The 72,089-nt window shown below is 43.4% G+C and overlaps 2 protein-coding genes and 1 long non-coding RNA gene across 12 annotated transcripts; 1 reads left to right on the top strand and 2 right to left on the bottom strand.

Moving 5' to 3' along the window:
* Window positions 1-40,648: 40,648 nt before the first annotated feature.
* On the bottom strand, window positions 40,649-44,890 carry LOC125521443. 10 transcript variants are annotated; one of them, XR_007289296.1, is made up of 7 exons: window positions 44,644-44,890; window positions 44,338-44,492; window positions 44,036-44,090; window positions 43,410-43,484; window positions 42,059-42,586; window positions 41,180-41,463; window positions 40,649-40,981 (listed from the first exon to the last, which is right to left on the bottom strand). It is a non-coding gene; the product is annotated as an uncharacterized LOC125521443 (long non-coding RNA). The 10 variants fall into 10 exon arrangements; XR_007289301.1 differs by having other exon boundaries at window positions 42,059-42,569; XR_007289294.1 differs by lacking the exon at window positions 44,036-44,090 and having other exon boundaries at window positions 42,059-42,257; window positions 42,351-42,586; window positions 44,644-44,889.
* Window positions 44,891-48,834: 3,944 nt separating this feature from the next.
* Window positions 48,835-51,931, top strand: LOC125532953. The gene is made up of 7 exons (XM_048696793.1): window positions 48,835-49,069; window positions 49,159-49,331; window positions 49,658-49,775; window positions 49,871-50,061; window positions 51,140-51,658; window positions 51,744-51,796; window positions 51,898-51,931. The coding sequence occupies exons 1-7, from the start codon at window positions 48,835-48,837 to the stop codon at window positions 51,929-51,931; spliced, it is 1,323 nt and encodes a 440-aa protein (XP_048552750.1).
* A 13,298-nt stretch (window positions 51,932-65,229) lies between these two features.
* On the bottom strand, window positions 65,230-66,114 carry LOC125536282. Its single transcript, XM_048699477.1, has one exon. It carries the CDS (start codon window positions 65,997-65,999, stop codon window positions 65,466-65,468), a length of 534 nt encoding a protein of 177 aa, XP_048555434.1. The 5' UTR covers window positions 66,000-66,114; the 3' UTR covers window positions 65,230-65,465.
* Between the last annotated feature and the right edge of the window lie 5,975 nt (window positions 66,115-72,089).

Raw genomic sequence — 72,089 nt, 5'->3', positions numbered from 1 at the left:
AAAGATCAAGCGATCAATTGTTGTGTCTATGGGGTGCCCCTGGCCACGTATATAAAGGAGTGGAGGAGGGGAGGGGCCGGCCCTCTCTATGGCGCGCCCTAGGGGAGTCCTACTCCCACCGGGAGTAGGATTCCCCCTTTCCTAGTAGAACTAGGAGCCCTTCCAAGTAGTAGGAGTAGGAGAGAAGGAAAGGGAAAAGAGAAGAGAAGGAAGGAGGGGGTGCAGCCCTCCCCCTAGTCCAATTCGTACTAGGCCTTGGGGGTGCGCGCGGCCTGCCTCTCTCTCTTTCCCCTAAAGCCCAATAAGGCCCATACACTCCCCGGCGAATTCCCATAATTCCCCGGTACTCCGATAAATACCCAAATCACTCGGAACCTTTCCGATGTCCGAATATAGTCGTGCAATATATCGATCTTTACGTCTCGACCATTTCGAGACTCCTCGTCATGTCCCCGATCTCATCTGGGACTCCGAACTACCTTTGGTACATCAAAACACATAAACTCATAATATAACCGTCATCGAACTCTAAGCATGCGGAACCTATGGGTTCGAGAACTATGTAGACATGACCGAGACACGTCTCCGGTTAATAACCAATAGCGGAACCTGGATGCTCATATTGGCTCCTACATATTCTACGAAGATCTTTATCGGTCAAACCGCATAACAACATATGTTGTTCCCTTTGTCATCGGTATGTTACTTGCCCGAGATTCGATCGTCGGTATCTCAATACCTAGTTCAATCTCGTTACCGGCAAGTCTCTTTACTCATTCCGTAATACATCATCCCACAACTAACTCATTAGTTGCAATGCTTGCAAGGCTTATAGTGATGTGCATTACCGAGTGGGCCCAGAGATACCTCTCCGACAATCGGAGTGACAAATCCCAATCTTGAAATACGCCAACCCAACAAGTACCTTCGGAGACACCTGTAGAGCACCTTTATAATCACCCAGTTACGTTGTGATGTTTGGTGGCACACAAAGTGTTCCTCCGGTAAACGGGAGTTGCATAATCTCATAGTCATAGGAACATGTATAAGTCATGAAGAAAGCAATAGCAACAAACTAAATGATCAAGTGCTAAGCTAACGGAATGGGTCAAGTCAATCACATCATTCTCCTAATTATGTGACCCCGTTAATCAAATGACAACTCATGTCTATGGTTAGGAAACATATCCATCTTTGATCAACGAGCTAGTCAAGTAGAGGCATACTAGTGACACTCTATTTGTCTATGTATTCACACATGTATTATGTTTCCGGTTAATACAATTCTAGCATGAATAATAAACATTTATCATGATATAAGGAAATAAATAATAACTTTATTATTGCCTCTAGGGCATATTTCCTTCAGTCTCCCGCTTGCACTAGAGTCAATAATCTAGTTCACATCGCCATGTGATTTAATACCAATAGTTCACATCACCATGTGATTAACACCCATAGTTCACATCGACATGTGACCAACACCCAAAGTGTTTACTAGAGTCAATAATCTAGTTCACATCGCTATGTGATTAACACCCAAAGAGTACTAAAGTGTGATCATGTTTTGCTTGTGAGAGAAGTTTAGTCAACGGGTCTGACACATTCAGATCCATAATTATTTTGCAAATTTCTATGTCAACAATGCTCTGCACGGAGCTACTCTAGCTAATTGCTCCCACTTTCAATATGTATCCAGATTGAGATTTAGAGTCATCTGGATCAGTGTCAAAATTTTCATCGACGTAACCCTTTACGACGAACCCTTTTTGTCACCTCCACAATCGAGAAACTTATCCTTATTCCACTAAGGATAATTTTGGCGGCTGTCCAGTGATCTACTCCTAGATCACTATTGTACTCCCTGGGCACTCTTTGAGGTTCTATGTGTTGGTTGAATAGATGAATCTGAGATTGTGTGATGCATATCGTATAAACATACCCACGGATACTTGAGGTGACATTGGAGTATCTAGGTGACATTAGGGTTTTGGTTGATTTGTGTCTTAAGGTGTTATTCTAGTACGAACTCTAGGGCTGTTTGTGACACTTATAGGAATAGCCCAGCGGATTGATTGGAAAGAATAACTTTGAGGTGGTTTCGTACCCTACCATAATCTCTTCGTTTGCTCTCCGCTATTAGTGACTTTGGAGTGACTCTTTGTTGCATGTTGAGGGATAGTTATGTGATCCAATTATGTTATTATTGTTGAGAGAACTTGCAGTAGTGAAAGTATGAACCCTAGGCCTTGTTTCCTAGCATTGCAATACCGTTTACGCTCACTTTTATCATTAGTTACCTTGCTATTTTTATATTTTTAGATTACAAAAACCTTTATCTACTATCCATATACCACTTGTATCACCATCTCTTCGCCGAACTAGTGCACCTATACAATTTACCATTGTATTTGGTGTGTTGGGGACACAAGAGACTCTTTGTTATTTGGTTGCAGGGTTGTTTGAGAGAGACCATCTTCATCCTACGCCTCCTATGGATTGATAAACCTTAGGTCATCCACTTGAGGGAAATTTGCTACTGTCCTACAAACCTCTGCACTTGGAGGCCCAACAACGTCTACAAGAAGAAGGTTGTGTAGTAGACATCACAGGCAAATGCCAAATCTTGTGTTTATATCACCGATATCTCTAGATGAAGAGATTCTTCCGTGAAAAGCAATTTGATGGACAGTTATAATCCTAAGATCTAGTAACATGTAAGATGACAAGGTACCACCTACCAAAGCATTTCATTGGAACCTATTACCGAAAAAACTTTTCACAAATATCTATCAAATCAGGGTACTCCCTCCTTCCATCTATATAGGGCCTAATGTGTTTTTCAAGACGGTCTTTGACTATTGACAAGATTAATAGTACATGACATGCATAATGTGTAAATTATATCATTGAAATCTCCTTTCACATATGAATTTTACGGTATGCTTTGTGTAAGTTGCACGTCATATATTGTTGCTCTAACATTTGGTCAAAGTTAGCCTCGAAAAACGCATGAGGACCTATATTGATGGAAGGAGGGAGTACCACCTACCAAGACATTTCATCTAATTTGGCCCCTATTACCTAAGATAACTGATTAAAAAACAAGTGGCAAATTTAACTAAATTGGCACCTACATTTTGCCAAAAAATAACTTATTACAAAAAAATAAAAGCATCTAGCTATCCATGTACAGAAAAATAACAATAAAATGGTGCATTTTTTCCAAGCATCTAGATAGGTCGTGCCAAATCTTCAGAGCTATCAACTAGCGTACTAAATCAACTAAATAAACTAGCCTACTAAATCAAATAATCAAAATGTTCTAAATCTACTAAATCAAAATGTTCTAAATCAACTAGCCTACTAAATCAACTAAATCATATAAACTAAATCCAAATGTTGCATATGAACTAGCCTACTAAATCAAAATGTAGCAGGGAGGAGGGGTTGTGGATGGAGGAGGGAGGGGGAGAAGGAGGGGCGACTGGAGGAGGGAGGAGAGAGTAGGACAGAGGAGGAAGGCGGAGCAAGGAGGGGCCGGCCAGCGGTGAACGGAAGAGTGGAGGGAGGATAGAGGAGGAGGGCAGTATCGAGTCCAGCGAGGAGGAGGAGGAGGAGGTGACTGATACGTCTCCGTTGTATCTATAATTTTTCATTGTTCCATGCCAATGTTCTACAACTTTTACACACTTTTGGTAACTTTTTATACTATTTTGGGACTACCATATTGTTCCAGTGCCCAGTGCCAGTTCCTGTTTGTTACATGTTTTTTGTTTCGCAGAAAATCCATATCAAACGGAGTCCAAACGGGATAAAAACTTCCGGAGATTTTTTTTGGAATATATGTGAATTTTGGGAAGTGGAATCAATGCGAGACGATGCTTGAGGGGCCCATGAGGGTGAGGGGCACGCCCTGGGCCCTCGTGTCCACTCTGTAAGGCAGTTGGTGCCCTCCTTTCGCCGCAGAAAAGCCAATATTCGGATAAAAATTGTGTCAAAATTTCAGCCCAATCAGAGTTACGAATCTCCGGGAATTTAAGAAACGGTGAAAGGGCAGAATCAGGGAGCGCGGAAATAGAAGGAAACAGAGAGAGAGAGAGAGAGAGAGATCCAATCTCGGAGGGGCTCTCACCCCTCCGCCGCCATGGAGGCCATGGACCAGAGGGGAAACCCTTCTCCCATCTAGGGGGAAGGTCAAGCAAGAAGAAGAAGAAGAAGAAGAAGGGGGGCTCTCTCCCCCTCTCTCCCGGTGGCGCCGGAACACCATCGGGGCCATCATCGCGACAACGATGTACACCAACAACTTCACCACCGTCATCACCAACTCTTCCCCCTCTATGTACTGCTACCTCTTGAGCACTACGTTGGTTTTCCATTGAAGAGGAAAGGGTGATGCGGCAAAGTAGCATAAGTATTTCCCTCAATTTTTGAGAACCAAGATATCATTCCAGTAGGAGACTACACGCAAGTCCCTCGTACCTACACAGACAAATAAGAAACTCGCAACCAACACGATAAAGGGGTTGTCAATCCCTTCACGATCACTTACTAGAGTGATATCTGATAGAGATAATAATAATAAGATAAATATTTTTGGTATTTTTATGATATAGATTGAAAGTAAAGATTGCAAAATAAACGGTGCCAAAAATAACTTGTTGACGGGAGATTAATATAATGGAGAATAGACCCGGGGGTCATAGGTTTCACTAGTGGCTTCTCTCAAGATAGCATAAGTATTACAGTGGGTGAACAAATTACTGTCGAGCAATTGATAGAAAAGTGCATAATTATGAGAATATATAGGCATGATCATGTATATAGGCATCACGTCTGCGACAAGTAGACCGAAACGATTCTGCATCTACTACTATTACTCCACACATCAACCACTATCCAGCATGCATCTAGAGTATTAAGTTCATAAGAACAAAGTAACGCATTAGGCAAGATGACATGATGTAGAGGGATAAACTCAAGCAATATGATATAAACCCCATCTTTTTATCCTCGGTGGCAACAATACAAAACGTGCCTTGCCGCCCCTGCTGTCACTGGGAAAGGACAACGCAAGATTGAACCCAAAGCTAAGCACTTCTCCCATTGCAAGAAAGATCAATCTAGTAGGACAAACCAAACTGATAATTCGAAGGGACTTGCAAATATAACTTAATCATACATAAAAGATTTCATATAAGAATCAAATATTGTTCATAGATAAACTTGATCATAAACCCACAATTCATCGGATCTCGACAAACACACCGCAAAAAGAGTTACATCGAATAGATCTCTAAGAAGATCGAGGAGAACTTTGTATTGAGATCCAAAGAGAGAGAAGAATCCATCTAGCTAATAACTATGGACCCGAAGGTCTGAAGTAAACTACTCACACATCATCGGAGAGGCTATGGTGTTGATGTAGAAGCCCTCCGTGATCGATTCCCCCTCCGGCGAAGCTCCGGAAAAGGCCCCAAGATGGGATCTCTTGGGTACAGAAGGTTGCGGTGGTGGAAATAGGGTTTCGTGGTGCTCCTGGATGTTTTCAAGGTATATGGATATATATAGGAGGAAGAAGTTGGTTGGTGGAGCCACGAGGGTGGAGGGCGCGCCCAGGGGGTAGGCGCGCCTCCCTTCCTCGTGGCCTCCTCATTGATTTTTTGACGTCCAATACAAGTCCTCTGGGTCACGTTTGTTCTAAAAATAACTCTCCTGAAGCTTTCATTCCGTTTGGATTCCGTTTGATATTCCTTTACTGCCAAACACTGAAATAGGTAAAAAAAACAACAATTTGCACTGGGCCTCGGGTTAGTAGGTTAGTCCCAAAAATAATATAAAAGTGTAAAATAAAGCCCATTAACATCCAAAATAGATAATATAATAGCATGGAACAATCAAAAATTATAGATACGTTGGAGACGTATCAAGCATCCCCAAGCTTAATTCTTGCTCGTCCTTTTTGATGTGGAATGCTACCTAGCATATTTCTCAATGTAATTTTCTTCACCACACAAGCATACTACCAAAGTAATCATGTCTTCTCAAAATAACATGGCCAAAGAAAGTTATCCCTACAAAATCATATAGTCTGGCTATGCTCTATCTTCACCACACAAAATATTTAAATCATGCACAACCCCGATGACAAGCCAAGCAATTGTTTCATACTTTTGATGTTCTCAAACCTTTTCAATATTCACGCAATACATGAGCGTGAGACATGGACATAGCACTATAGGTGGAATAGAATGGTGGTTGTGGAAAAGACAAAAAGGAGAAGATAGTCTCACATCATCTAGGCGTATCAACGGGCTATGGAGATTCCCATCAATAGATATCAGTGTGAGTGAGTAGGGATTGTCGTGCAACGGATGCACTAGAGCTATAAGTGTATGGAAGCTCAACAAAAGAAACTAAGTTGGTGTGCATCCAACTTGCTTGCTCACGAAGACCTAGGGCATTTTGAGGAAGCCCATCATTGGAATATACAAGCCAAGTTCTATAATGTAAAATTCCCACCAGTATATGAAAGTGACAACATAGGAGACTCTCTATCATGAAGATCATGGTGCTACTTTGAAGCACAAGTGTGGAAAAAGGATAGTAACATTGTCCCTTCTCTCTTTTTCTCTCATTTTTCATTTTTTCCCTTTTTTTATTTGGGCATTTTTTTACGGCCTCTTTTCCTTTTCTTTTTTTCTTTTCGTCCGGAGTCTCATCCCGACTTGTGCGGGAATCATAGTCTCCATCATCCATTCCTCACTTGGGATAATGCTCTAATAATGATGATCATCACACTTTTATTTACTTACAACTCAATACTTGGAACAAAATATGACTATGTGAATGCCTCCAGCGGTGTACCGGGGTATGCAATGACTCATGAGGGACATGTATGAAAGAATTATGAGCGGTGGCTTTGCCACAAGTATGATGTTAACTACATAATCATGCGAAGCAATATGACAATGATGAAGCGTGTCATAATAACGAAACGGTGGAAAGTTACATGGCAATATATCTCGGAATGGATATGGAAATGCCATAATAGGTAGGTATGGTGGCTGTTTTGAGGAAGGTATATGGTGGGTTTAAGGTACCGGCGAAAGTTGCGTGGTACTAGAGAGGCTAGCAATGGTGGATGGGTGAGAGTGCGTATAATCCATGGACTCAACATTAGTCATAAAGAACTCACATACTTATTGCAAAACTTTATTAGTTATCGAAACAAAGTACTATGCGCATGCTCCTAGGGGGATAGATTGGTAGGAAAAGACCATCGCTCGTCCCCGACCGCCACTCATAAGGAAGACAATCAATAAATAAATCATGCTCCGACTTCATCACATAACGGTTCACCATACGTGCATGCTACGGCAATCACAAACTTCAGAACAAGTATTTCTCAAATTCACAACTACTCAACTATCATGACTCTAATATCACCATCTTCATATCTCAAAACAATCATCAGACATCAAACTTCTCATAGTATTCAATGCACTTTATATGATAGTTTTTATTATACCCATCTTGGATGCCTATCATATTAGGACTAATTTTATAACCAAAGAAAATTACCATGCTGTTCTAAAAGACTCTCAAAATAATATAAGTGAAGCATGAGATATCAATAATTTCTATAAAATAAAACCACCACCGTGCTCTAAAAGATATAAGTAAAGCACTAGAGCAAAATTATCTTAGCTCAAAAGATATAAGTGAAGCACATAGAGTATTCTAATAAATTCCAATTCATGTGTGTATATCCCAAAAGGTGTGTACAGCAAGGATGATTATGGTAAACTAGAAAGCAAAGAATTAAATCATACAATACGCTCCAAGCAAAACACATATCATGTGCTGAATAAAAATATAGCCTCAAGTAAAGTTACCGATAGAAGAAGACGAAAGAGGGGATGCCTTCTGGGGCATCCCCAAGCTTAGGCTTTTGGTTTTCCTTAAATTTTACCTTTGGGTGACTTGGGCATCCCCAATATTAGGCTCTTGCCACTCCTTATTCCATAGTCCATCAAATCTTTACCCAAAACTTGAAAACTTCACAACACAAAACTTAAACAGAAAATCTCATGAGCTCCGTTAGTATAAGAAAACAAACCACCACTTAAGTTACTGTAATGAGCTCATTATTTATTTATATTGGTGTTAAACCTACTGTATTCCAACTTCTATATGGTTCATAACCTCTGATACTAGCCATAGATTCATGAAAATAAGCAAACAACACACGAAAAACAGAATCTGTCAAAAACAGAACAGTCTGTAGTAATCTGTAGGTTTCGAATGCTTATCTAACCCCAAAAATTCTAAAATAAATTGATGGACGTGAGTAATTTATCTATTAATTATCTGCAAAAAGAATAAACCTAATCGCACTCTCCAGTAAAAAATGGCAGCAAATCTCGTGAGCGCTAAAGTTTCTGTTTTTTACAGCAAGATTGCAAAGACTTTCCCCCAAGTCTTCCCAAAGGTTCTACTTGGCACAAAAACTAATTAAAAGCATAAAACCACATCTAAACAGAGTCTATATTAATTATTTATTGAATAACAGCAAGGAAAAATATTCGGTTGTCTCCCAATAAACGCTTTTCTTTAAAACCTTTTAGCTAGGCATAAGATTTCAACGATGCTCACATGAAAGACAAGAATTGAAGCACAAAGAGAGCATCATAAAACACGTGACAAACACATATAAGTCTAACATACTTCCTATGCATAGGCATCTTATAGGCAAACAAATTATCAAGGCAAGCAAAAACTAGCATATGCAAGGAAGCGGAAAGAAACAATAGTAATCTCAACATAGCGAGAGGTAATTTAGTAACATGAAAATTGCTACAACCATATTTTCCTCTCTAATAATAATTACATGTGGGATAATAAGCAAATTCAAAAAAATAGCTATCACATAAAATATTTTCAACACGATCCACATGCATGCAAAGTTGACACTCTTCCAAAATAGTGGGATTAACATTAACTGAAGGCATGACCTCTCCAAACCCACTTTTATCAAAAAATTCATAAGATTGAACATTCTCCAAATATGTGGGATCTAAAGTTGACACTCTTCCAAACCCACTTTCAATAATATTACAAACACTATTATCAATCTCATATTCATCATGGGGCTTAAATAAATTTTCAAGATTGTAAGAAGAATCACACCAATCATGATCATTGCAACAAGTAGAGGACATAGCAAAACTAGCATCCCCAAGCTTAGGGTTTTGCATATTATTAGCACAATTTACATCAATAGAATATATACTATCATCATTGCAATCATGCTTATTATTCAAATATCCATCGTGAATCACTCCATAAAGTACTTCATCACAATTTTCAGATTCACGAACTTCAAGCAAAACTTCATAAAGAAAATCTAGTGCACAAAACTCACTAGCAATTGGTTCATCATAATTGGATCTCTTAAAAATATTAGCAAGCGGATGAGGATCCATATATCTTAGGTTCTCTGTTTAGCAATAAATAAACAACTATTCCAACCAAACGAGTAAACGAGCCAAGTAAGACGTCAAAGCAAATGAAAAGACGAACAGAAGAAGGGTGAATAAAACGACAAGGGTGAAGTGGGGGAGAGGAAAACGAGAGGCACATGGCAAATAATGTAATGCGAAGGATAAGAGTTTGTGATGGGTACTTGGTATGTCTTGACTTGTGAATAGATCTCCCCAGCAACGGCGCCAGAAATCCTTCTTGCTACCTCTTGAGCACTGTGTTGGTTTTTTCCCTTGAAGAGGAAAGGGTGATGTAGCAAAGTAGCGTAAGTATTTCCCTCAGTTTTTGAGAACCAAGGTATCAATCCAGTAGGAGACTACACGTAAGTCCCTCGTACCTACACAAAAAAATAAGAACCTCGCAACCAACGCGATAAAGGGGTTGTCAATCCCTTCACGATCACTTACGAGAATGAGATCTGATAGGGATAATAATAATAAGATAAATATTTTTGGTATTTTTATGATATAGATTGAAAGTAAAGATTGCAAAATAAATGGTGGCAGAAATAACTTGTTGACAGGAGATTAATATAATGGAGAATAGACCCGGGGGCCATAGGTTTCACTAGTGGCTTCTCTCAAGATAGCATAAGTATTACGGTGGGTGAACAAATTACTGTCGAGCAATTGATAATAAAGTGCATAATTATGAGAATATCTAGGCATGATCATGTATATAGGCATCACGTCCGCGACAAGTAGACCGAAATGATTCTGCATCTACTACTATTACTCCACACATCGACCGCTATCCAGCATGCATCTAGAGTATTAAGTTCATAAGAACAGATTAACGCATTAGGCAAGATGACATGATGTAGAGGGATAAACTCAAGCAATATGATATAAACCCCATCATTTTATCCTCAATGGCAACAATACAATACGTGCCTTGCTGCTCCTGCTGTCACTGGGAAAGGACACCGCAAGATTGAACCCAAAGCTAAGCACTTCTCCCATTGCAAGAAAGATCAATCTAGTAGGCCAAACCAAACTAATAATTCAAAGAGACTTGCAAAGATAACTTAATCATACATAAAAGGTTTCAGAGAAGAATCAAATATTGTTCATAGATAAACTTGATCATAAACCCACAATTCATCGGATCTCGACAAACACACCACAAAAAGAGTTACATCGAATAGATGTCCAAGAAGATCGAGGAGAACTTTGTATTGCGATCCAAAGAGAGAGAAGAAGCCATCTAGCTAATAACTATGGACCCAAAGGTCTGAAGTAAACTACTCACACATCATCGGAGAGGCTATGGTGTTGATGTAGAAGCCCTCTGTGATCGATTCCCCCTCCGGCGGAGCTCCGAAAAAGGCCCCAAGATGGGATCTCTTGGGTACAGAAGGTTGCAGCCGTGGAAATAGGGTTTCGTGGTGCTCCTGGATGTTTTCGGGGTATATGGATATATATATATATATATAGGAGGAAGAAGTAGGTCGGTGGAGCCACGAGGGGGCCACGAGGGTGGAGGACGCACCTAGGGGGGTAGGCGCGCCCTCTGCCTCGTGGCCTCCTCGTTGATTTCTTGAAGTCCACTCCAAGTACTCTGGATCACGTTTGTTCCAAAAATAACTCTCCCGAAGGTTTCATTCCATTTGGATTCCGTTTGATATTCCTTTTCTGTGAAACACTGAAATAGGCAAAAAAACAGCAATTTGCACTAGGCCTTGGATTAGTAGGTTAGTCCCAAAGATAATATAAAAGTGTAAAATAAAGCCCATTAACATCCAAAACAGATAATATAATAGCATGGAACAATAAAAAAATTATAGATACGTTGGAGACGTATCATGCAGCGGTGTAATCCCTCTTTTACCCGCTGTAATCTCTACTTAAACATGGTGCTCAATGTTATATATTATTTCCCAATGATGTATGGCTATCCTATGATGTTTGAGTAGATCTGTTTTGTCCTATGGGTTAATTGATGATCGTGATTGGTTTGAGTTGCATGTTTTATTATTGGTGCAGTCCTATGATGTTCTTCGTGTTGCGCAAGCGTGAGGGATCCCCGCTTATGGTGGGTGGCGTGAGTGACAGAAGTACAGACCCAAGTAAGTAGGTTGTTTGCATATGGGAGTAAAGAGGACTTGATGCCTTAAATGTTATGGTTGGGTTTTACCTTAATGATCTTTAGTAGTTGCGGATTCTTGCTATAGTTCCAATCATAAGTGCATATGATCCAAGAAGAGAAAGCATGTTAGCTTATGCCTCACCCTCAAATGAAATTGCCGGTCTAGTTATCGATTGTCTAGGGACAAATAACTTTCTTGTGACAAAAAGCTCTCTACTGAAACTAATTTAGTTGTGTCTTTATCTAAACAGCCCCTAACTTTTATTTACATGCTCTTTATTATCTTGCAAACCTAGCCTACAACACCTACAAAGTACTTGTAGTTTCATACTTGTTCTAGGTAAGGCGAACGTTAAGCATGCGTAGAGTTGTATCGGTGGTCGATAGAACTTGAGGGAGTATTTGTTCTACCTTTAGCTCCTCATTGGGTTCGACACTCTTAGTTATTGAAAGAGGCTACAATTGATCACCTATACTTGTGGGTTATCAGTGACGGCGGCGCAAAGGGAGGAGGGGTAGGCGACGGCGGCCGGCGGTGGCCGACGGGGGAGGACCGACACGGGGGGGGGGGGGGGGGGGGGGGGGGGGGGGGGGGGGGGGGGGGGGGGGGGGGGGGGGGGGGGGGGGGGGGGGGGGGGGGGGGGGGTGGGGGGGGGAGATCGAGTGAGTGTGAGTGTGAGTGGATCTTGAGAGAGGAGAGTGAGGGGTGAAAGATAGAATGGATTAGCAGTAGCGCCTTTCACACAGAATGCACTACTGCTATGTGTCAGCATGTAAAAATAAACATCAAAAATACATTGATCATTAATGATCTTTTTGTGTACAATCCGATTTGTCAACATGAGTCCTCACCGGTTTAGGAACCGGTGAAGACTCATATTGTGGCCACAAATTCTACACATAGAGTTCAATGAAGACCAAGTGCTTGTGATAGTATGAGAAGTAACATATTTAAGGTGGTAGAAACCCTCTTCGCGGAGCGAGGTGGCACTAAATTTTTGTAGTAAACTTACCAGTAGTGGGTATTACGGTAATGCGCTACTGCTATGATCTGTAGCAGTAGCGCCCTTCGTATAAACGCGTTGCTGCTAGAACTAGCTTCGCGGCGGGGTCGTGGCAATTATAGCAGTAACGCGGCTTATAGGAGGCGCGCTACTGCTACTTTTATTTCAACAATGAGTTCTGCTAGAGCGCGCTACTGCTATATAGCAGCAGCGCCTTATTTTAAAACGCGTTGCTGGTAAGATTCTGTGTATAGGCTTTTCCCTAGTAGTGTGATGTTAATATTTGAGATTGTGCAATATTATTTTGGATTTTTACAAGATTACAAGATTGAATGTTTTTGTATTTAAATTGGTGAGAAAGGGGAAGTATATAGACATCCAGGTGATCAGTAGCTAACTACAAATAAGCAAAAGACTTTAAAGTGAATTACAAGGCAACCATAAAACAAGTGGTGTAGCGAGGCGTGCTTATACCTCTAGTCATGTGATTATATCCCCAACCATGTTTTGTAAATTTGAGGCAATATTGAATAAGAACACAACAAAAGTTATAATTGAAATCATAAACATAAAAGTAGGATGTCAATTCCCTCAGTGCGCACATTGAGCACAATCCCCCCCCCTCTCTCTCCTCCCTAGAAATGCCATGCATGGGAACTAGCTGCTAGTTTCTTAGTTTCACCATGTGCTTAGTTTCCTGAAAATTTAAATGATAGCACTTTCCATGGTTGAACTGCTGACCCAGGCATAGCCCATACGAGCACTTGATACTTGTCGACCTTCTTATATTCATCCGCGGCTTTTATCTCAAGGAAGTAGTTGTTGCCAATTCCAGCAGTTTGCATGATCACATAGAGCACATTGACAAGGGAAATATCCTTCTTTTTTACCAACTTCAGTCTTAAAACCACAAATTGCCCAATTTTCCAATACAGGGCATCATGAAAATTATGAACTTTCACCCACCCTTCAGTACCAATAGGGGGGGCATATGGTGATGGTGTTACTGACGGGCTAGGTGGCAGCGGTGCCGAAGTTGGTGGTTGCCCATTACCTTGATAAGTCGGAGGTGTGGCAGGGGCACTAGTTTGTGGTGGTGGTGTCAATTGGTTGTTATCTTGAGAACTTGGAGGTGTTGTTGGTGGACTAGACATGGACGATGGTGGAGGTGCGGCATGTAGGCTAGATGGAGGTGATGAGGGAATGGATGGAGGATTCAATGGAGGTTGACCACTAGGGTCATAGGTTGGAGGTGTAATAGAGGAACTAGATGAAGGGGGGCTATATGACGGCGACAATCCTGGAGGAGGTTGCTCATTAGATGAGTCCATCGGAGGTGATGGAGGTAGGCTAGATGGAGGTGACGCGGGAATGGATGGAGGATTCAATGTTGGTGGTGGCAGTTGTTTGTTTGGTTCATAGGTTGGAGGTGTAATAGGGGGACTAGATGAAGGTGTTGGTGGGGGGCTAGATGATGATGGTGATGGTGGAGGAGGTTGGTCATTAGTCGGGTCCACTGAAGGTGCGGTTTGGGGGATGGATGGAGTATTCAATGGAGGGGGTGGCGGTTGACCGTTAGGTTCATAGGTTGAAGGTGTAATAGGGGGACTAGATGAAGGTGTTGGCGGGGTGACTGGAGCTATTGGTGGAGGGCTAGATGATGATGGCGGTGGAGCGGATTGATCGTTAGGTTTGTAAGGTGGAGGTGTAGTAGGAGGACTAGATGGAAATGTAGGTGGGGTGGTTGGCGCTAGTGGTGGGGGGCTAGACGATGATTGTGGTGGAGATGATTTATCGCTAGGTTGGTAGGGTGGACGTGCAGTAGAAGGACTAGATGAAGGTGTTGGTGGGGTGGCTGGAGCTAGTAGGGGAGGGCTAGGTGATGATGGTGGTGAAGGGGATTGATCACTAGGTTGGTATGGTGGGGATGCAATAGGAGGACCTGATGGAGGTATTTGTGGGGTGGCTGGAACTAGTGGTGGGGGGCTAGGTGATGACGGCGGTGGAGAGGACTGATCACTAGGTTGGTATGGTGGGGATGCAATCGGAGGACTAGATGAAGATGTTGATGGGGTGGATGGAGCTAGTGGTAGGGGGCTAGGTGATGACGCCGTTGGAGAGGATTGATCACTAGGTCGATATTGTGGGGATGCAATCGGAGGACTAGATGAAGGTGTTGATGGAGTGGATGGAGCTAGTGGTGGGGGGCTAGATGATGACGATGGTGGAGGGGATTGATCGCTAGATTGATTGGGTGTAAGTGTAATAGGAGGACTAGATAAAGGTGTTGGCGGGGTTGATGGAGCTATTGTTGGAGGGCTAGACTGTGACGGTGGTGGAGACGGTTAATCTCTAGGTTGGTAGGGTGGGGATGTAGTAGGAGGAGTAGATGGAGCAGTAGGTGGGATGGCTGGAGCTAGTGGTGGGGGGCTCGATGATGATGGCGTCGGAGGATATTGGTCGCTAGGTTGGTAAGACGGAGGTGTAGTTGGAGGACTGTTGGAAATATGAGCAATTTACCAAATGATTTTATTAACGGAAATACTAGATAAAGCATGAGTAATATAATAGAGATAAAACAAGTCATGCGTTCTGACAGAGAGAAGGTAAATAGCTTCTGCATATATGAACCGTAGCCTAGCATATCTATAGCAGACAGTAGAACTAGTTGCATATATGAAGTAGAACCTATCATGTGTAGGACAAGGACTAGAACAAGGAACTGCGGCAGAACCTTTAACAGGAAAGACAACAACACGTACGGGACAGCAGCAGCAGAAGCGCTGGACTTGGGGTCAGTGTCCTCGCCTGCCATGTCGTCGAGGAGGTCGTGGACGTCGGGGAAGAAGTCGTCGTCGGGGAAGTAGTCGTCGGCGACCGGATCGTCCGTGATGAAGCAGCCAGTAGTCGTGTTGAGCGCTCCCCAAAAACCTTATCACCCTTCTCCCGTACAGGACTCAAAAGGTGCGGTTTCGGAGGCCTACTGTCCCGACCTGCGGTGCACGCCGCAAGACGGGATGGGGAAGAACGTAGCAGTAGCGCAGTGCTCAGGAACTTGTGGCGAGAGGAGGAAGAGATTCTGGTCTGTCTCTCTGAGAGGAGCGACCTCCCTTTTATAGGCGCAAGAGAAGGAGGCAAGAGGCTGCGCCAGGAGCTGAAGGGAACGCGGGAGATGAAACGAACAGTCAGCAGCCAAAGGGTGCAGCGTTCGTATTCAATATCCACTACAGCAAAAACTTTCCAGCTCCCTAGTGACCTTTCGTATACCCGTAGTGTGTGGCAAAAATTTAGATATCGGCTCGGCTCATTCCTGCAACCCGCGGCGCGGCGCGTCGTGACGAGGCGTGGCGTGGCGAGGCGGGCGGCGGAGGAGGAGCGCGCGTGGATATCCCTCTTGTTCTCATGCTCGTACAAGTGGGGAAAGAACCTCCCTTATAAGGAGGCCCAACTCCCACTAAACTAGCAATGTGGGACTAAACTTTAGTAGTATCCCTTGCCTTGCACAAATGGGCTAAGTAGGCCTCTAGGATTTATTAGGAATTTCTGAAATAGTTATTGGGCTGCCCAAAATAGACTAAATTCCAGCAATCCCCCACCAGATCCCAGAGGCACACAGAAATTTTCCTTTGGTTCCAAAACACTATTTTATACACCGGCACTGCAGTGGAGACTGTTAAGTTGAACTTTCACCTAGAACTCTATGCTACACTAGTAAGCAACTTGAACAGTGGACTGGGCCTTGAACTGCAAGTTTTCTGCGAATCTAGCTTCACATAAAGCCTTGACTGATACGTGGCTACCGTGGGTCTTCCCCGCGGGTGGAGCTTATGCGTCATACTCCGTGACCTTTCATGAGTTTACTCGAGAGAACCCTACTCTCATAGATTGCGACGTTTGACAATCAGACTCATATAGGTGTGTTCTTCAAAAGATGTTCTGCAGGATAACATCTCTGCTTAAATAAGCCACTTAGAACACATTAAGATATATATCAACCTGTCATGCAGATTAGGAGAGTATTGCATCTTCATGGAGTGGTATTGTGAATAGTAAGGATACTCTCCTCTCAGTTGACCAACATCTTGTCTTCCACATCTAATTCACGGGATCTCCGATCACAAAGAATAGGTTACCACTGTGAATAACTCATATTGTGGGTCTCATACCCATCTCCCTCGATGCATTATCTATCACATTACGTGATAGACCCTTGGTAAAAGGATCTGCCAGATTTTTAGACGTTTGGATATAATCCAACACAATAACTCCGGAGTTTTTCATTTTCCTGACAGACTTTAACCTTCTCTGAACGTGTCTTGATGACTTCATGTTATCCTTTGAACTGCTCACTTTCATGATCATAGTTTGATTGTCGCAGTTCATAAGGACACCCGGTACAGGTTTCTCAACAACCGGCAAGTCATTCAAGAGCCGGCGAAGCCAATCTGCTTCAACCGTAGCTGTATCTAGTGCTGTGAGTTCTACTTCCATTGTTGACCTCGTTAAGATGGTCTGCTTGCAAGACTTCCAAGAAACAGCGCCACCTCCATGAGTGAATACATAAGCGCTCGTGGCCTTTATCTCATCAGCATCTGAGATCCAGTTTGAGTCACTATACCCTTCAAGCACCTTTGGATGCCCGGTGTAGTGAATTCCATAATTTGCAGTGCCTTTCAAATAACACAAAACTCTTTCTAGAGCTTTCCAATGCACATCTCCTGGTTTTGAAACAAACTGACTCAGTTTGCTAACAGCAAAAGATATGTCAGGTCTTATAGCACTGGCTAAGTACATAAGCGAGCCAATAATCTGAGAATACTTCAATTGGTCTCTAGCAATTCTTCGATTCTTTCGAAGCAACACACTAGCATCATATGGTGTTGGAGAGGGCTTGCAGTCACTATAGCCAAAGCGACTCAAGATCTTTTCCACATAGTGAGATTGAAGCAATGTAATCCCACCATCATCGTCTCTCAACAACTTGATGTTCAGAATGACATCAGCCACTCATAAATCCTTCATCTCAAAACAACGAGATAGGAAATCCTTGACCTCCTTAATAACATTCAGATTGGTTCCGAAAATCAGTATGTCATCAACATACAAGCACAGGATAACTCCCTCGCCCCCACCATGGCGATAGTACACACATTTGTCAGCTTCGTTCACAACAAAGCCTGCAACTGTTAAAGTTCTTTCAAACTTCTCATGCCACTATTTGGGTGCTTGCTTAAGTCCGTACAAAGACTTCAGCAACTTGCACACTTTCCCTTCCTGACCATCTAGTACAAACCCATCTGGTTGTTCCATATAAATTTCCTCGTCCAACTCTCCATTTAGGAAAGCAGTCTTAACATCCATTTGATGAACGAGAAGACCATGCGAGGCAGCTAGTGAAAGTAGAACTCGAATAGTGGTCAGTCGAGCCACAGGTGAGTAAGTATCGAAGAAGTCTTCACCTTCCTTTTGGGTATAACCCTTAGCCACGAGCCGAGCCTTGTACTTTTCAATAGTACCATCAGGCCTAAGCTTCTTCTTGAATACCCATTTGCATCCTATAGGTTTGCACCCATAAGGACGATCAGTTATCTCCCAAGTTTCATTTGCCAAGATGGAATCCATCTCGCTATGAACCGCTTCCTTCCAGTAGTCAGCATCTTCAGATGCATAGGCCTCTAAAATAGAACTGGGAGTGTCATCTATGAGGTACACAAGAAAATCATCACCAAAGGACTTTGCAGTCCTCTGTCTCTTGCTCCTAATAGGAACTTCATTGTTCTCCTCCACGGGACTTTCAAAGTGTTCCATCGAAATTGTAGGTTCGGTAATTGTAACTGGTTCCTGATTCAATGAACTAGGCATCTCCTGATTAGATGAGGTAGCCATATCCTTCATGGGAAATATATCTTCAAAGAAAGTCGCATCATTCGACTCCATGATCGTACCGACATGCATGTCAGGTACCTCAGATTTTACAACCAAGAATCTATAGCCAATGCTATGAAAAGCATATCCCAGGAAAACACAATCCACAGTCTTTGGTCCAAGTTTCCGCTTCTTTGGAATTGGAATGTTGACTTTTGCCAAACAACCCCATGTTCGCAGATAAGAGAGTTTTAACCTTTTCTTCTCCCATTCCTCGAATGGAGTTATCTCTTTATTCTTTGTGGGAACTCGGTTTAGGACATGGCATGCAGTCAATATTGCCTCCCACCACCATGCCTTGGAGAGACCCGAAGTGTCTAACATGGCGTTAACCAAATCTGTTAGAGTACGGTTCTTTCTTTCGGTCACCCCATTTGACTGAGGTGAATAGGGAGGCGTCCTCTCATGGATTATACCATGTTCCGCACAAAAAGCATCAAATTCATTGGAAAAATACTCTCCACCACGGTCGGACCTAAGCCTCTTGATTTTTCGATCAAGTTGGTTTTCCACTTCAGCTTTATAGATCTTGAAAAAGTTCAAAGCCTCATCCTTAGATTTCAGAAGATACACACGGCAGTATCTAGTGGAGTCATCAATTAACGTCATGAAATATTTCTTTCCACCTTTTGTCAAAACACCATTCATTTCACATAGATCTGAATGTATGAGCTCTAGCGGTGCAAGATTTCTCGTTTCCGCAGTCGTGTGAGACTTACGAGGTTGCTTAGCTTGCACACACACTTGACACTTAGATCCCTTGACAGTAGTGAAACTAGGGATTAAGTTCAACTTCGCTAGTCGCGACATGCAACCAAAGTTAACATGACAAAGTCGTGAATGCCACACATTGGATTCACTATTGTTGCAAATATGATTAACAACTTTATTGCAAATGTCTGATAAGGATAAACGAAACAGGCCTCCTGACTCATAGCCTTTACCAACAAAGGTTCCATACTTGGATATTACAAATTTATTCGACTCAAAGACAAGCTTGTAGCCATCTCTACACAGAAGAGATCCGCTAACAAGATTTTTATTGACGGAGGGGACATAATGCACGTTCTTCAGCCGCACAATCTTCCCCGAAGTAAACTTCAGATCGACCATGCCAACACCACGAACAGAAGCACTTGAACCGTTGCCCATTAGCACGGTTGAAGTTCCTGCGGTCTGATAAGACGAAAACATGGAAATATCATCGCATACATGCACATTAGCACCCGTGTCAATCAACCAGTCAGGAGAATGACATACTGAAAGAATAGTGGGAAATATACCATACCCGGCATCCTTCATGTCAGTGTCTCCAATGACAACATTAGCGGTCTTGCCACCTTTCCCAGGATGACGCTTGTCAAAGCAATTAGGGCAACTAGGAGCCCAATGATCAGGATCCCCACACACATGACAAGCACCTTTCTTCTTGCCATTCTTCTTCTTGAAGTTCGTGTGTTGCACAGCCTTGTTCTTCCCATCAAATTTTTCTTTACCATCAAACTTGCTCTTGTTCTTGAACTTGTGGGGCTGGAAGTTCTGCTTCTGTACCACATTGGCACTAGATCCTCCCTCAATACCTTGAGCACGTGTGTCCTTTGCTCTCTCCTTTTCTTCCACATCAAGAGTGCCAATGAGATCCGGGACGGAAAACTCCTGCCTCTTATGCTTCAGCAAGGTAGCAAAGTTCCTCCATGAAGGAGGAAGCTTAGTGATGATACCTCCGGCAACAAACTTGTCCGGTAGCATACAACTGAAGTGTTCAAGTTCTCTAGCAAATGACTATGTCTCATGAGCTTGCTCAACCACGGAGCGCTCTTCAGTCATCCTGTAATCATAGAATTGCTCCATGATGTACAGCTCAGTGCCAGCATCCGAGACCCCAAACTTGGCCTCGAGTGCATCCCACATATCTTTTCCATTATCAATTGACGCATAAGCATCAACTATGTTCTCACCAAGAACACTCAAGAGAGCAGCCTTAAACAGAGTATCCATTTTTTGAAAAGCTTGTGCCTGTTGAGCATCAAGCTCTCCTTTAGGTTTGCCGAGAGTGGCGTCATAGCAACTCATGGTTTGAAACCATAAGACTGCTCTCACGCGCCACCTCTTATAGTGGATACCCTCAAACATAGGAGGTCTCATGGAAGCAGCAAAACCACTTGGGGTAAATTGCCTATAATAAGGTTTTTGGATTGTTGGAAATATGAGCAATTTACCAAATGATTTTATTAACAGAAATACTAGATAAAGCATGAGTAATATAATAGAGATAAAACAAGTCATGCTTTCTGACAGAGAGAAGGTAAATAGCTTCTGCATATATGAACCGTAGCCTAGCATATCTATAGCAGACAGTAGAACTAGTTGCATATATGAAGTAGAACCTATCATGTGTAGGACAAGGACTAGAACAAGGAACTGCGGTAAAACCTTTAACAGGAAAGACAACAACACGTACGGGACAGCAGCAGCAGAAGCGCTGGACTTGGGGTCGGTGTCCTCGCCTGCCATGTCGTCGAGGAGGTCGTGGACGTCGGGGAAGAAGTCGTCGGCGACCGGATCGTCCGTGATGAAGCAGCCAGTAGTCGTGCTGAGCGCTCCCCAAAAACCTTATCACCCTTCTCCCGTACAGGACTCAAAAGGTGCGGTTTCGGAGGCAGCAGCAGCGCAGTGCTCAGGAACTTGTGGCGAGAGTTCTCATGCTCGTACAAGTGAGGAAAGAACCTCCCTTATAAGGAGGTCCAACTCCCACTAAACTAGCAATGGGGGACTAAACTTTAGTAGTATCCCTTGTCTTGCACAAATGGGCTAAGTAGGCCTCTAGAATTTATTAGGAATTTCTGAAATAGTTATTGGGCCGCCCAAAATAGACTAAATTCCAGCAAGGACTAGATGAAGATGTTGGCAGGGTCGCTGGACCTAGTGGGGGGGGGGGGGTGATGACGATGGCGTTGGAGAGGATGGTGGAGACGGCAGCGGAGGCGGCTGAGTATTAGTTTGGCTTGTTGGAGAATAAGACGGGGATGGTGGCGGTGAAGGTGAACCATTACCTTGATCTGGTGAAGGCCCAGATCCATCAGGCGATGGTGTCTCTTCATCATCACACTTTTCTGGTGGTCTGTGACCCTTGTTAGTAGGATCATCATCGTCCTTGGGATTCGGACCTCGACCAGGCTTGGAGCAATGTGGATTTTTCACTGGGCCTACACCTTTTGATTCATGATCACCACTGTCACCATTCCCGACCGGAGACCCCTTGTCATCGGCTTGGGATACATGGGCAACAAGGACAAGAATCAGGAGTGGAAGAACTAAAGAGAGCAGCGGTCTCATCGTAGGTAGGATGAAAACGCTAGACGTAAACACCAACGACTAAGAGAGATGTTTTTGTTGGCTTACGGGTCTGTGCAGAATGGGCAGCATCGCTGGCCATTTATAGTGGTGGTAACCTTGGTAATGCGCCTACATTTCACTAGATCCGAGTCGCAGAAGCTTCTCACACTGCCATGCACCGACCTGTGTTTGTTAATTCGATCTTACGTCAGCTCGTCGCCTGTTGTTTCCTGTCAAATATGAAAAAGGGAAAACGAATCTTCAGAAGTAAAAAAAACCACAGTACATACAATCCACTGCGTTTCTCTGCTAAATTTCGTTGACATTTTACACATAATACGTGCACGGCTCTCCGCGCACAGCATCTTCGCCTACTTAGATCAAAGGCCATGCATGCATGCGTGCATGGAATTGACAATTAATGACACATGGGTTGATCCGAAGAAGCAGACCTTGGCAGATTTCGACGTGGGCAGATTCCAAATTGAGCAGGCAAAAATGCCAGGTGCCCCAGCCGAGTTAAGTAGCATCAGATCACAGCACTGCTGGATGCGATCGAGTTGACCTTAGAATTAGTTAGCTTAGCCGTGTTAGATCTGCAGCAGCACACATCAAATGGACGACATATTTATCTAGTTATGAGCTTGCATGGGCACAGAAACAGAGGAAGGCTGGCCGGCCGATCGAGTCGCATCCCTACTGTGAAACTTCCAGGATCCAGTTGATCTGACGTTGTCAGCAACGATACCTAGATTCCCAGATCGTACGTGCGGGCAGTAGAATCAAAATAATGAACTCTGACATAAAAAATTATCTGAGACAGGTGCATATACATATATACGTATAATGTACCAGGAGGCAAGATGTATCTCAAGTTACATTTTTGGAAACTATGTTCTCATGTTCTAAAAAGGGAAGATTCCTGCCCCCGCGCGGCTCCTTCCCCGGGGCGACATGGGCGGCGACCCCCGCCCCTCCCGCAGCCTCCCCTCACCAGCCCCTCTCCCCCTCGCCGTCGCCGGTGACCTCCGGCAGGCAAAGGCTGCGCAGGGCCGGCGGCGGCGGGGTGCTCTCTGGCTGCTGCTTGCTCGGGAGGAGGGGATCTCGCGTGCGGGTGGCGGCTGTCCGGCGTTCAGCTCTGGGGCAACATCCTTGCTCGCGGCGGAGGCGGTCTTCGGCGTGCGGCGCGGCGTCTGGTCGCGGTGGTGGGCGCACCGTCGCGGTGCGCGAGGTCGCGGTCGTCGGGCCTGTTCGGTCCCGATCCGATCTGAGATCCGCGGGCGGCGGCTGGCGTGGACGGTGGAGGGAGGCTCGGCTCCTCTCTTGCACGTCTTGGAGGCCTCCTGCAGCGTGCCAGCGTCTTCTCCGGCTAGGTGCCGTGGTGGTTCAGGCTGGGGCTTCGGCCGGTCGGCTGCCGATCTGGTAGCTCGTCCAGCGAGTTGGGGTGGGGTGGCGGCCCTCCCTCCCTGCTCGGGGCTCTTCTGTAGCGCTGCAACAGCAGTGGGTTGCTGGATCTGGCCTGTTTCGGTCGTGTTTGGCTCGTCGGCGTCTGGCTGGCGGCGAGGATTGTGGTGGCTCCTGCTTGGTTATGGAGCGATGGCTTCATGGGAGGTGAGAGGGTCAGCGGAGGTGCTATGCGTGGGGGTGTGGGTGTGGGTGTTGCTTCGGGCGAAAGCTTGCCGCGCTCTTGCTGGCCGACGGCGTCGGCGTCTGTGGACGTCGTTTCACCTTCTTGGAGGCGCCGCCGTGGAATCCATCCTTCACGCACCCTTGGATCCAGTTCTTCGGGCGAAAGCCTAAGACCCAGTTGGGTCGGGCGACGGCGTCGGCATCGTCGCTTCCCTCTTTGGGGCGTTGCCTGGAAGAACTTTGGATCCCGTTTGCACGCTCCATGGGCTGGACGTTCGCGACATTGTGGTCGGCAGGTGTCCGTCCGGCGATGTGATTGCTCCGCGCGGCTTCTTGTGTGGCAACGATGGTGGCTTCGAGCGGAGCTGGCTTGCTGATGGGTCTTGGTAGTCGGTCTCTTCCGGCGTGTTCGAGGGGTCGCCGCTCTGGCGCTGGCTTGGCGCAAGCCCAACGCTCTTCTCTTGCAATGCTCGTTGACAGAGTCGGAGCCGCCTGGTCGCCGGCGTGTGTGGCTGACTGTTTGGCATCGACCGGCGCAGGCCTCGACGCTTGTTTGTGGTGAGGGCTTCTTCGATGGTCGTCGATAGTGGAGTCGAAGTCGCCCTCGCAGAGGTGCGATGACGATGATGCCAGGTTGCAACCTCGACGACGCTTTTCTCTCAGGCGGTGTGTGCGCGTTCTTGTGTGGGTTGTCAGGTCACCCTGTGTGCCTTGTTTTTGCGGGCGTGTTGTAACGGTTTTCGCTAGGTTTTCCGTTAATTAATCGTGCTATTCTCTTCTATCTTTTTTAATGAATCGGGCTTTAAGAGACCACGTTTTAAAAAAACATTTTTGGAAACTGTTACTGCACCAGATCGGCTCGGTTGCTTTGTCAGCATCCCTAGCGAAACAACTCGATCCCCTTGGTTCTCATTCCAGTACCGATCCGCGTTTCTTCTCATCGGTGCAAAAGCTAGACCTAGGTACCTCCACATTCGACAGAGTGGAACCTTAATCATTCGAGATGCCTTTCGGCAAAGAATAGGTGTGAAGAGGGTCAGTCATATTCATAGGAGAAGCGGGCAGCACAGAGCAGGAAGAGACATGCATGCAGTTTACTTTTCTAGAATCACGGTACACAGGAGCGCCATACAAAAAGAAGCCAGCCGCCTAGAAAGTAGAAACTGCAGGCATCCCGCCCGCCAGTAAACCTAAACTGCCCTGGAACGGATAGTAGATGAATATGACTTCATTTGTATCGACAGACATTGATGATCGGGCTACTTCTCTGATGCTCTGCCTCAGTCTTGTGTGTACATTAGTACATATGTTCCTCTGCGATCGACTTGCAGCGTGTGACGACTACCCAATTTCTCTAGGCACTAAATTTAGTAAAGAGTTTTTCTTAAAAAAAAGTAAAGAGTTAATCACATTATTTATTTATTTTTGTGAAAATGATCAAATCTATTATCAAAGTTCACCAGAAGCACAAAGCATGTCACACATAATAAAAATTATATTGAGATTCTGAGACCACCGAACGACCACTTCCGTCGTCAGATTGAGCCGCTATCGCCGCCACCCTACCAGAGCCGGCTTGACCTTATCAATGACAGCGGGGAAGTCTTCGTGCACATGTCACTAAGGACCAACGCCCTAGAGCCGTCGCCGTCGCTGTTAAACCCTTGAATTGATCAGAAGCTTTGATATCAAATCTTGCCACATGGCAAGAAACCCTAATCTATTATTGTGTACTCCGGTTCGATAATATTACTTTGAATTTAGCTTTTTCTACAAATCAAGCTTCGTAAACTTTGATTCAGTTAGTCGAAGTTTAACAAATTTTTTTTCTATTAGAGCTTATTTTGTATAGAACACCTACTATTTTGCTGCATAACACAACATACTGGTGTAACCCATTGCAGTAAGTTCTAATCCACCATTTGACTATATTAACATGATTCCTCATGAGTGGACTACGCTTGTAGGTGCACAAACGGCAAAGAAAAACCTATGGCATTAGCCGGCCAAGAAAAAATATTAATATTCACAATTTTAGTTGTCTGTTACAATTTTTTGTTTAAAACTTAACATTTAAAAGAAATCAGTAAATCGTAAATGTAGCAAGTACTGATTTGAGAACATTTTGGCTTATTTTGACATGTTTCGAAGATATTGGCAGTTTGCTGGCAGAATATTTTTTGTCAAAAATCAATACTTTAAGAAAATAAAAAAACCCAGAAAATAATATATGAACGAAGTATTCATCAGGAAAAAGTCTGACTCATTACTAGATTTCTTTTAGTTCAAGCCGACTAACTTGGCATGTTAGAGACTATGTGAACATAATCAATTATGGATTAGATGTAGCTGCAACAGATTACACCAATAGATGATGTTCTCTGCAGCAAACCCAAAAAGTAGGTGTTCTGTGCAAATTTGACCCTGGTTTGTGCAATTTCCTGAGGCCGCGAGGATAAAAAAACATTGGGCTCTCTCAATGCTGGCCTGCAGTTTATTGAGAAGATTGAGCAAATATTGATGATGTGGACTAAGGGAGAAAAAGGTCCCGATTGAAGTCCATCTTCTGCGCCAACTAAGCCAGACTTGTCGACGGCCTTGAAAAAGATGGCTCCTGGCGAAAGTGCTCTTGTGAGCTCGAGCCCACATGCACCCTTTGCTACGGTAAAATAAAAAAAGTTCAAAAGAATCTGAATCTTTTTGGCAACAAACATTGATGTCTTTTTCACATGGGTGCAACATTTTTCGTGACAAAATGACATTCATGCAGGTCTCGGCAAAAAAAAATTGATGCTCCAAAATGCTTCTTGAAACAGTTTTTTTGGATCATGATTTTGTCTTTTCTGTGGAGGCCTCCACAAATGTCATTTCATCATGAAAATTGGCACGCATATGAAACACACATCGATGTTTGTTGCCAAATAAATCATATCTTTTTTATTTTTTTAATATGTTTTGATTTTACTGTAGCAAAGAGTGCATGTGAGCTCAAGTTCACATACTCCATGTCCGGCACCTGGCCTGTTTAGTGCGAATATATGTTTGGAAACCTCGTCCCTATATGAATCCACTGATATGTTTTAGTTGAGATATAACACATATTAGTTTAGTCAAATAGACAACCTAGAAGCTTGATATCTACTACGCAACCTTTTTCTTGTAGATGTTGTTGGGCCTCCAAGCGCAGAGGTTTGTAGGACAGTAGTAAATTTTCCTCAAGCGGATGACCTAAGGTTTATCAATCCGTGGGAGGCGTAGGATGAAGATGGTCTCTCTCAAGCAACCCTGCAACCAAATAACAAAGAGTCTCTTGTGTCCTCAACACACCCAATACAATGGTAAATTGTATAGGTGCACTAGTTCGGCGAAGAGATTGTGATACAAGTGCAATATGGATGGTAGATAAAGGTAATTTTAATCTGAAAATATAAAAACAGCAAGGTAGTCAGTGGTAAAAGTGAGCGTAAACGGTATTGCAATGCTAGGAAACAAGGTCTAGGGTTCATACTTTCACTAGTGCAAGTGCTCTCAACAATAATAACATAACTGGATCATATAACTATCCCTCAACATGCAACAAAGAGTCACTCCAAGGTCGCTAATAGCGGAGAACAAACGAAGAGATTATGATAGGGTATGAAACCACCTCAAAGTTATCCTTTCTGATCGATATATTCAAGAGTCAGTAGTAAAATAACATGAAGCTATTCTTTCCGTTCAATCTATCCTAGAGTTCGTACTAGAATAACACCTTAAGACACAAATCAACCAAAACCCTAATGTCACCTAGATAGTTCAATGTCACCTCAAGTATCCGTGGGTATGATTATACGATATGCATCACACAATCTCAGATTCATCTATTCAACCAACACATAAAATCTCAAATAGTGCCCTAAAGTTTCTACCAGAGAGTCAAGACGAAAACGTGTGCCAACCCCTATGCATAGATTCCCAAGTTCACGGAACCCGCAAGTTGATCACCAAAACATACATCAAGTAGATCACGTGATATCCCATTGTCACCACAGATAAGCACATGCAAGACATACATCAAGTGTTCTCAAATCCTTAAAGACTCAATCCGATAAGATAACTTCAAAGGGAAAACTCAATCCATTACAAGAAAAGAGAGGGGGAGAAACATCATAAGATCCAACTATAATAACAAAGCTCGTGATACATCAAGTTCGTACCACCTCAAGAACACGAGAGAGAAAGATCAAACACATAGCTACTGGTACATGATATGTCTCCAACGTATCTATAATTTATGAAGTATTCATGCTATTATATTATCTGTTTTGGATGTTTATGGGCTTTATTAAAAACTTTTATATTATTTTTGGGACTAACCTATTAACCAAGAGCCTAGTGCCAGTTCATGTTTTTCCCTTGTTTCAGTGTTTCGCAGAAAAGGAATATCAAACGGAGTCCAAACGGAATGAAACCTTCGGGAGAGTTATTTTTGGAACGGAAGCAATCCATGAGACTTGGAGTACACGTCAGGGAATCAATGACGAGAGCACGATGCAGGGGGGCGTGCCTACCCCCCCCCCCCCAGGCGCACCCTCCACCCTCGTGGGCCCCTCGTGGCTCTCCTGACCGACTTCTTTCACCTATATATCTCCATATACCCTAAAATCATCGAGGAGCAGAATAGATCGGGAGTTCCGCCGCCAGAAGCCTCCGTAGCGATAGAAAATCAATCGGGGCCCTGTTCCGGCACCTTGCCGGAGGGGGGATCCATCACCGGTGGCCATCTTCATCATCCCGGCGCTCTCCATGACGAGGAGGGAGTAGTCCACCCTCGGGGCTGAGGGTATGTACTAGTAGCTATGTGTTTGATCTCTCTCTCTCATGTTCTTGAGGTGATACGATCTTGATGTATCGCGAGCTTTACTACTATAGTTGGATCTTATGATGTTTCTCCCCCTCTACTTTCTTGTAATGGATTGAGTTTTCTCTTTGAAGTTATCTTATCGGATTGAGTCTTTAAGGATTTGAGAACACTTGATGTATGTCTTGCATGGGATACCCGTGGTGACAATGGGGTATTCTATTGATTCACTTGATTTATGTTTTGGTGATCAACTTGCGGGTTCCACCCATGAACCTATGCATAGGGATTGGCACACGTTTTCGTCTTGACTCTCTGGTAGAAACTTTGGGGCACTCTTTGAGGTTCTATGTGTTGGTTGAATAGATGAATCTGAGATTGTGTGATGCATATCGTATAATCATACCCATGGATACTTGAGGTGACATTGGAGTATCTAGGTGACATTAGGGTTTTGGTTGATTTGTATCTTAAGGTGTTATTCTAGTACGAACTCTTGAATAGATCGATCCGAAAGAATAACTTTGAGGTGGTTTCATACCCTACCATAATCTCTTCATTTTTTCTCCGATATTAGTGACTTTGGAGTGACTCTTTGTTGCATGTTGAGGGATAGTTATATGATCTAATTGTGTTATTATTGTTGAGAGAACTTGCACTAGTGAAAGTATGAACCCTAGGCCTTGTTTCCTAGCATTGTAATACCGTTTTCGCTCACTTTTATCATTAGTTACCTTGCTGTTTTTATATTTCCAGATTACAAAAACCTATATCTACCATCCATATTGCACTTGTATCACCATCTCTTCGCCAAACTAGTGCACCTATACAATTTACCATTGTATTGGGTGTTTTGGGGACACAAGAGACTCTTTCTTATTTGGTTGCAGGGTTGCTTGACAGAGACCATCTTCATTCTATGCCTCCCACGGATTGATAAACCTTAGGTCATCCACTTGAGGGAAATTTGCTACTATCCTACAAACCTCTGCACTTGGAGGCCCAACAACGTCTACAAGAAGAAGGTTGTGTAGTAGACATCAAGCTCTTTTCTGGCGCTGTTGCCGGGGATGTGAGTGCTTGAAGGTATATCTTTAGATCTTGCAATCGAATCTTTTTGTTTCTTGTTTTATCACTAGTTTAGTCTATAAAAGAAAACTACAAAAAATGGAATTAAGGGTACCTCATATGCTTCATCTATTTAATATCTTTCATGAGAATAAGGATTCCAATAATTGTGCTCAATTTCTAGAGGAAGAATGCATTAGAATGTTTGGCACTAAATATTTGAATGATGAGCATGATTGCAATGTTGTTAGTACGAATTCCTTGAATATCCATGATGCTAATGATATGCAAAGCCACAAGCTTGGGGAAGCTATGTTTGATGAAAATGGTATTTTTTGTCCCCCAAGTTTTGATGAGCAAATTTATTATGATGATAGCATGCCTCCTATCTATGATGATTATAATTATGAAAGTGGATTTAGAGAGGTCATGACTTTATTTAGTGATGAATCCACTATTTCGGAAGAGGTTCCAATTGATTATGAGAATAAAGTTGCTATCTATAATGATTATTGTGATGACATGTATGCTATAAATAATAATTATAACCATGAAACGTGTCATCATGATTTTAGTTTTCAATTGGATTATGCCGCACATGATAATTATTTTGTTGAGTTTGCTCCCACTATCATTCATGAGAAGAATTTTGCTTATGTGGAGAGTAGTAAATTTTCTATGCTTGTAGATCATGAAAAGAATGCTTTAGGTGCTGGTTATATAGTTGAATTCATTCATGATGCTACTGAAAATTATTATGAGGGAGGAACATATGCTTGTAGGAATTGCAATAATATCAAGTTTCCTCTCTATGTGCTTAAAATCTTGAAGTTATGCTTGTGTTTGCCCTCCTATGCTAGTTGATTATTGTTCCCATAAGTTGTTTGCTCACAAAATCCCTATGCATAGGAAGTGGGTTAGACTTAAATGTGTTAGTCATATTCTTCATGATGCTCTCTTTATGTTTCAATTCTTATGTCTTATGTGAGCATCATTGAAATCATCATGCCTAGCTAGGGGCGTTAAACGTTAGCGCTTGTTGGGAGGCAACCCAATTTTATTTTGATTTCTTGCTTTTTGTTCCTGTTTAGTAATAAATAATTCATCTAGCCTCTGTTTATATGTGGTTTTATGCTTTTAATTAGTGTTTGTGCCAAGTAGAACCTTTGGGAAGACTTGGGGAAAGTCTTTGTGATCATGCTGTAAAAAACAGAAACTTTAGCGCTCACGAGATTAGCTACAACTTTTTACTGGAGAGTGATATTTAGTTGATTCTTTTTTAAGGTGATTAATAGATATATTCCTCAAGTCCAGCAATTTATTTTAGAATTTTTTGGGTTCCATAAGTATACATTTTATACAGATTACTACAGATTGTCCTGTTTTTGACAGATTCTGTTTTCTATGTGTTGTTTGCTTATTTTGATGAATCTATGAGTAGTATCGGAGGGTATGAACCATAGAGAAGTTGGAATACAGTAGATATTACACCAAGATAAATAAATAAATAAATAAATAATGAGTTCATTACAGTACCTTATGATGGTGATTTGCTTTCTTATACTAACGGAGCTTACGAGTTTTCTGTTAAGTTTTGTGTTGTGAAGTTTTCATTTTTGGCGTAAAGATTCGATGGACTATGGAATAAGGAGTGGAAAGAGCCTAATATTGGGTATGCCCAAGGCACCCCAAGTTAATATTCAAGGATAACCAAGAGCCTAAGTTTGGGGATGCCCTGGATGGCATCCCCTCTTTCGTCTTCGTTCATCGCTAACTTTACTTGGAGCTATATTTTTATTCACCACATGATATGTGTTTTGCTTGGAGCGTCAATTTATTTTGTTAGGATTTGCTTTCTGTTATTTAGAACAATTTTTTGCATCTCTTATTTCAATAAAAGTGGCATTGATAGCCTTTACTATGCCTATTTTACAAGTCTTCATGTTGCTGTTTGAAAACAGAAAGTTTACCGCTGTTGCAAAAATTCTCTAGAAAAGTCAGAATGTGATAAAATGTTGAAACCTTTTGCATAATAATCTCTGATAAATTTAATATAGTGGGAATTTTCTTTCATAATTTTTGGAGCTAGGGAAGTATGGATCTTGCTGCATTCTTCACGGACTGTCCTGTTTAGGCAGATTGTTGTTATGTTTGCTTGTTTAATGATTCTATTTGAGGATAGGACTATTAAATACGCAGAGGCATTTAGTATGCAATGTTGAATAATAATTTTAGTGATTTGCTACAGTAGAGTATGATAAGGTTTTTGCATTGGTTTATACTAACTTATCTCACGAGTCCTTGTTGAGTTTTGTGTGGATGAAGCTTTTGAGATTTAGGGAGACCGTGATATGAGAGGAATTAAGGAGACACAAAATATCAAGCTTGGGGATGCCCAAGGCAGCCCAAGATATTATTTCAAGAAGTCTCAAGCGTCTAAGCTTGGGGATGCCCCGGTTGGCATCCCACATTTCTTCTTCAACAACTATCGGTTAGTATCGGTTGATCCTAAGTTTTTGCTTCTTCACATGATGTTAGCTATTCTTAGATGCCATTTTATTTTGTTTTGCTTGTTGTTTGAATAAAGTATCAAGATCTGAAATTATTAAATGGGAGAGTCTTCACATAGCCAAATAATTATTTAACTACTTATTGATCTTCACTTATATCTTTTTGGAGTAGTTTGTCATTTACTTGTGTGCTTCACTTATATCCTATGGGTAAATAGTTGAATGAGCGAATATCATAAATCTAAAATTATATATGTTTCATATGCTTATCCCATGGGGAGTAATGACTTCACATATAAGAAGTAGAGGTGGTAAATTTATTGAAGGTTAGCAAACATTGTATTGTTCACTTGAACAATTCATGAAAGAATATTGAAGGAAGAGAGATTTCACATATAAATATACTATCTTGGACATCTTTTGTAATTGTGAGCACTCATTAAAATATGACATGCTAAAAGGTTGATGTTGGACAAGGAAGACAACATAATGGGTTATGTTTTCTTATATCCGAAATAAAGTATATTGTCATGGATCGCCCAACATGATGAGCTTGCCTTTCCCCCTCATGCTAGCCAAATTCTTTGCACCAAGTAGAGATACTACTTGTGCTTCCAAACATCCCTTAAACCAGTATTGCCATGAGAGTCCACCATACCTATCTATGGATTGAGTAAGATCTTTCAAGTAAGTTGTCATCGGTGCATGCAATAAAAATTGCTCTCTAAATATGTATGATCTTTTAGTGTGGAGAAAATAAGCTTTATACGATCTTGTGATGTGGAAGCAATAAAAGCGACGGACTACATAATAAAGGTCCCTATCACAAGTGGAAATATAAAGTGACGTTCCCTCGCATTAAGATTTTATGCATCCAATTATAAAAGCGCATGGCAACCTCTGCTTCCCTCTATGAAGGGCCTATCTTTTCTTTTACCTTATGCAGGAGTCATGGTGATCTTCACCTTTCCTTTTTACATTTTATCCTTTGGCAAGCACATTGTGTTGGAAAGATTCTGATATATATATCCAATTGGATTTAAGGCATCATGAGCTATTATTGTTGACATTACCCTTGTGGTAAAAGGTTGGGAGGCGAATCTATAAGCCCCTATCTTTCTCTGTGTCTGATTAAAACTTTGAAACCATAAATATCGCGTGAGTGTTAGCAATTGTGAAAGACTAAATGATAGTTGAGTATGTGGAGTTTGCTAAATCAAAGCTCTGGCATAGACTCTTCCTGAAAATAAGATGAATTGTAATTGTTTGATGACTGATAACACGGTTTGTTAGTTTTCAAGAAAGTTTATGATCTATACTTTAACATGTGAATAGCTTGTTACTTGATCATGAGAAGCTTTATGAGATGAGCTACTGTTATGATATATAATGATGCTAGAAAAGGTGATTGAAATTATCATTGATCAAACCTGTGCACCTACTAGCATTCACACTTCATAAATTCTTTCTTTTATCATTTACCTACTCGAGGACGAGTAGGAATTAAGCTTGGGGATGCTGATACGTCTCCAACGTATCTATAATTTATGAAGTATTCATGCTATTATATTATCTGTTTTGGACGTTTATGGGCTTTATTAAACACTTTTATATTATTTTTGGGACTAACCTATTAACCCAGAGCCTAGTGTCAGTTCCTGTTTTTCCCTTGTTTCAGTGTTTCGCAGAAAAGGAATATCAAACGGAGTCCAAACGGAATGAAACCTTCGGGAGAGTTATTTTTGGAACGGAAGCAATCCAGGAGACTTGGAGTAAACGTCAGGGAATCAATGAGGAGAGCGCGAGGCAGGGGGCGCGCCTACCCCCCCAGGCGCGCCCTCCACCCTCGTGGCTCTCCTAACCGACTTCTTTCGCGTATATATCTCCATATACCCTAAAACCATCGAGGCGAAGAATAGATCGGGAGTTCCACCACCGGAAGCCTCCGTAGCCACAGAAAACCAATCGGGACCCTGTTTCGGCACCCTGCCAGAGGGGGGTCCATCACCGGTGGCCATCTTCATCATCCCGGCGCTCTCCATGACGAGGAGGGAGTAGTCCACCCTCGGGGTTGAGGGTATGTACCAGTAGCTATGTGTTTGATCTCTCTCTCTCTCTCATGTTCTTGAGGTGATACGATCTTGATGTATCGCGAGCTTTGCTACTATAGTTGGATCTTATGATGTTTCTCCCCCTCTACTCTCTTGTAATGGATTGAGTTTTCCCTTTGAAGTTATCTTACCGGATTGAGTCTTTAAGGATTTGAGAACACTTGATGTATGTCTTGCATGGGATACCCGTGGTGACAATGGGGTATTCTATTGATTCACTTGATGTATGTTTTGGTGATCAACTTGCGGGTTCCGCCCATGAACCTATGCATAGGGGTTGGCACACGTTTTCGTCTCGACTCTCCGGTAGAAACTTTGGGGCACTCTTTGAGGTTCTATGTGTTCGTTGAATAGATGAATCTGAGATTGTGTGATGCATATCGTATAATCATACCCATGGATACTTGAGGTGACATTGGAGTATCTAGGTGACATTAATTAGGATTTTGGTTGATTTGTATCTTAAGGTGTTATTCTAGTACGAACTCTTGAATAGATCGATCTGAAAGAATAACTTTGAGGTGGTTTCGTACCCTACCATAATATCTTCGTTTTTTCTCCAATATTAGTGACTTTGGAGTGACTCTTTGTTGCATGTTGAGGGATAGTTATATGATCTAATTATGTTATTATTGTTGAGAGAACTTGCACTAGTGAAAGTATGAACCCTAGGCCTTGTTTCCTAGCATTGCAATACCGTTTTCGCTCACTTTTATCATTAGTTACCTTGCTGTTTTTATATTTTCAGATTACAAAAACCTATATATACCATCCATATTGCACTTGTATCACCATCTCTTCGCCGAACTAGTGCACCTATACAATTGACCATTGTATTGGTGTGTTGGGGACACAAGAGACTCTTTGTTATTTGGTTGCAGGGTTGCTTGAGAGAGACCATCTTCATCCTACGCCTCCCACGGATTGATAAACCTTAGGTCATCCACTTGAGGGAAATTTTCTACTGTCCTACAAACCTCTGCACTTGGAGGCCCAACAACGTCTACAAGAAGAAGGTTGTGTAGTAGACATCAGTACATACCCTCAGCCTCGAGGGTGGACTACTCCCTCCTCGTCATGGAGAGCGTCGGGATGATGAAGATGGCCACCGGAGAGGGATTCCCCCCTCCGGCAGGGTGCCGGAACGGGTCTAGATTGGTTTTCGGTGGCTACGGAGGCTTCTGGCAGCGGAACTCCCAATCTATTATGTTCTCCAATGTTTTTAGGGTATATGGATATATATAGGTGAAAGAAGTCGGTAAGGGGAGCCACGAGGGGCCCACGAGTTTGGGGGGCACGCCCAGGGGGGCAGGCGTGCCTCCCTGCCTCGTGGCCACCTCGAAGCTTCCCTGACTTCAACTCCAAGTCTCCTGGATCACGTTCGTTCCAAAAATCACGCTCCCGAAGGTTTCATTTCGTTTGGACTCTGTTTGATATTCCTTTTCTGTGAAACACTGAAACAAGGGGAAAAACAGAAACTGGCACTGGGTTCTGGGTTAATAGGTTAGTACGAAAAATAATATAAAAGTGTAAAATAAAGCCCATAAACATCAAAAACTGATAATATAATAGCATGGAACAATCAAAAATTATAGATACGTTGGAGACGTATCAAAGCAGCACACTTTATATGCATCTGTCCAGTCAAAGTATAAAAAATTGTCCCAAGAACAACGGAATGCGTGTAATGTTTAGGGAAAAAACTTTGATATATTAATTAAACATCATGACAGTACAAAAAATACCAGAAGTAACAAAAAAATATCTATGTCAGTAAACCATCTAGCGATGACTACAAAAATTAGAGTGAGCCAAAGGCGTGTCGCCGTTATCGGCCCTGTCTCATTGGAGCTGGACAAACCTTGTTGTAGACTTGTAGACACATGAATATAGACGAACAAAGATCGAATCCACGCATATTCATTGAAGTCAAACACCGATCAAATACCGTGGGATTCCCTGAAGACACCCCTCTACACGTACTCCAACGATGCGAGACACCACCGAGAAAGGGGATAGACGGGGAGAACTTTATTCAATCTTCAGGGAGCTGCCGCCACATCGCCTTCCTGAGCAGGACACAAACTCTAAACAAACTAAAAAACACCCGGCAAGGGTCGGGATCCTCCACGCCTTTATGGCCCTAAGGCCACAGAAGACGAGCCATGTAGGTGACGGTGCCGGCCGGTTGCGGGGAAACCCAAGACGGCTAGGAGCATTTCTTTCTTTCTAGGGAAGAAACAAAACAAGTGTGTCTCTCTCTATTTTATTTTAGCTCACCGGAATGTGTGTTGACTATCAGTCATAAAAAATACATGGCCTTTGCTTTTTACAAAGAAAAAATAAACCAGTAAGCAGAGGAGCCCTGGCTTTTTACAAAACAAAAAATGAAGGAGAAGGGTGAACCAACCTGTGGTTGGATGGTTAGAGAGACTATGGTATCCCCAGCCCACCAGGGTTCAAATCCTGGTGCTCGTATTTATTCCTAGATTTATTTCAGGATTTCCGGCAATGCGCATTCAGTGGGGAGGAGACGTTCCCGTCAACGACGAGGCGCCTACGGTGACTTCGTAAATCTCAAGATGATATGCCGGCTCAGTCTTTCGGAGGTGCTCATAGAGGTAGGATGTGCGTGTGTGCGTTTATAGGGGTGAATGTATGTGCATGTATATGAGCGCTTGTGTCTGTACTGATGTTCAAAAAAATGAAAGAGGAGGTTGTGAGCGCTGAGCACACGTCCAAACGTGCAAATCTCGCCCACAGGGGCGGAGCCTCTTGGGACCATGCTGGGCCATGGCCCGGTCTTCCCAAAATGCAGAGCAGGATATGTATGCTGCCCAAAAAATAAACCATGTCGAACCAATGTATCCATTCCGTCACACTGTTTTACCAGCGCTGCTATACACACAGGGCGTGTTTGGTTGCCCGCATCGAGCCCAACCAGGCCCGCGCGGGATGAGTGTGGGCTGTTTGGTTTCCTAGTTTTACTATTGGGCCTGCATAGCACAATATTTAAATCAGCTCTGGGCCTGCCTCGTTGGAAACGCACGAATCGACAGTTTCTCCAGGGCCAGGCCCGAGCGGTGCATGTGGGCGGGCGCGGCTGCACGCGCGCGGCCACCCTCGAGAAGCCGCGTTGCTTCCCGAAGCACCGGCAGTTATTAGCCTCACCGCCCCTCACCGCTCCCTCTCCCCACTCTTCCCCACTCTCCCAACTCTCACCGGCGGCGGCGGATCGGAGCAGAGGAAGAAGACCACCGGACTCCATCACCGGCGGCGGCGGATCGGAGCAGAGGTAGAGGACCGGACTCCATCAATGGCGGTAAGCACTTCTCTCTCTTCGACATGCACGCTAGATTCGATCCACTGCGGAGGGGAATGGGGAATAGAGGTAGATAAGCATAGGGGTACTTCATACTAGTTCTTAGCAGTTCATACGAGTTCATACATGCAAGATCGGAATGCATAAGGTAGATTTCGGGATTTGGGGATAGGGGAATAGGGGGAAAGGGGGTACACAACGGACACCGGCTGACCGCGGCGGCCGTCACCGGCGTGCGGAGCGGCTGGTCGAGCCACTGGCCTTCATCTTCTTCTTCATCGCCGTGCAGGCCTGCGGGTCGTCCTCGGCGGAGTCGAGGTCGATCTGCTAGGTAGGACGGACTGGCTCCAGCGCCCTAGCTGGCATGTGCACCGCCTCTTCTTCCTCCTCCTTAGGCTCCCCGCCGATGACCACCGGCGGCGCGATAACCGTCTTCGAGTACACTGCGGCACGGCGGTCATTAGGAGCCCAGTAGGTCTTATACTTGCGCCACTTCTTCCTTTGTTTAGGGTCATCGGAGACGGCCTGATTCATGGCCCAGCGAATGATGTCAACTGCCATCGCGCCCTTCGCTGGGTCAGGAATCAGCGTCTTCAGCTCTTCTTTAGTGGCCTTCATGACCATGGCATTCGATTCGTTCTGCATGTCAGCCATGGAGCCGAAGTTCGAACACACCTCCATGGTGTTCTCGAACTTGGTCCAGTCACCAGCCGTCCACCCGAGGAAGAAGGCCCTCCAGCCAATACCCCAAGGGAAGGGGTTGGCATTGGAGCTGGAGCTAGAGCTCATGGCGATGGGGAGGAGGAAGGTTGACAATGAGAGAAGAGAGGGGGTGGGTAAATAGTGGTGGGCAGGGTGAGTAAATATAGGTGGGATGGAGAGGAGGAGAACAGTGACAGTCATGCCATTTTAGCTACAAGCTCTTGAATTAGCCATGAACTCTGTGCAATGCCTGACTCCATGACTTGTGTGCAGATCGAGGACACGGAGGTGCTCCCGGCTGTTGACAGCAAGGGCAAGCAGCCCCTTCACCCAATGCCCGACGAGGTTGAGCTGCCGCCCACCGCCGAGGAAGACCTGAAGACGCCTGAGGGTGGCGACAATGAGGGCATGGAGGAGCCCCCCAGCAACAAGCACCGCAACTACGGCCACTACCATCAGGAGGATGGCCCAACTCACTTCTGCAGGGTCATCCTTGCACCGAAGCTTGAGTGCATCCCCATGCCCCTGGACTTCACCAAGCACTTCATCGCGGTGCCGACGGAGTTCAAGCTCAGGAATAACACCGGCTGCTCCTGGAAGGTGACGGTCAAGCTGATGAACAGCAGGGTGACCCTGAATCAGGGTTGGGCCACCTATGCAGCCGTTCATCAGATCAAGATCGGCTACATGGTCACGTTCAAGCTCCTCACTCCCGACACCCTCAAGGTCATCATCTTCGACGACGATGGCATTGAGGTCATCAACAAGTGCGGGAAGCACGACGACGCCTTCGCCGCCAAGGAGTAGGGCCGGGCCACCTCTTTCGAGTGTACTATCGAATTATGCTAGTTGATGGTTTATGCGTTGAACTGTTATATCTGTGGTACTGCTTATATCTGAATTATGCTAGTTGATGCTCTGTTTATAGTCTGTTGTGCTTATGATGTGTGTTGCCGAAGTGTGGTGGTAACCTCATCAACTAGCCAAAGAAGTTACCACACATCAGGCCTTGCATACAACCAAACACCATGTCTTGGGTTTGTGGACTAACATGCAGGCAACCAAACACCGGGCAGTGTGGTTCAGCCCATGCAGGTAAGAGGGCATGCAGGCAACCAAACAACATGCATATGGTGCATTTGAGGCTGCATTTGCATAGCCAGGCTGAGTAGATAAGTGTATGCGATGCAGTCACTATTGCACACGGCAACCAAACACGCCCACAATGGTCTGAGGACGATTCGTGAACGACAACCCAGATCAGCTCGTCCATGCAGAATACTAGAGTGAAATAGATGGCTGGATTTGGCTGTCGTTCCCTTGTCGTGCATGGAGTTCCGTCTGCATAGTAGTTTCACTGTTTTATTTGGTCCAGGTCTACGAGTCGGCTACCAGTTTTGCTAGAGAGCAATTAGCTGGAGGTTATCCCTTACGAGGGACCTTCAGAGGCAGTGGCGAATCTAGAAAAAAATGGAGGGTGGGATGGGCTGCCTGGGTCATGCAAATATGTGTTGGATTGGGCCTGCAAGTAGCTGGGCTGGGCCTTAAAATTAGTAGTAGAAACAAATTTTACAGTGCTGGAGGGGGGGCTTGAGCCTGTTAAAGCCCCCCCAGTAGAATCGCCCCTGTTCAGAGGTCACTTTTGGTGTCTTGGGAGTATGTCAAGTGGTGTGTCCCGCTGCCGTCACATGTCTCGTGCTAGTTGTTTTGTTTGGATTTTTTAAATAATTGCACATGTTTTCGCGTTTACGATGAGTTTTTTCTTCTTTTTTTTGGTTTTTGACTGGTTTTCCCTAGGTTTCCGAGGAAAAAAACAAGAATAATCTTTTTTTGTGTGAAAAAAATAATTGTGCTTCCATGAGAAGCTTAGATTTGCTTCTTAAGGAAACATAGATTTGCTACTCAAAAATGGAAACACTTTGTGCTTCCACGAGAAACACATATTTGCTTCTCGCGGAGGCATAGATTTGCTTTCGTGAGATGTGCTTCTCAAAGAAAGGAAAAATATGTGCCTACAGGAGAAGCACATATTTGCTTCCCGTGTCTGTGCTTCTTGAAAAAAAATGTGCTTTCACGAGAGGCTTAGATTTGCTTATCATGAAAGCACATATTTAAAAAGAGAAAAAAAAATTAAAGCACGTTTTTACTTCTCGTGGAGGCATCGGTTACTTCCGCGTGAAGCATAGTCGTGCTTCCGAGAAAGGAAAAAAAATGTGCTTCCACAAGAATCATAGATTTGCTTCTGGTGGAGGCACGGATTTGGTAGAGGAAAATAAGTGAAAAAAATCATACTTTTGGCTGTGGGTTTTTCCTTTCATTTTTGTCATTTTATTGAAAAAATGATTCTAGGAAAAAAATAAGGAAAGCTTCTAGGTTACGACAAATGGTGCACATAGAGTACGCTATTTGTCAGTGACTGAGAAGGTAGGAGTGATCTTTACAAGAGCTAACCCTTAACTTTTACTAGTGGTTGGGGCGCCCCTCGCGGCGCCTCCTGAGCGGAAACTCTGCGGTGACAGGTAGGTCACCGCACTTTTCAGATCTTTTTTATGCCCTGGACGCGCATGTGAATGCAAGCATTGCTCATGGAATTATAACAGAAATCCCTTGGTGCTGACCAGAGCCTGCCCTGGCGCACATGTGACAGGATCAATAGGTTGGAAAAATAAGATACAGCAGCAGCACACATTCATAAAATAGATCAAAGCTACAAGCACGCAAATATAGGAGGATCATACTCCCTCCGTTTCAAATGTCTAAAGGCCATGAAAAAGCTCTGCTGGGTCCTGGAGTGAGTAAGACGTGCTGCTCTCCTTGAGGCACTTGGCCACCAGGATCCTGTCGATACGGTCGTCGCCAATATACACCGGCAGGACGTCATCGCTTCAGTTGGGTATATACTGGAGAGGCACAACAACAGGCAGAATGTCATTGCCATAATTATTTACGACAGATTTTTACGACAGTGGTCTGAGACGCAAGTGAATACTCCCTCCGTTCCAAAATAGATGACCCAACTTTATTTATACTAAAGTTAGTACAAAGTTGAGTCATCTATTTTGGAACGGAGGGAGTATATATGAATGTTGCCTGCGTACCTAACGATTCATTCAGAAAATCCAGAGCCTTGCCCTTGTCCCATGTAATGTTTGTTCTTTGGTTATCAGCAAGAAACCCAACAACTCCATTCCAATTGGATATTACCGTTGATAGTATTAATATATCATCCTCTTCTCCTTGAAAACCATCAATAGACTTGACGCGCACATGAAAGCCATCACATGTGTTGTATTTTTTATCAAGTCTATCTTTAATAGCATCAAATTGAGACTATAGGAAGAGACCACACCGATGCTAAGCGCTTTGCCTGTACTTTTCCAACCTGCAGAAAATTTAAACTGCTAAGTCTATACTGATCTTTTGGGGTCAATTCTCCACAAGGCTAGCAAGAGAACTTTCTTTAGCAAACTGAAGTTGATTTTGTATCAGCTTACAATTAACACAACATTATTTTCAGCTCTGAAGGTAAAAACAAACACTATCAAAAAGTGAGTACATGTAGTGGCCAACAACTCTCATAGAGCTATGTTTCATCTTTCATGTCATCTACTTAATGTTCACAGTTTTGCAAATAAAAATGTAACATTATCTATTAAACAAGGAAGTAGATGACAGTGGACTTGCTGACAAATAGGGAACTGAATTTTCATAAACCCAGATTGACGGAATTAAAAAACACAAGGTATACAGAGGTAACAAACTGGATTGTTGAACATAAAGTATTGCGCGATCACTTTTTTTATCAACGAAGATTATGCAACATTAAAATACAAGAAAGGAGGACACTATAAGCTTCTAAAGATGCCATGTTATATCAGCGAAGTCGCTTAATATAAAAACAAATCAATAACTACCAAGGACATCGAGGCAGGATATACTAAGGATGCAAGAAAAGAGAGGGCTCAGCTTAGACATACATCTAAAGATGGTTTGGATGAGGTGCAGAACAACAGCAACTTCAACCATGTTTCGTCGACTGTTTCCTGTGCCCTCCTTGTCTTCCCTCCCATCCGTGACATTCATAAGAGTGTAGCTGCCATACAGGAGGCATGTATAATCCTTGTCATAGCTAGGAGACAGGATATTTGAACCATGTAAAATCTTCCTGTCATAAAACTGAGCATTTGGAAAGAGGCTAATACAAGGAATCATGCAATACTGTATATTCAGCAAATGTTTATCAAATTTCAGTCTATCTCGCTTTTGTACCTAGAGGACAAAGTCATGGCCGAGGCCGAGGGTGTGCATCTTCATTCCCTTCGCCAGGCCCTGCAGACGGAAGGGTTGGATCGAACAAACAACACACACGAATCAGCTGCGGTTGTAGTACGCCCACTAGTTGTCCTCACACATCCTCCTTTCTTCTCAGCCCCACGTTGCCGGCACCCAAATCCTTCCTATCCGCTCCCAGGTAGGAGAACAATGGCTCTGTAGGTTTGTAGGAGCTTCAGCAAGTGAATGAAACAATAAGAATTTTAAAAAATAGGCGTGCAAATTATAGTAGATAAAACAGAGCAACCCAACATTGTTGTATTTATGGATTTAGATCTGTCGGAGCACGGAGCAAGCATATAGAAAAAACAAGAACAGCAGCTGAGTTGTGTTGTTTGATACATGTGAATTATCGAATTTGATCATTTCATGGCACTGAAAATATTTAAAAAAATACCAGCTAGAGACCTGACTATAGAGAAATGAAGCTCACTTTGAAAGAATACTCATGCCTGATCATTGTAGAAAGAATAACAAAATACGAATACAGTGATAATAGCACTCATTTCATGTGATAAAAGGAAAAAAGAGAAGCTTCCCTGATTTTCATGGCTACATCACTAACTTTCAGGATTTGAACCTCAACCTGTTCTAGAAAGCCCACATCCCGGTTTCTATTACACGATTCGCAAATCCAAATACTTTCTTTGGTATGTATGCAGTACATTTTACAGATCACACGACTACTCCACAATCTAAAACAGAGAAACATCTCATAACTCATAAGTACAAAGTAGATGAACCAAGAACAACCTATATATCATTCCTGTGAGAAATAACTAAGCAGGGATTTATCGGAAGAAACGATAAATGACAGCTGATAAGAGTGCTGCCTTTCAATTTCTTTGGCAAATGCTTTCCAGAAAGAAATAAGAAAAGGCTATATTTATTGTGCCCTACATAGCTCAATTAACAGAATCAATATAGATCAAGTTCGTTTGGCTGTTTCATCCAAGTTTCAAACTAAATTAATTTAGACAACACAGAAGCTAATACCTGTGTATGAGTAGCAGCTCATATCTCTGAATGCTCTTGCAACGGCTAGCTGCCCATCAACTGATGGCACATCTTCTGCAAATGATACATGTTCGGAATTGAATTAAATTAATTGTACAAACATGGCAAGACTGGAGTTATGTCTATTACCACCAAGTAATAAAGTGCCATTACAATATTCTCCTATGAGCGATGTAGAAGGAATGATGATGTGGGGTAGAATATATAGTCATGACATATTAATTCAGATCAGACAAAAGAGGAAACATCAAAGAAAATCAAAGAGAGCTGTAATGTTCATTCCTTGCTGCTGTTTAAATAACCTGATAGAACTAATCAGTCTTTGTAATGGCTGTAACCAACAACTATTGCTATAGTAAATCAAGACTAATTTTTAACAGCCACTAATTTCCAGTATAGATTAACAATCTTAGTAATCCAAAGTAACATCACACAAACCCATATATGTGGAATAATATAGCAACCTATTGATCTGCTTATCCGCGTTCACCCTTCGTTCTGATTATATGTACTTACAACAACAGCTTAGTTGCTTCCACTAATCAAAGTGATTGATTAATGTAATGTTGGCACAAAAAATGCACTAAAGAGTTATCAAGTAATACATTGAGATTCGCTTCAACTGTTGACCTTCTCAACTTACTGACTTGCCTCATCATCCTATTATGCCAGACATAGTAGAGTTAGATAAAAAATTGATGCAAGGAGAGTGCAAAAGCTCTGGCACAAACACATATCAGTATATCACCGACCATCGGCTGCAGCTCGTCCATCAACTTTTGTTTATAATTTTTTAAGTTGTTTCACGGCAGGAGCAACCTTCATTTTCTTAATAGTACTAACTAACAAGGTGTAGAGACACATTAATCTGTTCAATCACCGGTTGGTAGAGAAAGTGTGAGCGCACCTGAGGGGGTGAAGATCCAGTCGATGGTGGCCGCGCCGGTGATTACAAACAGGAGATGGAAGATCGGCGCCCTTGCCCTCGCTCGGTAGCCGATCCCCATCGCTACCTCCTCGCAGCCTCCACGAACAACACGAGACTCCTCCGCCGGAAGCCGCCTGCCGATTTAGCTGGATCAATACGCCGCCATCGGCGAGGGTGCGTACGGCCTCCGTCCCAGCTGCCGCGCCGATCCGAGCCAGCGTGGGAGGAAAGGGAAAGGTGGGGAAGGGAGGGGGGAGGAGCTGGCGGACGGACGGACGGACGGACCTGCAGGGTGTGGGCCGGGAGCTGCCAGCCGTGCTTCCGCGCCATGGCGCCCTCTCCTCCGGTCGCCGGGTCGCCTCCCCGGCGGCGGCGGCAGGCCAGCTCCCCGCTGCTGTTGGGGTGGGCTGCGTGCTCTCCCGCTGGCGATGCTCATGCCGGCCGGTTACATGGGAGAGAGGCCGCGTGTGTGGGCTTCAAACCCGAGGGGTGTGGCGGCGGAGGCGGAAGGAGAGGGTTGGAAACGAGAAAGAATTTTCCTTAATTCAATTCTTTTTGGGGATTTCAAAAAATGATTGTGAATTTTAAGAAATGTCCAAAAACAATTATGAATTATGAAAAGACTAGATGATGCCCCGTGTGTTGCTGCTGCAACCTTGATAAAACATATGCGTAAACTGATGCTAGAAAAACTAAAACTATTGAAAAAAAAATAAAAAATGCTCTCAAGATATATTTTGAAAACAATAAAGTATATGAAGCATGAAACAAAATGTTGTATAAAAGGAGAAATATATTTAATTGAAGTCAAATGGGATGCCATGTTAACAAAAATGTATAACATGACCTACCTATATTTGCTCCAAACGTACAACATACAAATATATGTAGGTCATGCTACAAAAATGTATAACATGGCCTTTTATGCCCGCACAAAAAAAGTGAATCAAATTGATATGCATGCTTGATGAGGTGGCATGATTGCATTAATAGATTAGTGCACAAATTGTAGCTTACGACCACATGCATGACTTGATGATGTCGCATGGTTGCGTGAAGGGAAAAATAGATAGTGGGTTGCAACTGTTTAAGAATAGAGGATTCATGGATTTTAAAAAAGCATTCATCAATTTGAAAATTGTTCCTGAATTTCAAAAAAGATTCCAAACATCAAATTGTTCTCAGATTTTAGAAAATCATTCAAAATTTTGAAAATATCCTCAGATCTCAAATACTATTCATGAATATCCTACTACTGAGTGTAGTTACTCCCACTTTTGTTCCATACGTTCTAGATAGTATCTATCATATCGAAGAGTATGTACGCGTAGTAGTATATAAGAATGTTTAGGTAATATATATACTACTTTTTTGATAGCATGTACCATATTTTGTACATACTCATTTCACGTACAAATGTGTACGTATTTCACAAATAAAACTATGAGCTCACTTGCAATTTTTTCATATGACTCACTTTAGAGTATCTTAAATATAGTATATGAACATACTAAAAATAATAAAGTAGAGTATATACTACCACATGGTAGTATATGAGAAATAGGTGTAACTACACCCGGTAGTAGTATCTTAAATATAGTTCAAGAATTTGGAAATTGTCGCCAAATTAAAAAAAAATCAAACATTCTCAGATTTCTAAAATCGGTACGATCTTCTAAAAATACAAAATTTTGATATGTTCCAATTTTCTAAAATATAAGGATTTTGAAAAAAACATAAAATTTTAAATAGAATAAAAACAAGAAAAGGTAAAAAAATCAAACAGAAAATGAACAAACAGAAAATCCTAAAATAAATCATAAACTAAACAAAACAAGAAACCAGTTGAAGAAGGTTCTAGAACCTTTCCAAAACTGATTGGATCACGATAAATGTACCGACCAATTGTAGCAACGCCTTGTAGGACAGGGTGCGCCATTGGGTGGTATTCCTCGTGTAACACAAAGAATAGGATTTACATCGCCACCGCACCAACCGCCCACCGGATCTACGTCGCCTCGGTCACCTCCCGACCGGATCCGTTGTCGGCCGCCCACATTGCTTGCCCGTGTCGCCACTGCCCTCTGCTTCCTCCCGTGTCACCTTTCCCTGCACATCTGCATCAAGCGCTGGGGTGGAGCAACTTATAACTTATAATTTGGGGTGATTTATAAGTTGGATCCGTTTGACAAAATAAGTCACTTTTTTTCACTTTTCGACTTATAAGTTGGTGACTTATTTGAAATCAAACAGGGCCTAAAACAGGTCATCGACCGGTGAAGCATGAACCAGTTCTTGTTATGAATGGTGGAACTCCTTAATACCAAACAGACAAAGAGGTACATCTATCTATGAGGATACCATTCTTGCTATGAGACACATACCCAAACAATTTGCTGCAGAAATCATCATTCTTGGAAGCTGGAACAACCATCAATACGAGCATGGAGATATTATCTTAAACAAGACATGATTCTTCTCAAGCACGGGATAAAGAATAAGCATGCATACAATTTCTCACAGTGGATAGACAATAACTTATAAACTGATGATCTTTATGCCTAAAACAGGCACCTAGTAGTCTTTTTCTTGTTTCTTCAGACCCTCCTGGGGGTCTTTTTGTAAATTTGTATTATTATTATATTAATAGAAAAATACTGTAGAACTATTGTCCTGCGGTCAGGGTTTAAAAAAAAAGCGTGAACCGGTCCGGTCCATGTCAACCAGTCCAAGCCGCCTCCATCGTAATTCGATAGGCCTTTCGGCTCAAGGCGAGCCTCACCTCAACTATGTGTTGAACTTTTTGACCCATGTGCACTAACATTTTCTTGCGCCTTAGGGGAATGATAACAGAACACCGTCGTCGTGTGTTAAATGGGCTCAGCCCGTAGTCTCTCTTTTACTTTGCGCGATGGGTGATTTGTTCTAGGCAGTCCTCAGTTGTCTTTTTTTTTTGCGAATAAGGCAGTCCTCAGTTGTTGTTTGGCTCATTTTTAGTTTCATCATGTTGTTGTTTGGAATATCTCCATGCTTTTATTATTTTCAGAAAAAACAATTAAACATGCATAATTCATGTAAATTCAATCGTTGCTTAGATCGCAAAGAATTCTACATGAAATTTGGTTAGAAAAATGTCTAGATCATGATTATGTTGTTTGCATCCATCTTTGACCTGCTAACATGGTGTTTTCATTTAATTTTCATTAGTTCTTTAAATAACTTGCCTAATGTTCATTTAAGTACGAGTGGTGGGTCCTTGAGTCAGACCGCTTGTAGTTCGCCACGCCGAGGTTGCAGCATCTTCTCATGGTGGTTGCCCTCTCCTGCGAGCGGAGCGTGCAGATCGTCACCGACGGTGAGCCATCTGGTGGGAAAGGGCCGTGGCGAGTATATGCTGCCCTTGCCATAGCTGCATGTTGCGTGTTGTTGTGGCAGAGCACGAGCTATGTGTGTCTGCGGCAAGAAGAGGCCGCTCTCACCGGAGCTGCAAGCTGCGCGTGATTATTTTGCCATGGATTTGTGTCATTTGGAAAGAAGCACAAAAAAGAGGAAGATAGATTGTGTTTGGAACTTTGGGTAGAAAAATTGAGTGGAGGAGGACGTCCCGTGAAAAAGATAAGTTAAATGCCAGAGCAGTGCGTGGGCTATCAGCCGCGAGCCCACTGCGCGGGGCAATCGGCGCTGGCTTCGGCCGGTGGGCCGGTTGTTGAACCTTTCTATACATACCCTCCCAGAGCATTTATGTAGGGAATCGGCCAGCCATTATATTTTTCTTCTCGCTCGCACCGTGTATATTTGGATTGCTTACCATATGTGCCATGTAGTTGTTTACACCCAGTACATACTGCATGTGCAAGATTCAAGTGCCGCAGGTGTATCATGATTTTGGAAGCTTCTAGATGCTTTCCAGGCTGGTTTTCTTCTGTTTTCCTTCTATTGTTTCTTTTCTCTTCTTCTTTTGTGAATTCTCTGTCAAATTCATGATTTTTTAAATCAATGAAATTTTTTCAGTCTTTATTTTTAAAAATCATGAACTTTTTCAACTCAATGATTTAAAAAAACTAATACTTTTCAAATTCATGGACTTGTACTAATGCATGAACTTTTTTTTTGAATTCGTGAACTTTTTCAAACGGATGAGATTTTCTAAAAAAATTGTGAAGTTATTCAAATTAATGAACATTTATTCAAATTCCTAAAAAAAATCTAATGCATGCTTTTTTGAATTAGTGAACTTATTATTTATTCACGAATTTCTTCAAATTCAATTTTTGAAAAGTCAACGGTCAGTGGTCAAAGCCAAAGAGACGACCCCGAGCGAAACAACAACTATCGAGCGAGCTGAACTATCGAGCTGTCCCAGGTGCTTGATGGACAGGCCCAACAGACCAGGCGCGTGAGCGCCCGCTGGCCAAGTGGCGCATAAGGCGCTGTATAGGACCTCCCAAAAAACGAGTCTCACGCTCGAACGCTCCCATGACGTCCTCCGAACCCGATCCCCACGACGCCAACAGAACCCTCGCGTGGCGAATACCTCATCGGAGGACCTCCGGCCTGGATCGGTGGGAACCGAGGGGCTCCGCCCCGCCAATCCCGGCGGGGGCTTACGTCGACAGCGTCTGCGCGGACCTGCTCGACGTGGGATTGCCGTCGGACATGGGCCATGATCTGCTGGAGGAGGAGAAGACGGAGTCCTGCGTCAAGAATGGCGGTGAGTATATCGTTCGTTCTGTATGCTACTTGATCGATTTGCGCCAACTAGTCAAGATCACGTACCAATTACTAGTACTCACTGCGCAGATTCACATCCGTGTCCAATTGGGCGTGACGACGTCTGTCTAGACGACATGTTCCATGATATCTTCGGGGACTGGCCGCTCACGTGCGATCCAATTCTGTGGGATGACATCCGCTCAGAGAACAGCGACGATTACGTTGTCCCGGAGTCCGATGAATGCGATAGGTTCGCAGACGTGAGCTGGATACTATAGGTGGAACCAGAGGAGCACAAGACCGTTCGATCCACGTATGATCCGACGGTTGTGAGCCAGGCGGATGCATTGGTTGGATCAGCCGGTTGGAGGGAAGCTTTTTCCAGTTTGTTTTCCCACTACTACCAAAATTATAACAACATAAACTCATTAGCAGTACAGTTAATTGACTGCACGTCGACGCTACAAATTCTTCAGGGAGAAACATTCCCAGGCAGCAAGCAAAGAAAATAGACAACGCATGGCTAAGGAGCATCGCGGAACAGAACGAAAAATACGACGCGCGGTACCAGGAGATTCTGCGCTAGAACGAGGATGCCGATCTCCCTCCTGTTCCACTAGATGTGTTCCCTGAGGCAACAGGTTTATGCGTGGAAAGGGGTTCCTGCTACCACATTGAATACATGACCCATGACACTTCCACCAGTAAGGCTGAGTCCAAGTTTGTATTTATCTCAACTTATCCACACTTGATGTATGTATTTCGTTTACCAACTTACTCTTGTTCTCTACATTTGCAGCTAATTCGGATCTCGGATATAGCGGACCGGAACTGATGCTACAGATATTTTCTCTGCGTTTATCAAGCTTCTCTGCATCCTATTCTTGCCCCATCAGTGTGTATGGAGTATTCGCTGTTCGGGATGTACTGGAGCCTCTGCGGAACCATGTCTTCAACCGTTCCAGAGATGATCCTGTCACTGTTGACCAGGTAATTAAGGCTTATTTGTTTCAAAATGGAACAATTATGTTCCAGGCTCTTAGTGCCTATTTGGCTTGCAGTAATTCTAAAAACACGGGAATATGAAGAACATACCATCGATATGTCATAGTATATTGAATCGAAAACAAAGAATCTGTAAACAAAGAATCTGTAATAGAAGCTGTTTGGTTACGCCACATGAAAAACACAGGAATTTTTCATAAGGTTGGAGTCAATGTAAATTTTCCTATATACCCTGCGCAAGCGAGAGCTACATGCACCGGGCTGCCCTTTTCATTGCATGCAAAATAGGCCATAGGAAAAGTCCCTATGATTACTCCCACAAACCAAAAATGCTACATAGGAAAAAGTTCATAAGGACTGGAATCCTTCAAAATTTTCTATGAAATTCCTATGAACCAAGCAGGCTCGTGTGCATGCTAGGATCCATTAAAAGTTTTCTCTATGGTCAGGTCCATGCATTCAGTCCTGTGTTTTCAAGGGTCACCCCATTATATTCATATATGTTGTTAGGCATTCCTAGATCAGATGGACATGCTATTAGGTCCTCAAAAATTTATCTGACTGTAGCATTAACAAAATACAAAGTTTACTTTTATCAGTATGCAAGCATAATGCATTTTTTCCGCTTCTTTTTGTAAGGAATATATTTTACGAGTAGTATGCAAAGGCTATACGTCCAATAGTGTGGTAGGGGAAGATGATTTGGTTTCCCTAGTGTTAATATCTCAGGAATAAGAGAGATAGTAATAGATGCGAATCTCAGGAATAAGATAGTAATATATGTGAATCTCAGGAATAAGAGAGGTAGTGATATATGTGATATTTACCTGTAAGTATATTTCAAAGCCGTTGGCAAGATAACCTACGATAAAAGGGAGTGATGATGCAGTTAAAGCTCGTCATGAGCATGCCTTGCATTTTGAATATATTTCAAACAGAATTCTTTTTTATGTAAACATGAGCTTTCATGTTTTGTTGAGTTTATTCCGTTGATACATATACCAATTTACTTACTTGAAAGTTGATTTTGCCCGTTGAGTTGTGACACTTTGTTAAATTGCAGGATCCTTTTACCTTGCCACTCTGTAGCCCTTGTCGAGGAATGTACATACCATATGACCAAGTATTGCTAGAAGTTGATCTCTGGATAAAAAAGGAAGGGGATGGGTCAGCCGACCAAAAATTACTTTCCAAATACCTTGAGCTCGATGTCCGAACAGAAGGCGACGGGTTTATATATGGTTGTATCCCTGGGGACACTGTCAGCTTGGAAATAGACTGTGCGTACCTCACAAAGAGTGTTGAGGCAGTGATCGAGGTCTCTGCAGAGGTTAGCCGTCCTTGCCATGTGAGATTCGTCGCTTTCAGCAGTGGCTATGACAATGAGATTGTGCTCTTCAACGGAAAATTCACTGGGGAGAAGGTTTTCAAGCACGTTGTTGCTGTGAAGGCAGAGAGAGAACTGAAGGTTCAGTTAGAGGTGGAGGAATCAGTTTTCCAGTGGACTTTTCAGGGTGGAAATGCCGGACCTCTTAGCTCCCCCGATGACTCGACGTTGAAGTATGGCCAGTTTGATGTGGGGGTGTGTTTTTATCCATCGACGGGCTAAGTCAAACGTACCATAATCGGCTGAAAACAAGTGATGTGCTCTAATGTTTGTGTTTTAGGAGTTGAATTTAAGTAGCTGTTGGATTTCCTTTTGTGCCCTTGTGACAAAGAGGTCTGAAGTTTGGGTTTTAGCTTTTGTTTATGATCCAGATATGTTAAAACTGTAGCAGAAGTCTGAGATATGCATGACTCTGGCGTGGTCCTGAACTCCAGATATGTTAAGCTGAGGGAGATGTTTAAGGTCTGACTCGTGTGTTAAACTGCGAGGAGCCTGAAAATGTTGTATATCCTGTGTTGCTTGCCATTATTATTTTTCGAATCCTGCTATTTTCCCTTTAGTTCCGGTGCATCATCTCGTGATCATTCTGAAGTCAAGTCCACATCGAGCACAGCCAAAGCCGTACCTGATCATCCATCCATGACACCGCTTCCTTTGTGTCTTATGGCGCTCATCAGCCATCACCACTCTTCAGGTGGGAACCAAACCTCTGGAGACGAAGGCAACTATTCAAGATCAGTGATTTATGGTGTGGTTGTGTACCTCTCTGGTCGATCTATGGACGGCGATGAATTGAGGAAATGTGAGGACTTTTTATTGCGGGGAAGAGGACATCTGAGGACTTGAATCTTATCTCTGATGATGTCTGTGAGTAGTCTTCTTTTTTGGAAAAAAAATCACGTTTTTCTTCTTATTTTTGTTTATACTTCCAAATATTCAAAATAATTATGTTACAATAAACACATAGCGTAAAACATTTCCAAAAAAATGTTAACCAAAGATTTAAATATGTTAAATGTGTATAAAGCAAATGTTAGATATAGCCAAAAATAAGTATAGAAAACAGTGAAACAAAGAGAAAACAAAAAAACCGATGAAATAAGAAAGAAGGAAACAGAACTAAAGAAAAAATATCTCAAAAATGTAGAAAAATGGGATTTCAAAGAAAACCGAAAAAAATCCATGAGTAAGCAAAGAAACCGCAAATCATGGCCCACATCCTCCGAACCCGATCCCCACGACGCCAACAGAACCCTCGCGTGGCGAATACCTCGTCGGAGGACCTCCGGCTTGGATCGGTGGAAATCAAGGGGCTCCCGGCGAGGCCTACCTCGACAGCGTCTGTGCAAACCTGTCCGACTTGAGATTGCCGTCGGACATGGGCCATGATCTGCGGGAGGAGGAGAAGATGGAGACCTGTGTCAAGAACGGCGGTGAGTATATCGTTCGTTCTAGTATATGCTACTTGTTAGATAATAACGAGAATAAATGAAACACAAGAGACACGGATTTTTACGTGGAAACCCTTGCGGGAGAAAACTACGGACGCACGAAGGCGCAACCACTATGAGGAGTATTACAAGCACGAGACGACAGGTCGTCTGAGATGCGACTACATGGGGTATATAAGAGGGCAATACATGAGAGTCCTTGGAGGACAAGTAAACGAGTTGTACTCGTACGCGTCGACGTCAACGCAAAGGCCCACACCGGTTGTACTACGTCTAGTTCAACACGGTATAATTTGGATCATAATTTAACAATCTCCACCTTGATCCAAATTTCCTCCAGTAGTCGAAGAAAGTGAATAACTCCATCCAAATCAGCATAAACACCTTGTGCGTCAAAATCCATAGGACTAGTGAGAAATACCAACTAAGCCTGAGCAAAGCTCAAACTTATTGGTCGAAACTGGCTTTGTCATCGTATCAGCTGGATTATCATGAGTACTTATCTTGCATACCTTCAAATCGCCTTCAGCAACATCTCGAATATAATGAAATCTAACATCAATGTGCTTTGTCCTCTCATGATACATTGGATTTTTTGTAAGATATATGGCACTTTGACTGTCACTAAATACGGTAGGGCAAGATGAATCTCCACAAAGCTCAGCGTACAAACCTCTCAACCAGATAGCTTCTTTGCATGCCTCAGAAATAGCCATATACTCGGCATCAGTAGTGGAACAAACCACAATAGACTGCAAAGTTGCTCTCCGACTCACAGCACAACCACCAATGATGAAAACATAACCTGTGAGTGATCTTCTCTTATCCAAATCACCAGCAAAATCAGAATCAATAAGTCCATCTCCAGTTTTCCCAAACTGTAAATAAGCATTAGAAGTACCACGCAGGTATCTGAAAATCCACTGAACTGCTTTCCAATGCTCTTTTCCAGGATTAGCCATGTATCTACTGACAACACTTAATGCATATGATAAGTCAGGACGAGAACAAACCATGGCATACATAAGTGAACCAACTGCACTCGAATAGGGAACTCTAAACATGTACTCAATATCTGCATCTGACTTAGGACATAAAGCTGATGATAATTTGAAGTGTGCAGCTAACGGAGTACTCACCGGCTTGGCATTATGCATATTAAAACGACGAAGAACTTTATCAATATATCCCTTCTGACTAAGATACACTTTTTCAGACGGTCTATCTCTGGATATTTTCATGCCAAGTATTTTCTTTGCTGCACCCAAATCCTTCATCTCAAATTCATTACTCAATTGCTTCTTTAGTTCATCGATCTCTGACATACTCTTTGCAGCAATAAGCATATCATCAACATAAAGGAGTAAATAAATAGTTGAACCTTTGACAGTTTTCAAATAAACACAACTATCATAATTAGACCTTTTGAAACCTTGAGAGAGCATAAAGGTGTCAAATCTTTTGTACCACTATTTAGGGGATTGCTTCAATCCATAAAGAGATTTCTTTAACTTGCAGACAAGTTTTTCTTTTCCAGGAATAACAAAACCTTCAGGTTGTTCCATATAAATATCCTCTTCTAATTCTCCATATAAAAATGCAGTTTTAACATCCAATTGTTCAAGCTCAAGATCATGCATGGCAACAATACTAAGTAAAGTGCGAATAGACCTATGCTTCACAACAGGAGAAAAGACTTCGTTATAGTCAATACCTGGAATTTGACTGTAACCTTTAGCAACTAACCTTGCTTTATATCTTGTCTCATCATTTGGAGAAACACCTTCTTTCCTTTTGAAAACCCACTTGCAACGAATAGGTTTCTTCTCTCTAGGTAATTTTACTAAATCCCAAGTGCCATTCTTTCCAAGTGATTCCATCTCATCATGCATAGCGGTCATCCACTTATTACTATCACCAGAAATAATAGTCTCGGAATATGAAGAAGGCTCAGCATTACCTTCAATTTCTTCTGCAACAGATAAAGCAAAAGAAACAATATTGTACTCTTCAATTAACCTGTCAGGTTTATTAATACCCCGTCTAACTCTGTCACGTGCAAGATTCCAACTGCGTGGAACAATAGGCTGATTTGGAGTGGGAGTGACATGATCATCATTAACGACGGGTTCATCATGTGCATCAACAATTTCATTATGAGATGTATCACTTGAATCAATAACATGCTCCACCTGAACAGTAGGCTGCTGAATAGTAGGCTGTTGTTCACTCTCAACGGGAACATTAGTAGATGAAACATCATGTAACATAGCAGATTCGTTAAAGATAACATTTCTGCTAATAACAACCTTCTGGGTTTCAGGATTCCATAATTTAAAACCTTTAACACCAGACTTATAACCAAGAAAGATGCACTTAATAGCCCTAGGCTCCAATTTTCCATTATCAACATGAGCATAAGCAGTGCAACCAAAAACTCTCAACTGTGAATGATCAGCAGGTGACCAGACCATACCTCAATTGGAGTTTTCTTATTAAGAGCAATAGATGGTGAACGATTAATGAGATAACAAGCAGTGGAAGCGGCCTCAGCCCAAAAACGCCTATGCAAACCTGCATTGGACAACATGCAACGAGCTCTGAAAATAATGGTCCTGTTCATGCGCTCAGCAACACCGTTTTGTTGAGGAGAATAAGGAACGGCGTAATGTCTGACAATGCCTTCAGACTTGCAATAATTCTTAAATTGCTTAGAACAGAATTCCATACCATTATCAGTGCAAAGTATTTTTATCTTCTTTTCAGTTTGTCTCTCAATCATAATCTTCCACTCCTTAAAAGCTGAGAATGCTTCATATTTATGCTTCAAGAAATAAGGCCATATTTTCTCGAATAATCATCAATAATAGTCAGCATGTAACTAGCACCACCTAGTGACTTTTTGCGAGATGACCCCCATAAATCAGAATGCACATAATCAAGAATACCTTCAGTTGTATGGGTCGAAGTATTGAACTTCACTCTCTTGTGTTTGCCGAAGATACAATGCTCACAAAATTTCAATTTACCAGGTTCATATCCATCAAGAAGACCTCTCTTATTTAACTCTGCCAAACCAAGTTCACTCATATGTCCAAGACGCATATGCCAAAGGTTAGCAACATCACAATCAGAATTCTTTGAAATAACTGGAGTAGCGTTACCTGAAACGGTAGAACCTCGAAGGTAATAAAGACCATTGGTCGAACTTAAATCATTTTTCATCACAATAAGGGAACCTTTGGTGACTTTCAAAACACTATCTCCACCTGAATACTTGTATCCCTTTGCATCAAGGGCACTCATAGAAATAAGATTTCTCTTCATCTTCGGAATATTATACCGAACATCTGTCAAAGTTCTGATTATGCCATCAAACATCTTGATTCAAATAGAACCTATGCCTTCAATCTTGTATGGTGAATTATCAAAACCCAAAACGGAACCAGCAGCAGCAGTGGAATCAAAAGTATTAAACCAATCTCTATGTGGACACATATGAAAAGTGCATGCAGTGTCAAGTACCCACTCATCATTGGTCTCAGCACATCCAGCAATAACGACAAGAGCATCATCGGAACTATCATCACGAGCAACGTTAGCAGAATTTTCACCTTGTTTGTTACCTTTCCTCTTTTCCTTGTTCTGCAACTTGAAACACTCAGAGATGTCATGCTCGTCTCTCTTGCAATACCTGCAATACTTCTTGTCTCTAGATTGCGACCGGCCCCTGTAGCCGTTCTTACTTTTGCCTCTGTTGCCATTATGTGAGTTCTTCTCCTTTGTCCTGCCATGAACAGATAATCCCTCGGCTTAGGATGAACTTGAATCATCATGAGGCACCATTAATTTCATCTTCTCCTTAGAGTTCAAAACTTCATAAACTTTATTAAGTGTGAGAGTATCACGACTATATAATATGGTGTCTCTAAAATTGGTATAAGAACTTGGCAGTGAACAAAGTAACATTAAAGCAGTATCTTCCTCTTCATACTTAACCTCCTTTGCAGCTAGATCAGATATGATCTTTTTAAATTTAGAAATATTTTTTGCAGCTAGATCAGATATGATCTCTTTAGTCATGCAAATCCCTTCCAGCTTTAACCATAGAGCGGCGGCAGTTTTCTCGCTCAAAACTTCCTGCAAAATATTATTATGCAAATGGAGTTGAATTTGTGGCAAAGCCTTACAATCAATTCTTTTCTCCTCAACAGTTCAGTCCTCAATTCGGTTCTTCCCAAAACTATCCAATGCTACATCATAGTCGGCCTGTGCCAACAACGCCCGCATCTTGACTTGCCATAGGGTAAACCTTGTGTCACAATTCAGCAGCGGAAAATCGTACTTCATGGATGCCATGAGTCGAACAAATCTGTGCACAAAGTAGTACAAGTCAGAGTAGAATAATTCTTGACAGAATTTAATATGCGGAGCAAACGGAGCAAGGAACAGTAGCACCTGGTGGCTTGTTCGATGGATGTAGCAGCCGGATGTTAGTACTTGATGGATCAAAACGTGTTCTGATTAGAGCTCACGTACTAGAAGTAGTACTAACGATGGATTGGTCTTCACGTGCACAGCAAGATGACTGGATGGATTTGACTTGTGTGGGGTTGTATCTTTGTTTCTGTCGCCTTGAGACTCGGGAGCAGCGGCGGCCAAAATAAATCCCACAATATGCCAGCCGCCGGATTCGTCTCGATCTCGGCCTAGAGAAAAAAAAGTCAGTCTCCGAACCTGACCTGGACACGGATGATGTGCCGTCGAATCCTGTCGAACTCGGCGGATCGCACGACGCTACGGCGGCGCACACGCTGCAACTCTAATCTCTCGATCTCAAATCTCGTCTCTGCAACCTCAGCTCTGTATACCACTTGTTAGATAATAACGAGAATAAACAAGACATGGATTTTTACGTGGAAATTCTTGCGGGAGAAAACCACGGACGCACGAAGGCGCAACCACTATGAAGAGGAGTATTACAAGCACGAGACGACAGGTCGTATGAGGTGCGACTACATAGGGTATATAAGAGGGCAATACATGAGAGTCCTTGGAGGACAAGTAAACGAGTTGCACTCGTACGCGTCGACTTCAACACAAAGGCCCACACCGATTGTACTACGTCTAGTCCAACACGGTATAATTTGGATCACAATTTAACACTACTTGATCAATTTGCGCCAGCTAGTCAAGATCACGTACCAATTACTAGTACTTACTGTGCAGGATCACAACCGTGTGGAACTGGGCGTGACGAGGTCTATCTAGACGACATGTTCGCAGATCATTGTGCCGTCAGCTGCCACTATGAATCTGAATATGACATCTTTGGTGCCCGCCCGCTCACGGGCGATCCACTTCTGTGGGATGACATCCGCTCAGAGAACAACGACGATTATGTTGTGCAGGAGGATGAAGAATGCGCTAAGCTTGCAGAGGTGGAGACAAATTGCCCAGGTGATCCTTTCTCTTCCCACCACTACCAAAAATATACTATATACAAACAGTAATAGTACAGTTAATTCACTGCCATTGATGCTCCAAAATTCTTCAGGGAGGAACATCCCCTTGCAGCAAGCAAGGAAAATCGACAAGGCATGGATAAGGAGCATCGTGGAGCAGAACGAGAAATACGACGCGCGGTGCCAGGAGATTCTGCGCCAGGACGAGGGTGCTGATCTGCCTCCTGTTCCACTAGATGTGTTCCCTGAGGCAACAGGTTTATGCGTCCAAAGGGGTCGCTGCTACCACATTGAATACAGGACCCATGCTACTTCCACCAGTAAGGCTGATTCCAGGCTAGCTAGTAGTGGTATTAATCTGCTCTTGATGCACGTACTTTGCTTACCAACTTACTCTTATTCTTAACATCTGCAGCTGATCCAGATCTTGGATATGCCGAACCAGAAATGATGCTACAGATATTCTTTTTGCGCTTATCAAGCTTCTCTGTGTCCTATTCCTGCCCCATCAGTGTATATGGAGTGTTCGCTGTTCGGGATGTGGTGGAGCCACTGCGGAACCATGTCTTCAACCGTTCCAGAGATGACCCTGTCACGGTTGACCAGGTAATCAAGGCTTGTTTGTTTTTAAAATGGAACAATCATGTTCAAGGGTCTTAAAGCCTATTTGCCATGGTTTCTAAACTGGTAAAGCGACCTAAAGCGAGCACCACCCGCTCTAGCGATTAAGCGCGGGCAAATTTCTAAGGCGCTGCCAGGGTGCCTTGTCGTTTAAGCAAGCGTCTGAAGCGGGACGCTTTATAAACAATGCTATTTGGTTTGCAGGATTTTAAAAACATAGGAATAGAAAAAAATACTATAGGATTGATATATGTCATGGCATGTTGAATCATACATGAACCAAAAGCAAATAATCTGCAATACAAGCTGTTTGGCTGCGCCACATGAAAAACACAAGAATTTTTCATGAGGTTGGAGCCAATGGAAATTTTTCCTATAGTATTGCAAGCAATAAGCCACAGGAAAAATTCCTATGATTTCTATTCCCACAAACCAAACATGCTACGTAGGGAAAATATCATAAGCAATGGAATCCTTCAGGTTTTGTATGAAATTCCTTTGAACCAAGCAGGCTCATGTGTTAAAGGTTTTCTCTATGGTCAGGTCCATGCAGTCAATCCTATGTTTTCAAGGGTCGACCCGTTATATACAATATTCTGTTAAGCATTCCTTTATCAGATGAACATGCTATTGAATATGGCTGTAATGGTTTGAAGATTTTGTGATACTTTGAGACTTTTCATAATATGGCTGTATGCATCGTTCCGATGCAGAGGCCGGGGGCAGACCTCATTTTCCAAAAAAAAAGCATTCCTTTATCAGATGAACATGCTATTGAATCCCCAACATTTTATCTGACTAAGTGCGCATTTATTAATATGCAAATATAGAGCATTTTTTCTGTTTCTTTTTGTAATGCCTACTATATTTTAGTACACAAAGGCGTTACAAAGGCTATACATCCAATCGTGTGGTAGGGGAAAATGATTTGGTGCCCTACTGTTAATATCTCAGGAATAAGAGAGATAGTAATATATGTGAATCATTGCCGGCAAGATAAGCAACGGCAAAAGAAAGATAATGGGGTTAAGCTGATCATGAGCATGCCTTAAATTTTGAAATAAATGGGATATATATTTCAAACATAACTCCTTTTTTATGTAAACATGAGCCTGCATGTTTTCTTGAGTTTATTCCGTTGGTGCATATACTAATTTACATGCTTGAAAGTGGATTTTGCCTGTTGAGTTCCAACAAGTAGTTAAATTGCAGGATCCGTTTACCTTGCCACTCTGTAGCCCTTGTCGAGGAATGTACATACCATATGACCTAGTATTGCTAGAAGTTGATCTTTGGATAAAAAAGGAAGGGGATGGGTCAGCCGACCAAAAATTACTTTCTGCATACCTTGAGCTGGATGTCCGCACAGAAGGCGATGGGTTCATATATGGTTGTGTCCCTGGGACAATGTCAGCTTGGAAATAGACTTTGCGTAGCTCACAAAGAGTGTTGAGGCAGTGATCGAGGTCTCTGCGGAGGTTAGTCATCATTGCCATGTGAGATTCGTTGCTTTCAGCAGTGGCTATGACAATGAGATTGTTCTCTTCGACGGAAAGCTCATCGGGAAGAAGGTTTTCCAGCATGTTGTTGCTGCGAAGACAGAGAGAGAATTGAAGGTTCAGTTAGAGGTGGAGGAATCAGTTTTCCAGTGGACTTTTCAGGGTGGAAATGACGGAGTTGTTAGCTCCCCTGATGACTCTATGTTGAAGTACGGCCAGTTTGATGTGGAAGTGTGTTTTTATCCAACGACGGCCTAAGTCAACCGTCGTAATCGGTTGAAAACAAGTGCTATGCTAGAATGTTTGTGTTTTAGGAGTTGAATTTAAGTAGCAGTTGGATTTCCTTTTGTCTCTCGTGACAAAACGGGCTGAACTTTGGGTTTTAGCTTTTGTTTATGGCCCAGATATGCTGAACTGTGGCAGAAGTTTGAGATATGCATGACTCTGGAGTGGTCCAGAACTCCGGATAGGTCTGACTCGTACGTTAAACAGCTAGGAACCTGAAAATGTTGTATACTTTGTGTTTCTTGGAATTATTAATTTATTTTTATATTTCGAGTCCTGCTATTTAACAGCATGTTTGGTTGGGGTAGTTAGAGCTAGGGAATGGGAATTGAAGAGGTACGAGACTTCAAATCTATTGTTTGGTTAGGGGGATTGAGAATTGATAAGGGAATAGTCATGGGACTTGAGACTCCAACTCCCACCGTTTTATTAACAGGGAGGGGGTGGGAGTTGGAAGGGAATTGTTTTAGTGAATCAATCTTAGCCCTTCATCATAACTTACGTTAATTTTCCTTGTCTATTTCTTTGTCAATTCCCACGAACCAAACACGGGAATACAATTTCTCATCAAATTCTCACACATAATTTTCATCATGCGCCAAACAGAGGATTGGGAATAAAATGACTCATCCCATGTCTAATCTCAATACAACTTCCTACATTAAACTCCCATTCCCCTTCTCATTTTTTGCCAAACACGCTGTTTAGGCGCTGCTTGGATCCTCATTCTCCTTCCACTTGCCCCCGTAAAAATTACAGATCTCTGTCCGTCGTTTTGCTTTCCAGCCCGAAATAACTCTTGGCTGGTAAATTACACCCGGAAATTTAATACACGTGTATTAAATTACATCCATACCAAGCGCAGCCTTAGTTCGAGTGCATCATCTCGTGATAATTCTGAAGTCAACTCCACTTGGAGCACAGCGAAAAGCCTTACCTGATCATCCATCCACGACACTACTTCCTTCTGTGTCTTCTGACGCTCATCAGCCATCACCACTACGCAGCTGGAAACCAAACCTCTGGAGACGGAGGCAATTGTTCTAGATCAGTGTTGTTTGACGTGGTTGTGTACCTCTCTGGTCAATGTCGATCTATGGATGCTGATGAATTGAGGACACGCGAGGCCTTGAATCTTGATGGCTCCTTTGGTCTCTGATGATGTCTCTGAGTAGTCGGGTTTTTTTTTTCAAACTCGCAAATTATGAAGTGAAAACAGACAACCTTTCGCTTTACAAGCGTTGTGGTGGAGTGAGCGACGATATCGACGATCTTCAGGGACCGGGCTAATGGGCTATCCATAGAGCACCCCTGACAACGTCCTTGAACACTGCCAATGAATATCGCTCAACCGTGATGCCCCCACAAGCTTCCATACATAGTTGGTCTTCTTCGTCTTCCAACTTATCACTCATTAGCAGCCAACAAAAAGGTGGTTGATCGTGTATGTTGATCAAGCGTTTTAACCTTCGTCTGGGCCGCATTGAGTTTATTTATTGTTGTTGTTTTTGGTGATGAAAGGACTGAAGTCCCCTGTTTGTTTTGTTTTCCTTACCCGTTTTTCTTTGGGTGTTACTAGGTATGTGCCTGTGCGTTGTCACATGGGCCGAATTTTTTTAATGTATAAAGGCTAGGATTAGTATTTTGATTTTGGTGTCGTTATAATTTGGTAGTCTGCATGACTAGGTCATGCATGACAAATAAATTAATTTGATCGAGGAGCGTATGGGAAGGTGTGGTTGAAACTGCCGTGGAATTGAGTGACATAATTCCACGTCATTGCAAAAGATAAGTTAATTAAGGTGAAGTTGATGTAGTGCGGCAAAAGGTAATAAGTAAATTAATGTGATTGAGCAGCGTACAAAGAAGATGCGGTCGAATATAGTGTGGTGGAAAAAATCGATTGAATGGAAAAAAGTCGATGGAGGGACGTGGTGCCAGGGGGAGAACCGGTTGCCAATGAATTCTGCCTGACAAGAGAAGAAACACTACTTATTTTTTAAGCAGTAGAGATTATGAACCTAAATGGTTATGCAATGTGATTATGTTATAATATTTGGATATAACATTTCATGCATTTCAAGCATGCGGACCATACAATCACACCTTATAAGATCATATCCAATAATTCCTCGCTCTTGTTCGTTTGTTTGCATGGTGCCCCCCAAACCATCACTATAGACTCAATTCATGTTGAAGGTGAGTGAGGCAACAACACTTACCAAAGAGGAAATGTTGCAATTCTTAGATGGCTTCGAGCATTTGTAGTCGTAGGTGGACAACACCAACACCGCACAGAATTAAACAACTTAGCTCTCGTCGGTTCCTACATGGATATATCAGCTCGCTTTTATTCCTCCACCAGTCCCCCAGTGGTGACGTTGCCAAAGGAAAAATGGTGCTCAATGCCCTTCCGACACCCTATAAGGCCAACGCCGAGCCTAAGGAAGTGTTGCGCTGGATGCATCCTAAGCCAGGTTGGACGAAGCTAAATACGTACAGAAGCTTCATTCCGTCCACAGATATGGCAGGAGGTGGTATGATCCTACGGGATGCACATGGTGATATCATCTATAGCGCTTGTTGGGAAACCCGTACATGTGATAACGCGCTGGACGCTGAGCTAGCGGCGTGTCGGGAGGGGCTCGAGCTAGCCCTCCATCAAACGGTACTGCCCATTGTGGTCGAGCTGGATAGCGCGCACTGATCACAACACACTTCAAGTATCGATCAATACATCGCATGTTGCTTAAGGAGATTCAGAATCTGGCCTCAACTAAGGATAGGGAGATTTCTTTTACTCGTTGTTGCCAGTCGCGGAATAAAGTTAGTCATGAACTTGTCCCCGTACTGGATGGTTGCATTCGGGATTAGATTTTGTTGTAAACTTGGCATTGGCTGAGAAGCCTCCGTGAGTAATGAGAATCTTCTTTTCTCCTGCAAAAATAAAGTACTCCATCCGTCTCAAAATAATTGTCATGGTTTTAGTTCAAAAAAAAACAGTAATGTGAAACATTCGTGTATTGCAGTGAAAATGGATTGGAATTGCGTGTGAAATATAAATGAAACGTCTCTGCAATGTTTCTAAAATTGCGTGAACTGAACGTGGGATACAACAAAACGGTGTGAAAATATATCCGAAATATATGTGGAATATAATGTTTTAGAGAAAAGGCATCAACCAAGCCTGGGACGGGGCTCTAGCCTAACCGGCTTTGAATTGGAATATTATATCGGGTTGAGTGAATTGCATCTCACGTTGTAAGTGTAATATATACAATGTGAGATCCCGGTGAAATCAAATCTCAGCTAATTCTTCAGAGTAAATCTGTTTTATACCCTGTTGGGTGGGTCACCAGGCCAGCACCCAAAACAAACAAGTCTAGTACTACTAGTACAACAATATGGAACAACTGTGTGGGGCTCCGGTCTCTCTGGCGCCACCTGTGTTGCAAACTGCTTATGTGTCGTGCCCTTTGGTTGTGCGTGATGTCAGCTTTGAGCTTGGGGAGCCGGGCTTCATGGTTGTTTCTCCTCTCGTGCAAGCACCAGCTCGCCGTTGCCAGCCTTTGAGGGACCGGACGCTAATGTGGTTGTTACTCCGGTACTGCAGATCATGCCTGAGCTTCGGGACCTGTGTGGGGCTCCGGTTTTGCCTCTGTCCGTCGAACAACTGAAGGTCCCCCCCGGCGATCTCGATTGCGGATTTAGTGCCTGCATCACCTCGGGAGTCTAGCCAAATACTTATGCCGAGGAGTGTGGTGATTTGGATGTTGTTGTCTCTCGCTCGTCTAAGTCCATTGGGTGTCAGGCGTCAGGCAACCTACCTCTCGGTGTCATAGAGTGTGGTGTTTCAGATGTTGCTGCCCTTCCCTCGTCTGCGACCATCGAGCAGGTGATGTCTGTGAGTGACACGACCACTAAGCCAAGTGTATTGCCACCTACTCCAGACCCAGATGCTTTCTTCGCGAAGGAATCTTGTGATTTGCTCGCCAGTGTGGAGACTGCTAGATCTGATTTGGATAGGTCGATTGCTTGCCTCTTGATTGGGACGTCAATAAGAGGCAAACAAAAGAAGGTGGGCAAAGGAAAGAGTGGCGCCACAGGCAAGGCGTCTCTGACTGCTTGATGGATGACTTTCGATCTCTCGGCCCGTCCTTATGCCTTGTGTCCACGTGTTTTTGTCGGCGGTCTCTTGGTGTAGTAGCAATGTCGGGTTATGTGGATATTATGTATTTGAAGAGACTGGCGGAGTCACATGTACGGTTATGGGGTTTCTTGCAATGTGAGCAGTTAGTATGTGCTCCGTTTGTATTAGTTTTCGCCTGAATTTCTGTAAATTAATTGAGCAATTCTTTTCTTGTTAATTAATCGAGGAGGCAAAACTCCGTTTCGAGAAACAATAAGGAACAGCTCGGGAATAAACAAATCAACGAGCCCAGTCCGCAGTCTGTTTGTACAAACTTTAGATCTTGCGATCTTTTCATTTTTTTCAATTTCCCAATCGACTTCCGAGCCAAAATGAATGAGCATCCTCACACTTTCCATAAGGATTAAGGAGATTAAGCTTGACGGAGAGTCAAAATGGCTCCTCAGCAATCGATCAATCATATTCACAGCGGAAGATCGAAAACGAAGGCGGAAGAAGAGAGGCAAAAGAAGTGGAAAATCAGTCTAGTTGCTAGTCGGAGGGCTCCTCCGCTATGCTCTCGAGCCGCGGCCGCCACACGCCGGCGCGGGCGCTGCTGCTGCGCCGCCGCCGGTGGCCCGACTCCCGCTTCTCCGACAGGAGCTCCCGCAGGTAGTTGTCCTGCTCCGCCGTGCTCGCCGCGGCGGCCACCGCCGCGCCGCCCTTGCGGTGGCCGTGGCCGTGGCGCCTCTTCGTCTTGGACTGGCACTCGCCGTGGCCCTGCTGCTGCTGCTGCTGCTTGGGCCGCTTCAGCTCGGCCGCCGGCGCGGAGCACGCCGTGGGGATGAGGAAGTAGATGCGGCCGCGCCTGAGCTCGGAGTCGGGCGACACGATGACGATCCTCCTGGCGGCGCCGGCGGAGCCCGCGGCGGTGAGCGCGTGGCTGGGGTGCGCGGCCAGCACGTCGGAGGCGATGAGCGGGCAGGTGAACTCGTCGACGTGGCCGCTGAGGTGCACCACGCGGACGACGTCCAGCGCGCCGCAGGGGAGCATGCACGCCAGGCAGCACCGCAGGCTGTTCCCCATCGCCGCCTTCCTCTGCTCTTCGCCGGCGGCTGCTCTGCTCTGCTTGGTGCGTGCGTGCCGGGAGAGGAGGCGCGTGGTGGCTCTGTCTTGTTTGGCTCTGAGACAGCTATGATGATGAAGGGTGTGGCTTGGGTCGGCCCGGCATGCCTTGGGTATATATAGAGCTGTTTTGGAGTGGGGGGCATCTGCTTTGGTGCATGGTGTGCCCAAATGAGTAGGCAACGGGTACATGCATGGTTGCACATTCATCCTTCTTTTTTCTTGACAACTCACTGATCCTTCTTTTGACATGGAGATTATTTTTGTGGGGGTGGTTCTCTTTTTTAAATAATAAGAAATCCAGTAAAATGATACTACGCCTTTGTATGTGTGTGATAATGATATCAGCAACATATGGTGCACCCGGGTTGAATGGAGGGGCAATAATATCAAAGAAAATTTTGTCATGTTTGAAAAGATATGCTCCATTTTTGCCATCATGGCACTCTCAATGCATTACTATATTAAAATATAGTATCTAAATACATGTTTAATTCCTACGGCATACTGCATTAATGGCCGCAAAAAAGGATACACCACACTAAGATATATTAATTCACTAGTTCAGGTGCATCGTATACATCATTTCAATTTAAAAAATATCAAAGAAATCCAAACAATTATGAAACCCTTTCGTGATGATCATGGTTGAGTGTTCTACTTATGTGTGAAGTTTTGTCAAGAAATAATTTGGGTGTTCTTCTAGGTAGATAAAAAGTTGCAATTTCGACAAACATGAATTGTAACTTTCATATAGAACCGATTTTTTGTGCGCTGCGCACTGAAGGCCACAAGAAGTCATTTGTTCGCAATATTTTACACCTGAGTACAACACTGTATCATATTCATTAAAAAAAAATTTGGAATTGCTTGACATTTTGTCATTTTCTATATTTCTAAAATATTTTGTTCAGTTAGGGTGAGCCTAGACCTAAGGTTTCATTGTGTATTTTTGCTATATTTAAATACATGTTTGGTTGTTTAATCCATATAATATAGTACAATAGTAAGGTATAATTCATTGTAGGAGCTATATATAAAATTATAAATACATATTCATTGGAGCAGAGCTATATCAAATGCATCAAAATATTTAGAATTTAGATATAGTCCTCCAAATAATTTTATCGTATTAAAAATATCTCATTTAATTTGTGTTTGTGAGAGGAAAAGTATGGGGTTGTCTTGGTTTTGGTGCTGTGATTATGAGATATATCTAGATTAAAATATGATAACTCTGCAAGATGAAGCACCGAGACTGCCCACGTATCAACGTCCTGCATATCCAAAGTTTGTTGAAGCTTGCTCGCTCTTACAAAACTGCGCTATAACTTAACATTCATGAATGCTAAATGCTTTTACACAGAGACTAATCAACGTTTAGAAATTAGTGAGCAGACAGACAACTCTGGGTAGCCTTAGTTGGGCCGAAGTTACTCCACTTGAGTAGCTAATTAACCAAGCATGACGCGGGGTTTAACAAATGGAGATCATTGTGTCTTCCAATCGAGTAGTACATGTAGCAACATTTGGCCTCAGCCATATCCAGCACAAGCAGAGACAAAAAGGGACACCACGCAGCATGTTCATTGCACTTGCAGGTTTGCTCTTTGTTTAATCCTCTGCCTCAATGGCAGCATTTTCCTTATTGCACTTTCTAAGATGCCTTTTGGGGAATCTCTCACTGGTTTTCTTTTTCTTCAGGGTGATCCAGGAACCAAGACGGAAGGCAAAAGAATTATAATCTGCCTGAACTGAAATGATGCGAATTCGTTCGTGGGGGTCTCGCGAACCAGCTGCTGCTGCTACTCAAAACCTGGTTTCTCAAGCCCGGAAGGGAAGCTGCTGGGCAGCCTGCTGCCGCCTCCGGCCATCCGTCCGTTCGTCCAATGATGATGGGGAATAAATCTCGTGCTCATTATCTGTTATACGATTCTCGTGGCGAACATTCCCAGCGGCAGGAGGATGGCGCCGCATGAAGTCCGTGGCGTTCCTCCCTTTTGACGTACGATCCGCTCGGAAACTCGGTTGGAATTTCCCTTGATTTGTTGTCCGTCTAGAACGTGGCGAATTTGGCCCGTTTTTTGTGTCGTTTTCCGGTGTATAATATACTAGTATACTCCTCAAGAGGTTGCCTGAAATCCTTGAATTTCCCGGTCCAGAAAAACGTGTGGTCTTTCGAATGAAACGGAGTACTTGTAGTACGTACACTAGCTGCTAGTAGTACTCCAGACTGCTATACGCTATACGATACGATCGAATATACAGAGGTTGAAGAAGCTGAGCTTGTGCAGGCAGGCAGCAGCCATCATGTCATGTCATACCCCAGACCAGACTTCAAAAGCGGCAGCGAGCCAGGTAGGCCGCCCGCCCCAGGATCGGCGACCCGTCAAAAAGCCGAGTCAGGAAGCTGCCCGCCTGCGAGGAGACACCCGAACCGAAAGGCTGCAGGTGCCGCTGTGCCAGGCACACCGGCGCCGCCCACAGCCCGGAGCCCCCTCCCAGAGCACGACGCGTGCGCGCACGGCGACCACCCACCGGCTACGTACGGTGTATGTACACTACCGAACGAATACTGCTCCGATCCGCTGATGGCGCGCACGCCTTGGTACGCTGCGGCATCATCGGCCCGCAGGCATCGCGACGCGACCGTCCAATTAAGCCTGGGACGTGCGCCGTACCTGAACTGAACTACAGTATCATCGGCAGCGGGTCGCGCGGTGTGCCGATGGACAGGAATTCGCGGTCGCGGACCGGCCAGCTCGGGATCGGGGGCGTGGGCGGCGCTTTTGGGCGCAGGCGCTTGGGGCGTCGGGTGGGAAAGGCTGGCGGTGCGCCCCGCGGACGGGACCCGTCACCGGCACCCATGCGCTGCATGCGACGACATGCACTCCGCGGGGAGATCGCATGCCGTTGCGGCTGTCGGCTTGGGCTCGCTGGCTATGCTACGCCTACGCTAACCCGTGACCAATCTATGCTTCTTGAAGCGGGATAGGATAGGCGCCTGCTGTGGCGTCCTTCTTCCTGTCCCCTCTCCATTTTTCGCTATGTGACCGACTGAGCGAACGCGCGCACTCACCGTTGCGTTTAGCACATTCCAGTGCGCAGCCACAAGTTTTCACCCCACGCCTCAACAAGGGGTATGTTGCAAAGCAAGCGAGCAACAACGTGCTTGTTGCAAACGTTGCGGCTGACTGGGTAGTAGAATGGACTTCGTTCATTTGCAATAAGGGACTGTTGCTAAGCAAGTAAGCACAACAGGGTGCTTGTTGCAAACGTTGCGGTTCACTCCGCGATTGATTGGACTTCAATCAATTGCAACAAGGGGTTTGTTGCAAAGAAAGCAAGCACAACATGATGGGTCATACGGACGACTGTCTCACACACAATCCAATGGTTGCCGAGGTGGCCGATCCAATCTAGTCTTCATCCGACCGAGTGTAGTGCGGCCCATCTCGAAAAAGGTTAATGCTACATTAAATTCTTCAATAGAATTATTTCCTCTTTGGGATAAAATACAAATAATAGTATATTAGAGCATCTACAATCGGGCGCCTCACCCCCCCCCCCTCTCCCTCCCAAAAAACGCCTAGGCAGACGCTCTGGTCATTGGTCGGTCAAAAAAACCGACACAGAGGGACGCCTTAAACGGGTCTCAAACATCCGGGCTGACCGGCACCCCTCATATCCAGCCCAAATGTACGGCGAATATGGGGATTGAAAGTGCTAGTGATCGACTAGAGGGGGGGTGAATAGGCGATTTTTATGAAAGTCTTCAAAACATGTAAGTTTCGAAGACAAACAATAGAAATAAACCTATTACCATGCAGCGGAAGGTAGACTACACTAGGCAAACCATAGTCAAGTATTCAATGAAGTGAAAGCACAATGACTAATAGTAGCTAGACAGTAAGGATCAGGTAGGAAGATATTGTGAAGCCAATCAGAACAAGTAATCACTCAATGAAGCCGAATGGTGATGCAATCGCACAATGACTTCACAAGGACCAACAGTAAGTAAAGGGAAGGGAATGATGAAACCAGTGACTCGTTGAAGACAATGATTTGTTGGACCAGTTCCAGTTGCTGTGACAACTATACGTCTGGTTAGGGAGGCTGAGATTCAACTCAGAAGACCTCGTCTTCACCTTATTCCCCTTGAGCTAAGGACACCCAGTCCTCGCCCAATCACTCTGGTAAGTCTTCAAGGTAGACTTCCAAACCTTCACAGACTTCGTTCACCGGCGATCCACAATGACTCTTGGATGCTCAGAACGCGACGCCTAACCGGCTGGAGGATTCACAGTCCTCAAGTGTAATTGAAAGTGCTAATGATCGACTAGAAGGGGGGGTGAATAGGCGATTTTTATGAAAGTCTTCCAAACAGGGAAGTTTTGAAGACAAACGATAGAAGTAAACCTATTACCACGCAGCGTAAGGTAGACTACACTAGGCAAACCTTAGTGAGGTAATCAACGAAGTGAAAGCACGATGACTAATAGCAACTAGGCAGTAGGGATCAGGTAGGAAGATATTGTGAACCAATCAGAACAAGCAGTCACTTAGTGAAGACAAAAGATAATGCAATCACGCAATGACTTCACAAGGACCAACAGTAAGTAAAGGGAAGGGAAGGATGAAACCAGTGACTCATTGAAGACAATGATTTGTTGGACCAGTTCCAGTTGCTGTGACAACTGTACGTCTGGTTAGGGCGGCTAGGTATTTAAACCTGAGGACACACAGTCCCAGACACCCAGTCATGAACATGCAGCTCAGAACCCTTAGTCCTCACCGTATTCCCCTTGAGCTAGGGTCACGCATACCTCGCCCAATCGCTCTGGTAAGTCTTCAAGGTAGACTCCCAAACCTTCACAGACTTCGTTCACCGGCGATCCACAATGACTCTTGAATGCTCAGAACGCGACGCCTAACCGGCTGGAGGATTCACAGTCCTCAAGTGTAATAAGTCTTCAGATCACACAGACAAGAAGACTTAAGTGATGCCTAACACTCTTTGGCTCTGGGTGGTTAGGACTTTATCCTCGCAAGGAATCTCTCAAATGCTTCGAGGTGGGTTGCTCTCAAACAACAACAGCCGTACTTTAACTCTGAGCAGCCAACCGTTTATGGTTGTAGGGGTGGGCTATTTATAGCCACTAGGCAACCCGACCTGATTTGTCCGAAATGACCCTGGGTCACTAAGGAACTGACACGTGTTCCAACGGTCAGATTTTAAACACACACGGCAACTTTACTTGGGCTATAAGCAAAGCTGACTTGTCCAACTCTGGACAAGATTCGCTCTCATAGTCTTCACTCGAAGACATAGGATTTTGGTTAAGCATCACTTCAGTCATTCTGACTGGTTCTCTTGGACCCCACTTAACAGTATGGTGGTTCCTATGACTTAACAAAGAAGAAAAAGAACTACGAAAGATCTAAGTCTTCGAGCTCCATAGTCTTCATGCGATGTCTTCTCTTGTCATAGTCTTTAATGTGAATATCTTCACATACCACCTTTGACTTCAATGTCTTCATACATTTTTAGGGGTCATCTCTGATAGGAAAACCGAATCAATGAGGGACTTCTACCTGTGTTATCCTGCAATTCTCACAAACACATTAGTCCCTCAACTAGGTTTGTCGTCAATACTCCAAAACCAACTAGGGGTGGCACTAGATGCACTTACAATCTCCCCCTTTTTGGTGATTGATGACAAACTGGTTGAAGTTTTCAATGGGGAATATAGTATGTGAAATTGTAAAGGATAAGGAATTGTCTTCATAAGTTGTAAGGCCCCCCTGAAGATGTGCATATAAGTAATTTGCTTTTGGAATGCAAATGCACATGGCAGGTTGTACTTGTGGAGATCCTATTCAACTTATGATGACAATTCATCATGCATGAAAAGTATGTGAAGATAATGACATGCATAATGGAAAATGGACGTCTGCAAAATGATCTAAGTGCGGAATTTATCGTCGCACATGCGGAATTTATCATCGCATCACAAAGTAGCAAACGAGTAGCAGACGACCATCGAGTTT

The sequence above is a fragment of the Triticum urartu genome, chromosome 1 (genome assembly GCF_003073215.2).
Source record: "Triticum urartu cultivar G1812 chromosome 1, Tu2.1, whole genome shotgun sequence".
Classification (NCBI taxonomy): Eukaryota; Viridiplantae; Streptophyta; class Magnoliopsida; order Poales; family Poaceae; genus Triticum; species Triticum urartu.
The sequence above is the reverse complement of the archived record's forward strand: the minus strand, read 5'-3'. Positions and strand labels throughout refer to the sequence as shown.

Excerpts from the sequence above, each read along its gene's own strand:
- LOC125532953 (XM_048696793.1), top strand. The coding sequence starts at position 48,835 with ATGACGTCCTCCGAACCCGATCCCCACGACGCCAACAGAACCCTCGCG. Across the intron at positions 49,776-49,870 it reads GACCCATGACACTTCCACCA|CTAATTCGGATCTCGGATAT; the intron begins GTAAGGCTGAGT and ends CTACATTTGCAG. Across the intron at positions 50,062-51,139 it reads ATCCTGTCACTGTTGACCAG|GATCCTTTTACCTTGCCACT; the intron begins GTAATTAAGGCT and ends GTTAAATTGCAG.
- LOC125536282 (XM_048699477.1), bottom strand. The coding sequence starts at position 65,999 with ATGGGGAACAGCCTGCGGTGCTGCCTGGCGTGCATGCTCCCCTGCGGC.